The sequence below is a fragment of the Panthera pardus genome, unplaced genomic scaffold, assembly GCF_024362965.1.
Source record: "Panthera pardus isolate Hobbes unplaced genomic scaffold, ASM2436296v1 HiC_scaffold_12, whole genome shotgun sequence".
Taxonomy (NCBI): domain Eukaryota; kingdom Metazoa; phylum Chordata; class Mammalia; order Carnivora; family Felidae; genus Panthera; species Panthera pardus.
The window spans coordinates 13,457,009-13,529,097 of NW_026526677.1; the positions used below are offsets into that span (position 1 = coordinate 13,457,009).

The 72,089-nt window shown below is 39.6% G+C and overlaps 1 protein-coding gene across 1 annotated transcript; it reads right to left on the reverse strand.

Annotated features, from left to right (window-relative positions):
* Positions 1-11,518: 11,518 nt before the first annotated feature.
* Positions 11,519-49,815, reverse strand: LOC109261216 (fatty acid desaturase 2-like protein FADS2B). The gene is made up of 12 exons (XM_019439785.2): positions 49,153-49,815; positions 40,093-40,203; positions 36,994-37,191; positions 35,415-35,516; positions 30,693-30,818; positions 28,032-28,092; positions 23,117-23,193; positions 22,824-22,921; positions 21,732-21,828; positions 15,108-15,187; positions 13,789-13,914; positions 11,519-12,122 (listed from the first exon to the last, which is right to left on the reverse strand). The coding sequence occupies exons 1-12, from the start codon at positions 49,477-49,479 to the stop codon at positions 12,071-12,073; spliced, it is 1,455 nt and encodes a 484-aa protein (XP_019295330.2). The 5' UTR covers positions 49,480-49,815; the 3' UTR covers positions 11,519-12,070.
* Between the last annotated feature and the right edge of the window lie 22,274 nt (positions 49,816-72,089).

The following is a 72,089-nucleotide window of genomic DNA, read 5'->3' on the forward strand; positions in this document are numbered from 1 at the left end:
TTCTCCACAATTTACACCAATTCTTTATTGAAGAAGAGAAATATGCTTTTGTGGTTGCATAATCTGAGGCTTATTTTTAAATGCAGGCTTCTGCAGGGACACCTGGGTAGCTCGGTTGACTGAACATCTGACTCTTGATTTCAGCCCAGGTCATGATGTCAGTGTCCTGGGATCGAGCCTCATGTTAGGCTTTGTGCTGGGTGTGGAGCCTGCTTAAGATTCTATCTCTGTCCTTCTGCCTCTCTCCGTGTTTTCTCTCTCTCTTTCAAGAAATTAAATAAAAAAAGTAAAAGTAAGCCCTTGGAAATTTACTTTGAAGCAATACAAAAATCAGGCAGATTAATAGACAGATAGGTAGATGGATAAACATGAAATGAGACATGTTTTCTAAAATACTAATGTTGAATTTAGGTGAAGCTTACTCAGATGTTCACTGTAAGATTCTCTCAACATGCTATCTGCAATTTCCATAAATGCTGCTGGGAAAGAAAAAGTACCTAAATATAGTCTTGCCATCAAGAGGGTTTAAGTTCAGGATGGGGCCAAGATGGCGCAGCAGCATGGAAGTTCTCAGCTTCTCTACTCTACTCCCTGAAATGCAGTTAGATCAGCACCAAACCATTTTGCACACCTAGGAAATTGATCTGAGGATTAACACGACAATCTGCATAACTTGAACCACAGAACTCATCAGGTACACAGTGCAGAGAGGTGAAGTGGGGAGAAAGAAGCTGCAGAGGGTAGGAAGCTGTTTTGGGGGAGAGAGGATGGGGCGGGGGATAGTATGTCACATAGGAAGAGTGCAGGAGAAGCACTCCCCCTGAAAGTAGCTGAAGAGAAAGAGTGGAAACACAAGGAACTGAACAAGAAATCTGCTCCCCAAAACCATTGACAGGGATCAAGGAGAAGCTTTCAATACCATTTGGACTCTATAAACAGGAGAGAACAGAGTAGGAAATTCTGGAGATCAATACCTTGCAGTGCTCTGGTGGGGAGGAAGGGAGAATCCCTAGGAGCAGGCAGAGAGGTCTGAGGGGTCCTGGGCCACACGGGAGAAGCAGTTCCCCCACCTGGAAAGCATTTGGTATAGGCCAGATAGCCTCCCCATAGGTACAAGTCCCAGTGGACCCCAGAGAACAGCCATGTTCGCTGGTATTGGAACAGAGCCGCCAAAGTGTGGTGAAACCTGGCCCCAGATCTGTGTTGTGATTTTCCATAATCTCTGAACCTTTGCTGCAGTGTGATTGCAAACTTTTTCTGGGGTAAGCCAGCACCTGGCCATGATCTCTGAACCTCTACCACAGCACAATCACATGAATGTTTGTTGGGGTAAGTGGGCACCCAGTTATTGCTCAGTGAGACCCTCCCTGAGAGAGTTGGAGTGGGTCCAAGCCACAGGGTTCTCAGAAGTGAGGGGTGTGGAAACATAGCCCCATCTGAGATAAAATTTGGGAGGAAGGTACTGCCTGGCAGTCTGATGGCTTGGACACAGACAATGTAGAAGCAGTGAATGGACAGAAGCCTGAGACAAAGGAGGGGTGCTTGATTGGGAGTTGGTGAGAGTGCAGAGTTCCTGTGCCAGAAACCAGGATGCTGTGTGAGCCATTTTCACCTCTCCTGTGCATGTGCAACACACTGATCCACCCCAGTAGGCTAGTCAGTACCACCTAGTGGAGAATGGAGCCATTACACCAAGCCCCACCCAACTGGGCCCTCCAAGCACATGCCTTAGAGGAGGACCACAAATCTCTCCACCTGCTTAGTGTACGGACTATAGAACGCTTCATAGTTTGACTTCTAGGGGAAACTGGATGTAACTTCATTCCATTTTCATTCTGTTTGCTGGTTCATCTATTCATTTTTCTCTATTTCTTTTTCTTTTTTCTTTTTTTACTATTGTTTAAGTTTTTTTTCTCTTTTTCTCTTTTCTTTTTCTTGGATATAGAAAGAAAAAGAATTATTTTTATTTTCCTTTTTTTAAAAAAATAGTTTATAAAAATTCTTTTTACTATGTTTTTATTCTTTTTGTAATTTTTTAAAAATTCTATTTCAGTTTCTTCATTTCATTTTATTCTATTTTATTGTATACATTTTTTTTTAATTTTTAAAACTTTTTCTTGCTGTTTTCTTTTTTCTTTTGTTTCCCTTTTTCCTCTATTCTATCAAGTTTCTTTCAACAACCAAACCAAAATGCACTTAGGATATAGCTTCCTTTATTTTATTTTTTTGTGTAGTTTTTAATTTTTAAGTTTAGTTTTTAATTTTCTTTAGTTAATTCTTTTTCTTCCTCCAAAATGACAAAATGAAGGAATTCACCCCAAAAGATAGAACAGGAAGAAATGACTGCCAGAGGCTTAATCAACACAGATATAAGCAAGATGTTTGGACTAGAATTTAGAACCACAATTATAAGAATACTAGTTGGGGTTGAAAAAAGGTATAGAGTCCCTTTCTGCGGAGATAAAATAAGTAAAATCTAGTCAGGACAAAATTAAAAATGCTATACCTGAGATGCAATCTTGAATGGATGCCACGGTGGCAAGGATGGACAAAGCAGAGTGGGGGATCAGTGCTATAGAAGACAAAATAGTGGAGAATAATGAAGCAGAAAAAAGAGGAAAACTAAGGCAAAAGAGCATGATACAAGAATTACAGAACTCAGTGACTTATTAAAAAGGTAACATCTGAATCATAAGAGTCCCAGGAGATGAAAAGAGAGAAAAAAGGGAAGAAGGTTTATATGAGCAAATCATAGTGGAAAACTTTCCTCATCTGGAGAAAGACACAGACATCAGAATCCAAGAAGTACAAAGAACCCCTATTAGATTCAACCAAAACTAACCATCACCAAGGCATATGATAGTCAAATTCACAAAAAGCACAGACAAGGAAAGAATTATGAAAGCATCAAGGGAAAAAAAATGTCCTTAACTTACAAGGGAAGACAGAACAGGTTTACAGCAGACCTATCCACAGAAACTTGACAGGCCAGAAAGGAGTGGCAGGATATATTCGGCATGCTGAATCAGAAAAATATGCAGCCAAGAATTCTTTATCCAGCAAGGTTGTCATTCAAAATAAGAGAGATGAAGAGTTTCCCGGACAAACAAAAAGTAAAGGAGTTCATGACCACTAAACCAGCCCTCAAGAAATTTTAAGGGCAGGGGGGACTCTCTGAAGGAAGAAAAGATGAAACAAAACAAAATAGACCAAAAACAACAAAGACTAGAGAGAACAAGAGAACACCATCAGAAACTGCAACTCTACAGGCAACACAATGGCAATAAATTCATAGTCTTCAGTACTCACTATAAATGTCAATGGACTAAATGCTCCAATAAAAAGACATAGGGTATGAAAATGGATAAGAAAATAAGATACACAAGAGACCCATTTTAGACCTAAAGACACCTTCAGGTTGAAAGTAAGGAGATGGAGAACCATTTATCATGCTAATGGTCGCCAAAAGAAAGTCAGAGTATCCATACTTATAGTCAGACAAACTAGATTTTAAAATAAGGACTGTAACAAGAGATGAAGAAGGGCATTATATCATAATTAAGGGGTCTAGCCACCAACACCTAACAATTGTAAACATTTATGCCCCCAATTTGAGTGGAAACACCCAAATATATAAATAAGTTAATCACAAACATACAGAAACTAATTGATAATAATACCATAATAGTAGGGGACTTTAACACCCCACTTACAACAGTGGACAGATAATCTAAGCAGAAAATCAATAAGGAAAAATGGTTTTGAATGACACCTGGACCAGACGGACTTAACAGATATATTCAGAACATTTCATCTTAAAGCAGAAGAATTCATATCCTTCTCAAGTGCCCATGGAACATTCTCCAGAATAGATCACATACTGGACATAAATCAGCCTTTGACAGTACAAAAGTTTGAGATCATACTGTGCATATTTTCAGACCACAATGCTATGAAATTCGAAATCAACCACAAGAAAAAATTTGGAAAGACCACAAATTTTTGGAGATTAAAGAACATCCTACTAAATAATGAATGGGTTAACCAAGAAATTAAGGGGGAAATTAAAAAGTATATGGAAGCCAATGAAAATAATAACAGTCTCAAATCTCTGTGATACAGCAAAGGCAGTCACAAGAGGGAAATATGTAGCAATTCAGGCCTAAAGAAAGAAGAAAGGTCTCAGATACACAACATAAACTTACATCTAAAGAGCTGGAAAAAGAACAGCAAATAAAACCCAAAACCAGCAGAAGACAGGAAAAAATAAATATTGGAGTAGAAATCAATGATATCGAAAACAAACAAACAAATAAACGATAGAGCAGATCAGTGAAACCGGGAGCTGGTTCTTTGAAAGAATTAACAAAATTGATAAGCCACTAGCTAGTTTGATCAAAAAGAAAAAGGAAAGGACCCAAATAAATAAAATCACAAATAGAGAGATCACAACCAACACTGCAGAAATACAAACAATAAAAGAATATTATGAGCAATTATATGCCAATAAATTGGGAAGTCTGGAAGAAATGGACAAATTTCTAGAAACATAAAAACTACCAAAACTGAAATAGGAAGAAATAGAAAATTTAAACAGACCCATAACCAGTAAAGAAATCGAATTAGTAATCAAAAATCTCCCAAAACACAAGAGTCCAGGGCCAGATGGCTTTCCAGGGCAATTCTACCAAACATTTATAGAAGAGTTAACACCTATTCTCTTGAAGCTGTTCCAAAAAATAGAAATGGAAAGAAAACTTCCAAACTCATTCTATGAGGCCAGCATTACTTTGATTCCAAAACCAGACAAAGACCCCACTAAAAAGGAGAACTACAGACCAATTTCCATGATGAACATGTACGCAAAAATCCTCAACAAGATATTTGCCAACCAGACCCAACAATATATTAAAAAAACTATTCACCATGATCAAGTGGAATTTAAATCTGGATGCAAGGCTGGTTCAATATCTGCAAATCAATGTGATACAGCACATTAATACATGAAAGAATAAGAACATGATCCTCTCAATAGATGCAGAGAAAGCATTTGACAAAATACAGCATCCTTTTTTTAATAAAAACCTTAAAGAAAGAAAGACCATACCTCAAGATCATAAAAGCCATATATGAAGACCCTCCGGTAATATCATCCTCAATGGGGAAAATCTGAGATCTTTTCCCCTAAGGTCAGGAACACAACAAGGATGTCTACTCTCACCACTGTTATTCAACATAGTGTTTGGAAGTCCAAGCCTCAGCAATCAGACAACACAAAGAAATAAAAGGCATCCAAATCAGCAAGGAGGAAGGCAATCTTTAACTCCTTGCAGACAACATGATACTCTATGTGGAAAACCCAAAGATTCCACCAAAAAAAACCCAGCTAGAACTGATCCATGGATTCAGCAAAGTCACAGGATACAAAATCAATGCACAAAAATTGGTTGCTTTTCTATACACCAATAACGAAGCAACAGAAAGAGAAATCAAGGAATCAATCCCACTTGCAGTTGCACCAAAACCCATAAAATACCTAGGAATAAATCTAACTAAAGAGGTGAAAAATCTATACACTGAAAACTATAGAAAGCTTATGAAAAAAATGAAATAAGACACAAAAAATGGAAAAATATTCCATGCTCACGGATTGGAAGAAGAAATATTGTTAAAATATTGATACTACCGAAACCAATCTACATATTCATTGCAATCCTTATCAAAACATCACCAGCATTCCTCACAGAGCTTGAAGAAACAGTCCTAAAATTTTTATGGAACCAGAAAAGACCCTGAATAGCCAAAGCAATCCTAAAAAAGAAAACCAGAGCTGGAGGCATCACAATTCCAGACTTCAGGATGTATTACAAAGCTGTAGTAATCAAGACAGTATGGTACCGGCACAAAAACAGACAAGTAGGTCAACGGAAGAGAATAGAGAACCCCAAAATAGACCACAAATGTATGGCCCACTCATCTTTGACAAAGCAAGAAAGAATATCCAATGGAATAAAGACAGTCTCTTCAACAAATGGTGTTTGAAAAACTGGACAGCAACATGCAGAAGAATTAACCTAGATGACTTTCTTATACCATACACACAAAAAAACCCCTCAAAATGGATGAAAGACCTAAATGTAAGACAGGAATCCATCAAAATCATTGAGGAGAAAGCAGAAAAAAAACTCTTTGACCTTGGCTGCAGCAACTTCATCTCCAGAGGCAAGGGAATAAAAGCAAAAATGAACTACTGGGACCTCATTAAAATAAAGAGCTTTTGCACAGCAAATGAAATAATCAACAAAACCAAAAGGCGACTGACGGAATGGGAGAAGATATTTTCAAGTGACATATCAGATAAAGGGTTAGTATCCAAAAACTATAAAGAACTTATCAAACTCAACACCCCCCCAGAACAAATAATCTAGTGAAGACATGGGCAAAAGACATGAATATACACTTGTCCAAAGAAGACATCCAGAAAACTAACAGACACATGAAAAAAATGTTCAACATCACTCATCATCAGAACCAGATCAAAACCACAATGAGATACCACCTCACACCTGTCAGAATGGCTAACGTTAACAACTCAGGGAACAACAGATGTTGGCAAGGATGCTGAGAAAGTGGAACACTTTTGCGCTGCTCGTGGGAATGCAAACTGGTGCAGCCACTCTGGAAAACAGTATGGAGCTTCCTCAAAAAATTAAAAATAGAGGGGCACCCGTGTGGCTCAGTCGGTTAAGTGTCCGACTTCAGCTCAGATCATCTCACAGTTCTTGAGTTTGAGCCCTGCGTCAGCTGTGTGCTGACAGATCAGAGAGCCTGGAGCCTACTTTGGATTTTGTGTTTCCCTCTCTTGCTGCCCCTCCCCTGCTTGCACTCTGTCTCTCTCTCTCTCTCAAAAATAAATAAACATTAAACAAAAGAAGACTTTTCCTACTTCAAGGTTATAAATTAATTCTCCTGTAACTACCTTACAACCCAGCAATTGCACTACTAAGTATTTATCCAAAGGATACAGGTGTGCTGTTTCTAAGGGGCACATGTACCCCAATGCTTATAGCAGCACTATCAACAATAGCCAAAGTATGGAAAGAGCCCAAATGTCTATTGACTGATGAATGGATAAAGAAGAGGTGATATACATATACAATGGAATATTACTTGGCAATCAAAAAGAATGAAATCTTGCCATTTGCAACAACATGAATGGAACTAGAGTGTATTATGCTAAGTGAAATTAGAAAAAGACAAATATCATATGAATTCACTTGTGTGGAATTTAAGATTCAAAGCAGGTCAACATAAGGGAAGGGAAGCAAGAATAACATAAAAACAGGGTGACAAAACATAAGAGACTCTTAAATACAGAGAACAAACTGAGGCTTGCTGGAGGGGTTTAAGGTGGGGGGATGGGCTATATGGCAAGGGGGACTAAGGAGGACCCTTGTTGGGATGAGCCCTAGGTGTTGTAAGTAGGGGAGGCATCACTGGATTCTTCTCTTGAAATCATTTATTGCACTATATGCTAACTAAATTGGATGTAAATTAAAAAAAAGTTTAAGTTCAATCTTTTATGCTTTCTGTATCTTTGAGGTTGATGATTAGCATGGAAATAGTCAAGAGATTCCTAAATAACATACTGATTAAGCAACAGACAGTATACTTATATTTGGTATGATTTTCAACAGTGAGGATTGTGCTCTCACACGATTAACCATAAATTGGTATAAGTAGAACCTCTGGTTCTCTACTTGCCCTTCAGCCTGAGATCTGGAGATTTCTGCTGGTTCCAGGGGACTTAATACAGCCAGATGTGGAAGGTGCCTCAAGGGTGTTACTTGTTGCAACGGGAGAAATCATTTTCTCGCTTGTGACTCATAAGCTTCTCACTTGGTGAAAGGTGCCACTGTCATTATAAAAATGATTGTCTGTCCATCTTGTGTTTCTGTGTGACTGACTCTATGGCCCTCTTGCTTCTGGTGGGTCTGCGATTGGAGGAACCTCATTATAACATAATAGCAATAATAAGCATCAGAATGGGTGTTCTCAGCTTATGAAACTATTCCGTTTGCCTTACTCCTTTGTCCCAGTCACGCTATGATATGGACGAGCCAGCTAATACTAGGCACACCTGTTACACAGATTGAGGTAGGAGGGTATAAATGACCTGGCCAATTTCACTGTAGGGTGTTAAGGAGCTGAAATTAGGGTCTGGGTTCTGACTTCTATTCCAGTCACCCTTACTTAATGCCCAACTGACAGTGCGTGCAAGTTCTCACTGCCTCATTTTACCAACAAGAATGGTGCTTTTGAGGAAATAGGGTTTCAGGGAAGACCATATGAAGACAGCCACAGGGAAGACGAATTTTCCTTTGGATGAATTCATGTTAAATCACCACAAAATCTCAAATCCGTTTCTTCATCCTGTTCCTCTACAGTTAATGCAGTATCTGTCATTTCTGAAGGCTTACATCTCAGCTTGAACACTCCCGAGTGAAATTTTTTATGAGCAGGATACTCTTTTAGGACTGGTGAGTAGAAGTGAGTCAATAGGAATCCTTTCTGAGTTAGTGCTGTTCCTGTCATATGCTTCTCCAGCCTTCCCTTCCCCTAGGCACCTGTCCCTGCTGGTGAAAAGATAACTACATTGGGGAGCCTGGGTGGCTCCATTGGTTGAGTGTCTCACTTCGGCTCAGGTCATGATCTTGCATTTCCTGAGTTTGAGCCCCGCATCAGGCTGTGCTGACAGCTCAGAGCCTGGAGCCTGCTTTGGATTCTGTGTCTCCCTCCCTCCCTCTCTCTCTCTGCCCCTCCACCACTTGCACCCTCTCTCTCTCTTTCAAAAATAAATAAACTTAAAAAAATAAATACTGGGTGTATTTATAAAAAAAAGAAAACTACCTTAATGCCTATTCCATCAGCTCCTGGCAAGTGATTGAAGTTATTCCAGAAATGCCAACTGCCCGTGTCTATTAATATCACTTAATTCCCTCTTACTTTGAATTCCTTGGCATGGAAATTAATGAGCGTTGACTATGGAGTCAGACATTGCTGGGTCTGAAACTACTCCAGCATTTCCTATCTGTGACATCAGGCAAGTTGTTTGGCCTGCCTAAGCCCCAAGTTTTTCATCTGTAAAGTGATATTAATTATAGGTCTTGCCCCAAGGGGTTATTATGAGGACTAAATAGACTAATGTCTATGAAGGGGGTAGCTCAGTACTTACTGCTTGGTAGATGTTCTTATGTTTTGAAAATAATTTTGATAATTCAGAGTTACAATATAGAAATTATTTTCATATATATGACAAATTTTTCCTTTCTATCAAATTAGAAAGAATTACATTCATATACTTGTTTCCCTCCCCTCCCTCCCTCTCTTCTTCCCTCCCTCCCTTCCACACATCTTTGTTGTCTGCCTCCAACAGATCAGGCAGTTCCTACTCTCATGGATATTGCAGGCTGGGGTAGAAGACAAACAAATTAATGAATCACACAAACGAATGTACAATTTTACCTGTAGTAATTGTTACAGAGTGTATAACAATAGGTCTTGACTTACAATAGGCCTTTAGTGTGGAGGCTGCCCTGAGATCAGCAGGTGAGTGGCAGGTAACCAGGAGAGAAGAAGTGAGGGCAGGGAGGGTGACAGAGGGGTTCAGACACTGGGCTTAGGGGCAAAGACGCTGTAGCAGAGCAAGTGTCATGACTGGAAGAAGCCACTGGGGCCGAAGCAGAGGAAACAAGGGCCAGTCTGGTACAAGGTAGGGGAGGGCAATGGGGAGGGGCCGATGTAGGCAAAGTCTGTTGGCCATCTGAGGGTTGGCTCTTTATTCCAAGAGCCATGAAAACCCATTGAACAGTTTCAGGTAAGGCTGTAACTCAATTCTCAGGAGTCATTTAGTTTAAAGACGCAGAAGTCTGGCCCGGCTTCATTCAAGTGGCTATAGAGCAGAGAGGACAGAAATGAAATACCCTGAGGACTGACCATCTAGATTCTCCCTCAGTGCTCAGTGTTGTGGGAAGCTGTGAACGTCACAGGCCTTGGTTCTCCTCCAAGAGGCTTGTTGAACAGGTAATAAAATGTAGTCACATTCCTCACCAAGTGCAAATACCTGTCAGCACAGGGTGAGGAAGATAAATTAGTTGAGATAGTTCATGAAAATGACTACTATGCTGACTTGGGACGCCTTAAGCAGGTTAAAGTTTACCCACCATAAATTTTTATTCTTACCTAGCAACTTGCTTGAACTAATTTCACATGTTTTCCCTACAAAATGTGTCAAAATCTCCCAGATGTGTTCAGTCCCACAGTAACCAACTCCATTCAGGCAACTGCCGAGTGGTCTGGTCTCAACACAGAGAGGGATGCCTTTGAGTTACTGAGTCTGTCCAGGAAGAAGTCAACTTGCTATTTCTAGTGACCAGGAGGAGAAACAGGACTTGAGCACCTCTGGGGGTTGGACCAGATGAGGCAGAGAAAACAACCACTGTCCCCCACACCCACTTGCAGCCCTGATTTCCGGCAGGAGAAATCACTTATAGATCCACCAGTAGGTGGAATATGGGTTATGGCCATATCCATTAGGGCTTATATTATAAAGAATCATAAAACCAATAAATCCTTTCTTCCTTTCTATCCTCTGCTTAACTTCCCTGTTCAATATTATTACCATTTCAATGCTCCTCCTCCCCCCCCCCCCCCCAACCAGTTCTTGCTTTCCTGGCTTTGACATACATGGTTAACTCCCCTGGACCTGTGAGTCACTTCACATACTGTCCTTCATTGCCCCATCTTGTACCTCTCTGGCCCCTGCTCCCTCTGCTTCAGCACCAGTGGCTTTTTTCAAGTCATAACACTCACTTCTGCCACAGGATCTGTGCTCCTGAACCTGGGGATTTAATTAAGAACAAAGAAAAATAGTATTTTGCAGGGTTTGGAGTGAGGGAATGAAATGCTTCCTGGTAGCATTTCAGACAACAGATAAATCCCTAATGCTGACTTGCCTGGAGCTGCAGATGGAAGTTTATACTGTTTGCTTTCCCTCCTCACAGCTAGGGTGAGCTCCAACATGACACCATGAACAGATGAGCAAAAGCACCAAAGCCAGACATCAGTATGGTCTTGAGAGTGTCCACTCATCCTTCTAGCATTGAAACTCTCTTATCTTAAGAAATGCGTAACTCGGTGCTAAGCTTGGAAAATGCCTTGACACAGCCTGGGGCCTACATTACAGAAAACAAATCTCTTTCCTTCATCAGAGTTACTGAATAGCAAGGCACAGTATTTCCGCTCTTGTGGGTAGGAATTAGGCAAATCAGTCTTATACTCAGGACCAGTTTACGCTTTAGCAGAAGGCCAGTAATGCTAAAATACGGAAGCTTAACTCCTGTGTCAGTGGGCATTGGGCCTGGATGTAGGGAGCTCCTTAAGAGATTTTATAAGTTGGAAGAAAAATACATACACACCATAATTACACATATGCCATTACAATAAGAAAAATTCAAAGTGAAGATTGAAACATTTAAGGAGACTTTAATGTTAATTATGTTTAATTTTTAGAGAAAAAAGAGGCTCACACATTTAAGTAAGGAATAAGCAAAAATTTGTATGGTCAACAGAAATTTCTTAAATACACCATTCTCTTCTAAGGGCAACCGTGCTGTTTTCCCAAGTGTCCATCAGAGGTCTCTCTTTTGTCCCACTTCTTCTTATACCCAGTTTCTCAGTAAGCCTTTTGCCTGGTTCCCTTGCATATGCCCCAGTGATGGAGATGATCTGATTAGGTCTATTAGTAGGACTAAGTTCAAGATTCTATAGAAGAAATAAAGAAAATTGGCTCCCATTTCCCTTTTGGTACCCTAACCATCTTGTGTTTCCATTGCTTTGCAATTGCAGAGAAAACCTTCAGGGAGGGGGTTATCATGTGCCCTTGGGATTCACACTCCTGGCACCGCAGGTATGCCCATGGCACCAGCAGGGAAGCAGGAAAGAGCTCTTGCACATTCATTAACCCCCTTCAGAGACACAGCTACATGTGTGTCAAGGTTGATGCTCTGCTTCATGTTTCATAGTAAGCATCCATCCAGAGGGCTGCAGATTTCTTCAAGGCCCTGTGGGAGAGGTAAACAAAATCATCGGTAGGTGAGACTTTAATGTAAGAGGAGCTGCTCCATGGAACATGTGCACTTTTGCTTGGTTCAAGGCAATGTTTTCATTTTCAGCTATATCTGAAAGATGTCTTTTCTGTTGTCCAGTGGAGGGAGTCAAAGATACTGCATTGATTTTTAGCAGATGAATTCACCTTTTCTTTAGGGGGGAGGTTGAGTTTTTTTTTCATTTTATTCTCTTTTGTGTCCCAAACCATTAACTATCCTCTTCTCTAGCATAAAAAAAAAAAAAAAACTTCTCTGAGCCACTCTATAAGATAACGCATATACCTCTCTACCAACTCATCCTGTTTTCTACCCACCATCATGCTTTATAATGTGAAAGATGTTTTTCTAGGCTCTGGGGATACAGCAGTGAGTAGGAGAGACATGAGACCGACCTACATGGAGTTCCTGGTTTGGTTTGGGAGACATATATATCTAGATATACATATACACATGTGTATATGTATATCTAGATATATATGTCTCCGTATATGTATATATATATATTTTATTATAATTTATTGTCAAATTTGTTATCATACAATCTGTAAAATGTGCTCTTGGTTTTTGGGGTAGTTTCCTGTGGTTCATTGCTTACACTTAACACCCAGGGTTCATCCCAACAAGTGCCCTCCTCAATGCCCATCACCCATTTTCCCCTCTGGGGAGACATTTATTAAATAATTTATTACCCACAATGTTATTTAATCATGATTGTGATAAAGGTAAAGTGAAGAGAAGCAGGTGCTGCAAGAGCAGGTGACAGATTGAGTCCTGGGGTCAAGGGAAGACCAAGATGAGGAAAAGGCATTTATGAATCTTGGGGAGGGGATGGAAATTGACAAGGTGATGTGAGGGAAGGGGACAGACTGGAAGAACATTCTAGGCAAAAACCAAGGGGCAAAGGACAGAAAATGGCAAGGGGCAGGAAGTTCTGTAGCAACTGAAGAGAGGTTAGGTCTCTGGAGGACAGAAAAGGAAGATGGGAGCGGTGGAGAGTCTGAAGCTGGAGAAACACCCAGGGGCAGATCAGGCCAGATCTGATCTTGTTGGCATCATTCAAGACACTGGTATTTTTTTCCCTAATTCTAAAAGAAAGAGAAACTTATTAAACCCAGATCATGGGCTGTTGATGTTCTCTAGGGGGCTGTGAATGCACCACGATGAGCACAGATTTTCAGTTCCTGCAGGCTTCTCTGCTCTTGGTCGGTTCCCCTACCCCCCAACCCACACACTTATGTCCCTGGACCCTGTAGACATCTAAGTTTACAACTCTGGGCCAGATGACTTGAAAGTCCCTCCCCGCACATAAATTCTAAACCATGTCAAGGTTCTGTGGGGGATTCAGAGACAACACACAGTCCTGGTTTTAAGAAGCTTGAGATTTAGTAGGGTAGTGAGACATTTTCACTAAGAAGTATCTCGAAGGCAGTAGGTAAATGGTAAGAATTATTTATTATCATTGCATTGTTGATGTTTCCTGAAGGGTCTCATGTCCATGCTGGACATACAGATGCCCCTTAACAAAGAGTTGTTGGGTAAATGATTCACAAGCCAGTGAATAGTCTGGGGACTAGCAGTGAGAGGGAAATGAGAGCTGTGAGCTGAGAGACTCTGTAATTACCTGACAATATCTCCAAATGCTTCCAACATGGGCTTATTCACATACTGTAATCCATGCTTCGCACACAGTGACCTCACCAGGGGTGCCACCTTGTGATAATTATGGCGTGGCATTGTGGGAAACAGACTAGGGAAACAGAAACAGGAGATATAAAACTTAGATCAAAAGAAGAAGTTTTTGTTCCCCTATTACTAGATAAAACTCTATTAGCAATGTAGACATTGTACAATACTTCTCTAGGAAGCTCAAGTACTCTTGCCAAAGCATTCTAATCTTATCTCTTAACCCTCTGCATGCCCTGTGGGTGGCTAATGTTTGGGAAGACCAAAGAGACTTACCTCTATAAAATATATTTATTCTGAGACAGGTGAAATGAAAGTATGGGGTTTCTACCATTTTGAATTACCTGGAGAGCTGGAGATAACTTCCCCAACCCCAGTTCTGTCTCTGTCTCTTTCTGTATATACATATATCTCCTGCACAATGAATAGGTGAATATTAGTAAGTTTTCATCAAGGCATATGGGGAAAAGTTCTAGGAGAAAAGTAAGAAGAGAGATGGGTTTTATCCAAGGCTTTCGCTAATCAGCCAGATGAACTTCTTGGGTTTTAACCTTCTCTTTGATGAAATATGAATAATAATCTTTCTTGTTTTGCTGAGATTTTAAAGGACTAACGAGAGAAAGGATAAGAAAATCCCATGAGTAGGTATAAGATCTTTTTCCTTCTCTGCCTATCATAGATTTGGCTTAGATGAAATGAATGTGGAAAGTCTCTTCCTTGAATATTCTGGAGAGATTGACTTTCAAAGTATTATCATTTCCTCTTTCTTTGGTGCCTATCTAACTGCCTATTGGTAAAGTATTTCCAGATATCACTTGGAAATTGCAGTAGGAACTGGATTTCATTGTTGATTATTTTAAACCTCAGCTCCAAAGATGTAGATACAGATTAATATTCAAATTAAATCTTAATTAAGTTTCAACACAACTCGGATACACAAATGTCATGATTTTTCTTGGGTTTTGCCAACAAACCACATGTAAAAAAACAATCACGAGTTCCTAAGTCCTTAGGAATCCAGAAACTGAGTCTTTGGTATTTTTTCAAGATCTTCCTCCATTTACTCACAATTGTTACACCTCCTTTCTTTCTTCCTTTCCTTACCATTGATGCTAATAGAATTGAGAGAATTCTGATTCATTTTTTCCATCAGAAGTCCCGAGTCTAAGGCTTGCTCTGGACTGTATGGGGGGGGGGGGTGGGGACTGTTAAAATTACAGCCTTTGCGTTTTATCATGAACTGTTTCCATCACTTACTGGTGCTCGATCTGAAAGTTCAGGTGCCCAGTGAACCAGTCATTGAAAATGGACTGTTCAACATTACAGGTGGTCAAGACCTGCAAAGAAAAAGGTTACATTAGATGTAAGTAAGCCCAAGTGTCAAAGGAGATGTTTATTTATTACCCAGGTGCCCGGGGGGTTCAGTCGTTAAGCATCTGGCTTTGGCTCAGGTCATGCTCTCACAGTTCATGAGTTGGAATCCCACATTGTGTGAGCTTGAGCCCCACTTCGGGTGAGCATGAGTTCCGCTTGAGTGGCCCCCGTTTCTCTCTCTCTTTCTCTCCCCCTCTCTCTCCTTCTCTTTCTCTCTCTCTGTCTCTCTCCCTCTGCCCCTCCTGGGATTCTGTCTCTTTCTGCCCCTCCCTCACTTGTGACCTCTCTCTCTTTCAAAAAAAATATGTATATTCCCTTAATAAGCTAATTGTTCAACAAGTTCCTATTTTGTGTAAGAAACTAAAAGGGATATAAAAGATACACAGTGCCAGGTCTCAAGGAAATTATAATTTAAAAAGGTGCTAAGATATTTTGCTAAGAAGTTTATACAAAGCAACAAATATAAAGAAGTATGTAGGATTTGAAGGGGCTAAGTCACCATCAGCCCTTGGGTACAGAAGGCTAAAGTGTCATAAATGAGGACTCTGGCAGATGGGAAGTGGGATTATAGGATTTTGGTAGAGATTGTTGGGGTTAGAATACCATTTCCATAGAGTACATATGAAGGACTTCTAAATGGGAAGTGAGGCATTCAATTGTTCCAGCCACAGATTCTGAGCATACAAGTACATTTCAGTTTAAGCAGTTTCCTTTACAATCTAATGTATTTTATTTTATGAACTTAAAACCGTTATCCTGAGAAGGAGTTCATGGGCTTCTCAAGACTTTCAAAATTAAGAACCCTTATGAATATCATTTTGTTCAGTGCCTTTTTTTTTATTATTATGAAATTTATTGTCAAATTGGTTTCCATACAACATCCAGTGCTCATCCCAACAGGTGCCCTCCTCAATACCCATCACCCCCCCTCCCCTCCCTCCCATCCCCCATCAACCCTCAGTTTGTTCTCAGTTTTTAGGAGCCTCTTATGTTTTGGCTCCCTCCCTCTCTAACCATTTTTTTTTCTTCCTCTCCCCCATGGTCTTCTGTTAAGTTTCTCAGGATCCACATAGGAGTGGAAACATATGGAATCTGTCCTTCTCTGTATGACTTATTTCACTTAGCATAACACTCTCCAGTTCCACCCACGTTGCTGCAAAAGGCCATATTTCATTCTTTCTCATTGCCACGTAGTATTCCATTGTGTATATAAACCACAATTTCTTTATCCATTTGTCAGTTGATGGACATTTATGCTCTTTCCACAATTTGGCTCTTGTTGAGAGGGCTGCTGTAAACATTGGGGTACAAGTGCCCCTATGCATCAGTACTCCTGTATCCCTTGGGTAAATTCCTAGCAGTGCTACTGCTGGGTCACAGGATAGACCTTAATTTTTTGAGGAACCTCCACACTGTTTTCCAGAGCGGCTGCACCAGTTTGCCTTCCCACCAACAGTGCTGGAGGGTTCCTGTTTCTCCACATCCTCTCCAGCATCTATAGTCTCCTGTTTTGTTCATTTTAGCCACTCTGACTGGTGTGAGGTGATATCTGAGTGTGGTTTTGATTTGTATTTCCCTGATGAGGCATGACATTGAGCGTCTTTTCATATGCCTGTTGGCCATCCAGATGTCTCTTTTCTCACTGGGTCTCTGTCTGGTTTAGGAATCAAAGTAATGCTGACTTCATAGAATGAGTCTGGAAGTTTTCCTTCCCTTTCTATTTTTTTGGAATAGCTTGAGAAGGATAGGTATTATCTCTGCTTTAAATGTCTGGTAGAATTCCCCAGGGAAGCCATCTGGTCCTGGACTCTTATTTGTTGGGAGATTTTTGATAACTGATTCAATTTCTTCGCTGGTTATGGGTCTGCTCAAGCTTTCTATTTCTTCCTGTTTGAGTTTGGAAGTGTGTGGGTGTTTAGGAATTTGTCTATTTCTTCCAAGTTGTCCAGTTTGTTGGCATATAATTTTTCATAGTATTCCCTGATAGTTGCTTGTATTTCTGAGAGATCGGTTGTAATAATTCCATTTTCATTCATGATTTTATCTATTTGGGTCATCTCCCTTTTCTTTTTGAGAAGCCTGGCTAGAGGTTTGTCAATTTTGTTTATTTTTTCAAAAAACCAACTCTTGGTTTCGTTGATCTGCTCTACAGTTTTTTTAGATTCTATATTGTTTATTTCTGCTCTGATCTTTATTATTTCTCTTCTTCTTCTGGATTTGGGGTGTCTTTGCTGTTCTGCTTCTGTTTCCTTTAGGTGTGCTGTTAGATTTTGTATTTGGGATTTTTATCGTTCCTTGAGATAGGCCTGGATTGCAATGTATTTTCCTCTCAGGACTGCCTTTGCTGCATCCCAAAGCGTTTGGATTGTTGTATTTTCATTTTTGTTTGTTTCCATATATTTTTAAATTTCTTCTTTAATTGCCTGGTTGACCCATTCATTCTTTAGTAGGGTGTTCTTTAACCTCCATGCTTTTGGAGGTTTTCCAGACTTTTTCCTGTGGTTGATTTCAAGCTTCATAGCATTGTGGTCTGAGAGTATGCATGGTATAATTTCAATTCTTGTATACTTATGAAGGGCTGTTTTGTGACCCAGTATGTGATCTATCTTGGAGAATGTTCCATGTGCACTCGAGAAGAAAGTATATTCTGTTGCTTTGGGATGCAGAGTTCTAAATATATCTATCAAGTCTGTCTGATCCAGTGCATCATTCAAGGTCCTTGTTTCTTTATTGATCCTGTGTCTAGATGATCTATCCAATGTTGTAAGTGGAGTGTTAAAGACCCTGCAATTACCACATTCTTATCAATAAGGTTGCTTATGTTTGTGAATAATTGTTTTATATATTTGGGGGCTCCCATATTCGGCGCATAGACATTTATAATTGTTAGCTCTTCCTGATGGATAGACCCTGTAATTATTATATAATGCCCTTCTTCATCTCCTGTTACAGCCTTTAATTTAAAGTCTAGTTTGTCTGATATAAGTATGGCTACTCCAGCTTTCTTTTGACTTCCAGTAGCATGATAAATAGTTCTCCATCCCCTCACTTTCAATCTGAAGGTGTCCTTAGGTCTAAACTGAGTCTCTTGTAGACAGCAAATAGATGGATCTTGTTTTTTTATCCACTCTGATACCCTATGTCTTTTGGTTGGAGCATTTAGTCCATTTACATTCAGTGTTATTATTGAAAGATATGGGTTTAGAGTCATTGTGATGTCTGTAGGTTTCATGCTTGCAATGATGTCTCTGGTACTTTGTCTCACAGGATCCCCCTTAAGATCTCTTGTAGTGCTGGTTTAGTGGTGATGAATTCCTTCAGTTTTTGTTTGGGAAAACCTTTATCTCTCCTTCTGTTCTAAATGACAGACTTGCTGGATAAAGGATTCTCAGCTGCATATTTTTTTTGTTCATCACATTGAAGATTTCCTGCCATTCCTTTCTGGCCTGCCAAGTCTCAGTGGACAGATCCGTCACGAGTCTTATAGGTCTCCCTTTATATGTTAGAGCCTGTTTATCCCTAGCTGCTTTCAGAATTCTCTCTTTATCCTTGTATTTTGCCAGTTTCACTATGATATGTTGTGCAGAAGATCAATTCAAGTTATGTCTGCAGGAAGTTCTCTGTGCCTCTTGGATTTCAATGCCTTTTTCCTTCCTCAGATCAGGGAAGTTCTCAGCTATGATTTCTTCCAGTACACCTTCAGCACCTTTCCCTCTCTCTTCCTCCTCTGGAATCCCAATTATACGTACATTATTTCGTTTAATTACGTCACTTAGTTCTCTAAGTCTCCCCTCATACTCTTGGATTTTTTTATTTCTCTTTTTCTCAGCTTCTTCTTTTTCCATAATTTTATCTTCTAATTCACCTATTCTCTCCTCTGCCTCTTCAATCTGATCTGTGTTCGCCACCATTTTATTTTGCAGCTCATTTATTGCATTTTTTAGCTCCTCCTGACTGTTTCTTAGTCCCTTGATCTCTGTAGTAATAGATTCTCTGCTGTCCTCTATACTTTTTTCAGGCCCAGCGATTAATTTTATGACTATTATTTTAAATTCATTTTCTGTTATATTGCTGAAATTGTTTTTGATCAGTTTGTTAGCTGTCGCTACTTCCTGGAGTTTCTTTTGAGGAGAATTCTTCCGTTTCATAATTTTGAATAGTCCCTGGAGTGGCAGGGAACTGCAGAGCTCTTCCTCTGTTCTGTCTGGAGTAACTTGCATTGGTGGGCAGGGCTGCAGTCAGACCTGATGTTTGCCCCCAGCCCACCGCTGGGGCCACAGTCAGACTGGTGTGTACCTTATCTTCCCCTCTCCCAGGGGCAGGACTCGCTATGGAGTGGTGTGGCCTCTGTCTGGGCTACTTGCACACTGTCAGGCTTGTGGTACTGCTTTGATGGGATCTGGTGTATTAGCTGGGATGGATCTGCAAGGTGCACAGGGGCGGGAGGGGAAGACTCAGCTCGCTTTGCCTTTGGTGGTCCTCTGTGGGAGGGGCCCTGTGGCACCAGGAGGGAGGCAGACCTGTTGGAGGCATGGACCTGTAGAAGCACAGTGTTGGGTGTTTGCGTGGTGCAAGCAAGTTCCATGAGGGGAACTGGTTCCCTTTGGGATTTTGGCTGGGGGATGGGTGAGGGAGACGGCACTTCCCAGCGCCTTTGTTCCCCACCAAGCTGAGCTCTGTCCTCCAGGGCTCAACAACTCTCCCTCCCGCTTTCCATTCTCCGAGCACAGCTGTTAACTTATAACATTCCAGATGTTAAATCCCACTGGCTGTCCGAACACACTCTGTCCAGCCCCTCTGCTTTTGCAAGCCATACTCGGGGGCTCTGCTTAGCTGGTGGGCTGCCCCTCCACCCTGGCTCCCTCCCGCCAGTCCGCGTAGCGCTCACCATCTCTCCGCCCTTCTTACCCTCTTCCGTGGGCCTCTTGTCTATGCTTGACTCTGGAGAGTCCGTTCTGCTAGTCTTCTGGTGGTTATTGGGGTAAATTAAGCAGATGTGGGTGGAATCTAAGTGATCAGCAGGACGCGGTGAGCCCAGAATCCTCCTACGCCACCATCTTCCTCAGCAATCTATTCAATGTCTTTTTAATGTTTAATTCCAGTTGGGGTTGTTGCCATTTTGAATGTTATTTTCGTGGTTGTTTTATGTCAATGTTTCTCAAAGTGTATTTTGGAGCACCTTAGGGTTCTCTAAGATCCTTTCAGGGGATCTGCAAGTCAAAACTATTTCTAAGACAGCATTTGCGTTTTTAATTTCCAATCTCTCAGGCTTGTACACTGGATTTTTTTCCAGAGGCTTCTAAACATGGGATGGCATCATCAGCCTGATGTTTAACATGTATTGGTTTTATTCTTGTTATTTTAGAGTTAATTAATAAATAGGTGTTTTAAAATTCTCAGTTTTAATTTCAAATATAGTAAATATAAATGGATATAACTTACATAGACAAAAGCTCTTTGAGGTTCTCAATAACTCTTAAGAGCATAAGGTGGTTTGTGACCAAAAAGTTTGAGAACCAATACCCTATGCCCTAAGGGAAGGTCCACTGAATTTGGGAATGAGTTTGGAAAAAGTGGTATAATGACTGGATTTTCCAGTTAATCATGGCATGGCCACTGGAAGGCTTAGGAAGCAGGGGTATTCTGTACTGATCATAACTCTGCTAATCCTTAATAGCATGTTCATAGAGCATACAATATCTTCTCTCTGGGGCTTTCTAGCTATACAATGAAATGGGGTGAATTTCAGGGTCCTTCTAGGTGTAAACTTAAATGTAATTCTAGGAGCTCAGATTCACTTGAAAGGTTGTGTTCTGTAGGGGACAGGTCAGCAAACATTTCTTATAATGTGATTTTCTCTGATAGTTACTCAGTTTTACTTTTGTAGCATGAAAGCAATCATAGATAATATGTAAATATAAAAGCATGACTGTTTCCAATAATATTTAATTTACAAGAACAAGCAGTGGGCTGGATTTGGCTCTTGGACTATAATTTACTGATTCTTAAATATAAAAAATATTTATTTATTAATTTTGGGAGGGGGGAAGAGAGAGAGAAAGAGAGAGTGAGCGAGCAGGGGAGGGGCATAGAGAGAGGGAGAGAGAGAGTCTTAAGTCCAATGGGGGCTTGATCTCATGAACCATGAGATCATGAACTGAGTCGAAACCAAGAATCATGTGTTCAACTGACTGAGCCACCCAGGAGCCCCTTTACTGACCCTTTAGAGCAAAGCCTCTAAAATCAGACTGCCTAGGTTTAAAACCTGATTTATACCACTTATTAACTGTGATGTCATACAAGTTACTCAACTTCTTCATGCCTTAATTTTATCATCTGTAACGTGGTAATAATCATAGCACCTGTGTTATGTAGTTATATGCAAAGCAGGGGACAGTGCCTGCCTGCTAGCAAGCATTATGTAAGTATAAATTATTATTATCTGAGGTAGCCAGACTCTAAATCAGTATAGTCTGCAGGATCTTCCCCCAGAAACTCCACCATTACCTGAGCGCTGAGCCAGTCCCGGTTCTCCTCTTTGCTCATTCTCATTGGTATGTGGCTCATCTGGGTAACATATGTTACCCAGGGACTTTCAAGAAACCTTTCAGAGAATAAAAGGAGAAAGTGATGACTTCTTGGGGTGTTTCAGTTCCCAACACTGGGCTGGCACAACTGCTGGAAGATCTGGCTGAGCAACTGAGGAAATGGAAGGGAATCAAAGATTCCGATAAAATGGTGGTCATTTGTTTTCCTCTTTGGAGGCCCTTTATATGTAGAGATGACACAGTAGACTTTTGGTCACATAACCAATCTTGCAGCCTTTTGGAAGCAGTGACCCCCAAGTTTGTTGCAGCATTTGTGCAAGGATCAAAATATACCTAGAGCATATGCAAAGTGATAGACAGCCTCAGCTTTGCCATCAGATAGAACTTGGCTCAAGTTCTGGTGTGGCACTGCCATTGGCCCTTACTTGCTCTATAACTTTGATAAATGATTTAATCTCTCTGAGATTAATGAAGATGATGCTACCTACATTACAGGGAGGTGCAAGGATTAAGTAATAAATAATGTAAGGTAAATAAAGTCAGATAATGCAGGTAAATCCTTTATAAAAGTGCATGATGCATAGTAGCTGTCAATATCCTTGCTATTATGTAGGGTTTAGAATCATAATGTGAAAGAATGGGAGAGGAATAAATTGGAAGTTGAAGACAGCTATTTAGTTGAGGGCATTTTGGTTTGGGGAATATCTGTAGCCATAAAATAACATTAAAACTTCTTGTCTTTCCATTATTTTTGGCAAGGATTATGGTATCCAGTCAGATTATAATCTAAAGAACTTGGGGATCAGATGGAATTCTGCAACTTGGAATTAAGCATATGGGAATAAAAGGACAAGACTGGGCAAGTTCTTTTTTCCAAAGAACTCTTCTTATTGAACTATTTCAACTTTAAAAAAAAAGTATTTTTGTGAAATGTCTCAGTTACAGAAAAGGCATGGTATCCCAACCTTCTGCTAATCAAAAATATCTCAGATAAGGGAGGTAAGAGGATCATCTAGGTTACAGGAATGAAAGAAATATTCTTGTTTCTTACTTGACCAAATATATGAGTAATATGGTTCCAAAGATTCCATAGAAAGGGCCAAATGTGATGAAATGGCGGATGTAAAAGCTGCTGACCCAGGCAATGTCCTGCGGAGAAAAGTGATTGACAGTTAAATGCTCTGGACACAATGTCATTTCCCCTTCACTGGTCTAGGGCCCTTTCATGAATTGGCTAAATATTATGCCTTATTATTCAAGGAAGCTACATCTGGAAGGGGCCAAGCATTTTCATGCCCCCTTTTCTACCAGATCTAGCTTCAGATGATAAATCAAATTACTCACCTCCCAATATCTTTGGAGGCACATCACTTTCATGGATTCCAGATTGAAATATACAGGCATGAGGAGGGGGAGCCCAACTGAAAAAGAACACAAAAAAGACGGACAGTAAGTGAGTAGAATGTGATCCCAATGCAAATAAGCAGGAGTCTATCTTCTTAACATGCTACTCCTGGAATGTTGCCCCTGAGAAGGGATGCAAAGTGGAAATCCACAACCACATCCTGGATTCCACGGGGCTCTTTGGGTCTCTGAGGTTGAACCAGGTTTTGGTTCAAGCTCTCAGGACACTAAGGAAGTGGAAGCTTTGAAGATTTGTGTCATTCTTATGGAGGCAACCCAGAAGAGCTTCTGCTGTGAATTTTCAAGCTTTCTCAAGGTCCATGGAATCTGTCAGTCCATCACAATCCTTAGGATTGGGCCCTGTCACAATATGTCAGGGTGGCAGAAACACAGGAGCTGTACTCACTTACTGACCAGATGGTTATTTACCTGCTTCTTCTCCAGGACTAGGGAGGTTGCCTAGAGCACAAAGGAGTGTGTTGGAGTCCTTCTGAGTTTTGACAACTCTGTCCTTGACCAGACTTTAGTTGCATCCTCTTTCTCTGCTATGTCCAACGTTGGCCTCCAGACTCTCAAACTCTACATATTCTTAGCACAAATGATTTTGTTTATCCCTCACACTAAGATGCTTGAACAAACGTGAACATAGTTTCTAACAGCTTAAGGCCATGCCTCTGGAATAACCCCGGCCTCCTTGCAGATTTGCCTGAGAAAGTTCAACATTGCCAAATGAATTAACTGTTTGTTCAAGCCAAAACTGACTAGAGACCTCAGATCTCCCTTTTTTAAAACTATTTCTGTTAGAAAACTTACAATTGTAAAATTCTTTCTCTGTCTTTGAGACGGATCTTCGGCAACCCAGAAATGTCTTTCTCAAGGATCTGGGAGTCATTCCTTTCATTTTTTTTTTTTCATGCTTATTTATTTTTGAGAGAAAGAGGGACAGAGTGGGAGCGAGGGAAGGGCAGAGAGAGAGGGAGACACAGAATCCAAAGCAGGCTCCAGGCTTCAAGTTGTCAGCACAGAGCCCGATGTGATCACAAACTCACAAACTCACAAACTGTGAGATCATGACCTGACCAAAGTTGGCCGTTTAACCGACTGAGCCACCTGGCCACCCCTGGGAGTCATTCCTTTGAATGAAATAATCCAGGATGGGGCCTCAGTCTCTCCGTATGGGGGGTGGGAACCTAACTTTCATAAGCACCAGGCAGCAGACACAGATGGCTTAATCACACTGACCAACTCTCCCTCCCACCAAGGTCTCTTGGAAATTTCTTTAACACACCCAGTGTTTAAAAGGTCTCCCACCTTTTGGTTCAGCAGAATTGAGCTGAGTTTATACTGAAACCTTTTCCCTTACTATGGAAACCTGAATATAATCTGTCTTGTCACTTTTAAAAAAATTTCCAGTTCTGTTTCTCTTTGACAGTTTGAGCATGATTTACTTGTACCTGAGATGCTAAGTTGGCATTTGAAGGAAAAAGACATAACGAAACAGCTTCAAAAGGCAGAGAGTTTTGTGAAGTGGGCTTCGTGTAGTGAATCCACAGCATTCGTTCATTCCTCATTAGCTAAGAGCATATTGCAGCACTACAGACAGGGTAGAAAGTCAGAAAAGCAATTCCAACAGCTTTTATTATGTGAACACACTGCTGGTTAGCCTGGAGATCAGCTACCTTTCAAAATGGGGCACTGATGTCTTCATTCCTCTTTTTTGGTCATGCAGAAAAAGAGAGGGTGACTTTCATAGAATGAGGTTGCAGAATTCCAGCAGTGGAAAGGACAGCAGTGGGAATTCACCCCCTTACCTCAAAAATAAGCCCACAGGCCATCCTGGTCAAGCATGTTACAAATGACTACTGGTGCCCAACATTTGAGCAAATCAGATAAACTGCAACCCCATAACTGTTGGCATTTGGGGCTAATTTCTTTTTTGTAAATATATTTATTTATTTATTTATTTATTTAATTAAGTTAATTAATTAATTTACTTTGTGTAATGGAATGTAATTTTTACTTTGTGAATGGAGTGTAATTTTTAAAATATAATTTATTGTCAAGATGGTTTCCATACAACACCCAGTGCTCTTCCCAACAAGTGCCCTCCTCAGTGCCAATCACCCATTTCCCCTCTCCCCCACCCCCCATCAACCCTCAGTTTGCTCCCTGTGTCTTATGGTTTGCCTCCTTCACTCTCTGTTTGTAACTAATTTTTCCCCTTCCCCTCTCCCATGGTCTTCTGTTGTTTCTCAGGATCTACATAAGAGTGAAAACATACGGTATCTGTCTTTCTCTGTATGGCTTATTTCACTTAGCATCACACTCTCCAGTTCCATCCACGTTGCTACAAAGGGCCAGATTTCATTCTTTCTCATTGCCACGTAGTACTCCATTGTGTATATAAACCACCATTTCTTTATCCATTCATCAGTTGATGGACATTTGGGCTCTTTCTGTAATTTGGCTATTGTTGAGAGTGCAGGGCCAGATAATTTCTTGTTGTTAGGGGCTGTCTTGTGCATTGTAGGGTGTTTAACAGAACCACTGGCTCCCTGGATGCCAGTATCATCTTTCCCTTCCACTGTGTTGTCCCAACAGGGCAGTATTGTTTCTGGTTGAGAGCTACTGATCTATAGGAAATGTTTGGGAACTTCTGATTTTGTCTTATGTCTCAAACTGTAAGCATATGTTTTAGGTGGGCATATTTTGGAGTTCCATGAAAACTTTTTTTTGAGCTGTCATGAATTTGATTTTTGTTAAGAGGAAAGCATTTTTGCTTATGATATTTTTTAAATCTTTTTTTAAAATTTATTTATTTACTTTTGAGAGAGAGAGAGTGAGAGAGAGAGAGAGACAGAGAGAGAGCACAATCAGGGGAGGGGCAGAGAGAGAGGGAGACACAGAAGCAGGCTCCAGGCTCAGAGCTGTCAGCACAGAGCCGGATGTGGGGCTCAAACTCACAAACTGTGAGATCATGACCTGAGCTGAAGTCGGATGCTTAACTGACTAAGCCACCCATTGATAGATTGCTATTTATCAATATCAGAATTATGTAGCTACCCTATTTTCTTTCAGCTTGAACCCACATTCAGATCTATTTATATATATTCATACATACATATGATTTTCACTACATTGGGTGCAACTATCATAAAAGATTTCCAGTGACTTGTGTTTATAAAGTGGGAGTTTAAACATTTGCAGGTTTACTGAAATTCAGAAGTTGACTAGAAATACCACTGTACTCTTCAGGTAGAAACTGAACAGTGTTCTAGGTCTTAACAGTTATGCTCTTCTTGAAAGCTTTTTGGTATAAATGACAGCCTTTTTGAAATTAAAAACCCTTTATCTTACAAAATACACTTTGATTGATGGAAGGTTTCCTTTGTGTTTTAAAACATCTTTACACATGAAAAGATGCTCAACGTCACTCCTCATCAGGGAAATACAAATCAAAACCACACTCAGATATCACCTCACCCCAGTCAGAGTAGCTAAAATGAACAAATCAGGAGACTATAGATGCTGGTGAGGATGTGGAGAAACGGGAACCCTCTTGCACTGTTGGTGGGATTGCAAACTGGTGCAACTGCTCTGGAAAACAGTGTGGAGATTCCTCAAAAAATTAAAAATAGATCTACCCTATGACAGAGCAATAGCACCGCTAGGAAGTTACCCAAGGAATACAGGAGTGCTGATGCATAGGGGCACTTGTACCCCAATGTTTATAGCATTTTCAACAATAGCCAGATTAGGGAAAGAGCCTAAGTGTCCATCAACTGACAAATAGATAAAGAGATTGTGGTTTGTATATACAACGGAATACTACATGGGAATGAGAAAGAATGAAATCTGGCCTTTTGTAGCAACGTGGATGAAACTGGAGAGCGTTATGCTAAGTGAAATAAGTCATACAGAGAAAGACAGATACTGTATGTTTTCACTCTTACGTGGATCCTGAGAAACTTAACAGAAGAAGACCATGGGGAGGGGAAGGGGAAAAAAATAGAGAGGGAGGGAGCCAAACCATAAGAGACTCTTAAAAACTGAGAATAAACTGAGGGTTGATGGGGGGTGGGAGGGAGGGGAAAGTGGGTGATGAGCATTGAGGAGGGCACTGGTTGGGATGAGCACTGGGTGTTGTATGGAAACGAATTGGACAATAAATTTCATATTAAAAAAAACTAAACAAAAACCATCTTTACCGTTGATTGTTCAAATATTGGCTTTCTGTAAAAAAAATTATCATGTTAAATTTAGACTGTACTACGGTATCAATAAATTTTTCTGCTTGGTCAGTTTTAATTACCTAAAAAACCAAAATATGTACATACATACATACATACATACATACATATATGTCTCTGTCCACTAAAATATCTTCTGCAACTTTATGTGGGCCATTGGAGCAACCATCTTTCTCTCACACAGTAGCTCTCAGGTGCCTTTCATTCCTAAGTATCTACATCTTATGGCTTCATAATGTCAATGCTTTGGCATTCTTTTCCTATTTCTCTTTCATCCCTATCCAGATACCACTATTCTTTTATTCTGGACAGGTGTTTATTTTTTCTATGATAGTCTCAGATGCAAGGCTCCTTGATTGACTTCCATCCCTCCTGAAGCATCTCGTGAGATGCACATTAAAATTAAACTGCCTATTTGCTTTCCAATTTTTCCTTTTCAGATGTTTGTCCCCAGGAAGTCTGAAATATGACATGACGCTTTTCCAAGTCACAATAAGACATGGGCTGGTCTCTCTGTGAGAGCATTGCTGTTGTGCCGTCTGGCTTGACAACAGCTTGCTTCAGGGACATGGGATGATAAGGAAAGTGGCTCCAACGAGACTCACCCATGTAGAAATACAGGTGCTGCTTTTCATAGTCGATGTACTTGATTTTCATCTTGCCAAACTGAAAGGAGAGAGCATAAAACTAACATAAGAGACAATACTTGTGGTCATTAATGCTCAAGAACGTTGCTCTGTGTGTGTGTGTGTGTGTGTGTGTGTGTGTGTGTGTGTGTGTTTAAAATCTCTACGGAAAGAGCCATATGGTCAGAATTTGTTGGCTGTCACATTTGAGGCACTAGAAGAACCAGAACTGGAATAAGAGGAAATATTGCAGCATCATTTTGCTTTAATTAAATGTGGGTAATTCTTACATTTGACTACGGGGATTGTGATTTTTTAAAAAAATTCCCATGGAAGCCATTTTGAAAATTTTTTGTCCTTCTATGGAGTGGAGTGGTGACCAAAAGGGAATATTTCTGATGAGTTTTTCTAGCTTCTCTTAACTATGGTGTTTAGAATTCTGCTTGAAGCTCAGTCTCCATATCCATTCATTCTTTCAACAGATATTTATCAAATGGTAATATGATAAAAGATATAGACATGGTCCTTCTTATCTGTCCCATCTTTCCTCCTTTGTGTTCTCATTATGGATCTCACACTGTGATGAACTATTTCTAAGGTGTAATGATATTACATAAAATCTTAATGCTGGGAATTTGATTAATTTTCTAGGAATCTCCTTAGTTAATTTAGTCTGTGCTCAGTGCATAAGGACAGCAAATACTCTGAGGGGAGGCATAGAGGTAATGGTTATATCTCCTAGTAAACATACAATAAATGTTTAGTTGAATGAATGAAAGTGAAGATTTATGTCTGCTCTATATTTTTACTGTATGTTCACTTGGACACAACACTATGGGCATTGTTTGATTTCTGCTCTCCTCCATTTTGTTGATACCTCCCTTCCTGCATATAGACTTCTTTTCATATTTGGATACTAGGGTTGATCTTTCCTTCTTTTAGTGTCAGAGATAAAAAGAAATAGCATGTTGATGATGTAATAAGAGCTATTTGCAATTCCTCTCAAACCTTCAGATTTTTAAGTAGTGGGAAACATGGGGAAAAGAGCAGGTGGAAATTCCTGGGAGCTGGCACACCTAGATGGAGGACTGCTTTTGAGTCTCACTCCAAAGGAGGGCTGTAAGTCTTCTAGAACATGATCACAGGACCTAGAAAGTAGAATGTTTGAACAAAATGGTAGAAAAATTGGCAGTAAAGTGAGATGGAAAGAAAAGTTCAGGGCTCACCAGAACTATTTTTTTAAAAAATGTAAACAACTGAATTTTAGAGTTTAAATAATTTCAAGCAATGTCTCAGACAGTAGCTCTGAAACTCTATTACACGGAACCCTAAGGTCTAGGGACATGTCCCAAGAGCAGCTATAAAACTTAGGAGGTGACCTCCATCATTTGTGAAGAGGCAGCATGTATACTGAACATAACCTTAGGGAGGTACTTCTGGGGAGGGGCAGCCTGCTTCATAAAATTCAGTTAAGACAAATCCTTCTTGCTCTGTGGGGATAGAGAAATCAAAGTATCACACTTTTGTTGATGAGCGTAGGAGTCACAAACATCAGAGAAGTCCAACTTATTTGTGGAGCCATTGTCAAAAGCAACTGATTTGTGATCACAGCCAGAGATTTTTTTTAAGTCTAGTCAAGAGATTTGTTTCCTAATTCAACTGGAGAAGAAGGTACAGTCTTCTGAAGCTGGGAAAACTTATTTTTAAAAAGTTACACAATTTTTGGTTTATGTAGCCCAAAGTGCAGGCAGCAACTGACAGAACTACATTCTCAATAAAACCCCTTAGTTGTTTTAGGAAATAGCAGCCTCTTTCTAAGCACCTGACTCTCAGGATCTACCATTTCTCTAGAGGGGGGAGACCTTTCTGTAGTTACCCTTGTACCTCCTTCTTTGAAGTAAGACTTTCTCCTAAAACATTTGGTAATAGTCCTTTACATGATGATTTTAAGTTGAGGTTAAAAAAATCAACTGACAAATTCCGGAGTTGATTTTTTCTCTCCTTTCTCTATTGTTTAACAAGTCCAAATGAGAGGTGAGATGTCTAAGTATCATACAAAGCACTTGGGCTGTGGCTCATGTATAAATGAACCAAATGAACACAAACTAAAAAACACTAGTACAGCCTCTTCTCACTGAGCTAGAATTAGTTGAGATAACTAGTTATTCAGATACTTGTGATTTAGTGCTTATTGAATATACTGACATGTTTTTCTCTGAGAGAATGAATGTCTCCATATCCTCGTTAAATTTTAGAGAGTCATTGCCAGCTTCAGTCATCTGGTTTCACTACTTAACAGCAACTTATGTTGCCTCTGTTGTAGTGGTGACCACTGGGCAGGGATCTGTTTGAGCAGGATTGCTCAAGCAGGGTGATACAAGTTACCATATTTCTTTCCATAGGAGGTTGGTGGCGTGTCATTTAAGACCATAGAATCACATGCTCCACATTTCCTTCTATTTGTACAGCCTCAAATTCAGTTATTTCCTGTGTATATCGTGGACTCAAAGAAGGAGACATGCTCTGAGAAGGTGCTTGAAGTAGGAACCCCCAGCTCTATCTTTCTGGGACAAGACCATAGACATTTCCAGGAATCACTTTTGGGAACATTTCTTAAGTGCTCAGGAGTTCTAAACATACCTTGACAGGTTGCAATTCTCCAAGCAGGAAAAGTGCACCCATATCAATATCTGGGTCTTTGGGGTGGATGTTTGTTTTTACATGATGTTGGAAGTGTCGGTGATTCCACCAGGATGTTGACAGGCCCTGAGGAGAAGAGAGGGTTCATTAGCTGCAAGATTTCTCTCCTGGGATGTCCTTCACTCTCAGAGTTTTCTGCATGCATCTCCAAAGTCAAAGTAAGATATCTGAGCTTCTGGAACTTGTTCCCTGACTGCTGGGTCACAGAATGGCCCATTGGACAGAGCCTTTCAAAGCCTACAATCAAATAATCATGGGATTCAGGAAAATTCATAAAATTCACAAAAACCTGTTCAGATGAAATGTTTTTCCATCCTTTTTTTTGGGGGGGGAATCCTCATTTTAAAAATTCTGAAGATAAGTAGGACAGAGAAAATCCTTATTTTACAAATAAAGAAAACTCATCTCTAAAACTTCAATTAGCTCTTGGGGTAAAATGGTCCTAGGAATCCTGCTTTCATGAATATTTAAATGAATCATGGATCTGAAATTATCTTATAGGGGGCTTGGCTCACATTACTGCATGTTCAGGCTTCCATGATCTCATATAAAGATAAATGAGAATAAAAATAATTCAATTGGCTCTGAGCTCAAATCATCTCTGATTAGGTTGTTTGTGATTTTCTCTGTCTCAATGACAGTGTGAAAGTTTTAATAGAGGAAGGATTTGGAAGCACATCAATATGGTTTCATATCCTGGATGTATAAATACTGCTTTGTGGTTTTGGTAAATTTCACCCTCTTTGAGCCTGTATTCCATCTGCAGTAAATATGATATAATGACATTTACTTCCATGGGTTGTTTGGGGGAGACAAGAGATGATGTATGTAAAATGTTGGCATATTGAGAAATTCAATTTCCTCTCCTTTCCCCTATTGCATAAATTATTACATAAGAATAAAGAGTATTTGTTTTTTATTGCATATTTGACATCTCTCAATAACTGGCCTAAACATGTTTTACATTTTCACAGTCCAATATGATAGCTACGAGCTACACGCTGGTTATTGAGCACTTGAAGTGTAACTAGTCAAATTAAGATGAGCAGTATGTGTGTAATATTGGATCTTGAGACTCGGGATGAAAAAAGGAGAGAAAATATCATATTAAAATTTTTTATATTGAGGGCACCTTTTGGGATGAGCACTGGGTGTTGTATGGAAACCAATTTGACAGTAAATTTCATATATTAAAAAAATAAATAAATAAAAAAAATTTTTATATTGATTACATGTAGAAATGATAATAATTTTGAACGTATATATATATATATATATATATATATATATATATAGTGGGAAAGTTATCTTTTGAAATGTTGTTAGATAATTTAAAATGATTTATGTCATTTTAATGTGGCTTGCATTATATTTCTGTTGGACTATGCCGATCTGGACGCTACATCCATGGTTGAGGGGGATGGGCATGTTTGGAAATCTGCAAGTGTTAGCACTGCCTTCCATAGTCCTTGTTGTAGAGTCCTCTCTTAGCAAACCCCTGGTGACCCCATCTCTCAGGAGCAATAGTCTCTTTTCACCTCTAACACTCCTTACCATCCTTGTAGTGGAATCTCTCTTCCTCCATCCCACATCTATCTGCTAAATCTCACGCGTGAAAGGAAAATCACTTTCCAAACATTTCCTTTGCATGTCTCATGATATGTCAAACTGAACTTGTACTCATCAATTTTTACTCCCCCTATGGGGTCCTCATTGCACTCTGCTCTTCTTGCATCTGACTGCATACCACCCACTCACTTTTACAGTTATGCACTTGCTCTTTTCATTATTTATTTTAAAGCACATCCCATGCATCGGACGCTGAAACAAGCATTTGGAATATAGAGTTAGACATGATAAAATGGGGTTCCCATACTTATGAAACATACAACCTATGGGAGCAATAGACAAACAAGGACACTGCAATAAGCAGTGATTCACTTTGTTAATTAAATCCTTTGAGAGCCAACATTTTAACTGTACTCTTGCAGTCAATGACTATCTGTGGAAACTGGTAATAGGAGAGACAAATTTTGATTCATGATAGGTCAGGGAGAAGATCTTGACAACTCAAGGTCCTGGAATTTAGAACAGTGATGGGAGTAATTGTGATCTAAAGCAGCTGGCTCTACCCTTACTCCTCGGTCTGGAAGCCACAATTACTGGAGGCAAGGGATAGAATGATCCAGCTGGAAGTGAAGATTATCAGCTACATGCGAATAGGCTGCCCCTGCACCCAATTCCATACAGAAACCACCCTAGGTCATTCCTCATTCCCAAGTTAGGTCCTTTCTTGGTGCATTCTAAGAAATCCAAACTTTGGCCTGAAGTCATTTTTTTTTTTTTTTTTTTTTTTTTGGCTTGAATTCAAAGCCCTGCTACTGGGTATGCGTGGTCTTGGGCAATTTCCTCATCTGTGGAATGGATGAGAAAAATATTAAAGGAAATAACATGCTTCACACCCCTCCCCCAAAATTATTTTAGGATGTAGTCCTGGAAAGAGGATAGGCCAGGTTTTTAAGGCAGGTCTTAATATCAAATACTCTGTCTCTTTGTCCCTAGTATAATCCTTGATTCTTGATTCTTATAGTTTTCAAACTGTGCATGCTGCATCTTGGGAGGGGGCATTGAAAAATATGCTACAGGGAGCCCATTTTGATTTGAACATTGCACAAGAGTCCAAAATATGTGCAGAAATTTCACGGTATACTTTCAGAAGCACTCTTTTATTGCACAAACATTGCAAAGATCAGGAATACACAATTACTAGCACAGCTAGTGAGTGAAAATTCCAAAAAAAAAAAAACTCCGCCCAAAACCCCTCAGGGCAAGGGTAAAATGATAGTAAGTCAAGTTTTGAAATTTAAAATTGTGATGTATGTAGAAGGTGACGTTGTTGCTGTTTATATTACAATTTTCTTTGCTGCCTCCCTCCTGTCCACCTTTCCTTCCTACAGGTAGTTTGAAGCCTACACTCATTTTGCTCACAAATCACTGGTTTTATCTGCAAAAAGGTAGAGTATGCTCAATTTGCTTTTAGAGCATTTCCTATTTATTTACTCCATTCATGAGTCATCAAGGTTATATTCATTTCAACTAGTGCAAAATTGTTTCTGGCAACATAATTTATATAGAGAGAGCTGTGTACAAATTTGGACAAGTGGGAAAGCAGTGATTTTTTTTAAAAGGACCAGCAAGGGTGGAGCTTGAAATATTACTTATACTGGCATCAAGTCAACTGTCAATTACCTCCAAGACACATGAGTCTTTCTTTTCCTCTGACTTCCTCAAAAGGAATTACCTTAATTCTCACCAGGACATAAGACACTGTTTTTGCTTTTATTCTGTGGTAAACATTTCTGACTGGATACAGAAACACTTTGTCAATCAAGCATGAGTAGAAAGAGGGCAGGACTGTGTACCTATAGAAATTTTCGAGTTAAATGAAACTTATCACATAAAATGACAATTTTAATCATTCTAACCATTTTGAGGAACAGACTTAATTCTAATATGAATCCAGATCCAACTCTGTGTTACTTAATCTACTTAAGCTTAGTTTGCCCAACTGGAAAGAGGGTTGATAAGACTTATTTTAAGTATCTTTCAGTTCAATATAAAACCACTGTGTTAAGGCAAAACAAGTAGGCTCTGAGTCAGTGCTTAGGAGTTTTTCCTAAAATGAGCTGCCTTGAATGCAAGATTTGGCTTAATGGAAGGCTCAGAGGCATTTTCCCCCATCTGGGCCAGAGTACATAGTCACTAAATCCTAGAATGTCATAGAAAAACAGACATCCTGTTTAACTCCTAATATTAAAGATGAGAACACTGAGAGTCAGAGATAGAATATGACTCAGTCAAGATCACACAGGAAGCCTTGTCAAGTCAGAGCTAAAACCCACTCTTGGCAGTCCTGTACTGTTACCTTGGTTCATCCATCCATCTATCCATCCATCCACTCAACAAATGCTATTGAAGACCTACTATGTGCCAGGTACTCTGCTAGGTGTTGCACTGCAGTGGCTCATAGAACAAAGCACCTGCCCTCCTGGAGTTTGGGCAGGGGGAGGCAAGACCAACTGCCATCATCACCACTGCATTTTCCACCAGTCTGGGATTTACAGTCCTTGACTCTTGAACAGTGCCATCTGACCTTTCTTGTCCACTCTTTCTCTTTTTCTTCACTTTTATCTCTTCTGCATCCTTCCCTTTATTTCATCATAGCCTTATCCTTCCAAGACTAATCAGGCTTGCTGAATTCCTGTTGCTTCCCAGCAGTAAATGTTTAGACTTCTTCTAAGAACATTCCCATTCATGATTTTACAGAGCACCTCTTCATTTATAAAGGCACAATCCTCCTGTGTGGTGGTTTTTTAATGGGATGCCAAGGATTGGCTAAAGAGTTTTTTAAGGTAAGAAAAACTGTTGGAACTTCCTAAATAAAAATAAACCTTTCCTTATAAACAATTAAAATCTTAATTTTAGCATATATATTACAATGTCATATTACATATTAGTATGTATGTAATATCTACATTGTTAGCATATTTGCGAATCTATTTGTGCACAAACATTTTTTACTAATATGACTGCACAAACAAACGTGGTAACCATTGTCTTAGGAGCATGAGAATCCCATCATGCTCCATGAACATCCTGTACCTTGCAATGACTCATCATAAGTTTTTGCATCAGGTGGTTCCATTTGGACTTCGTAAATATGGAAAGGTGTCCCAAGTCATGTTGCAGATATGAACTCTGACACTAGAAGAGATGAAATTGTTGTTAAAGAAGTTGAGAAGTCAAGAGAAAATTAATAAATGAGCTCACTCATAGATTCAAAGCCCATAGGAGAAGAATGGTGGGGGATCTTATCTGGCTCCAAGCCAAGTTCACTTTCTACGTCTTACACATTGTGTTCTTTCCCACTAGTGTGCCTTTGTGCATGGGGTTCTGTCAGTATAGAACATTTTCCTTGTCACTGTCAAAATCTTCCAGCGAAGAGTAGAAAGGGTATGGCCTTTGGAGTCAGGAAGATTTGGATTCTAAATCATTCTTGCCAAGAATGATCTTGGCAAATTACTCAGTAGCTCCAAACCTCAGCTCTTCACCTGCTAAGTAGGGATAATAACATTTTACTCATGGACTGTTGGGCAACTTAAATACCTACAAAGTGCTTGGCTTATGCTAAGTACCAAACAAATGTTTCCTTTCCAGTTTCCAAAAGAGTTGCTTTTCAAGGAATAAAGCAAGTTGACTTTACAAAAAAAAAAAAAAATTAACATACATCCTGGAATTAACATTGACATTAATTTTCCATAAAACCTTCTGCACTTATTCCAATGAGAATTAAATGCCTCTTTCTGCTTCAACAGCACGTTTGTTCCTGTCCTTGGCATTAATGTCATTCTGTCATGTTGTATGTTTACAAGTTTGAACGTGAATCTCTCCCACTGAAAGACTCTTTACCCAAGAGCAGGAACCAGGTGCATTTTCCTTCATGTCCGCAATGCAGTGTTGCGCTCACAGAAAGCCATGTTTAGAGATTCACACATCATTCAACAAAGATTGATCAGATGTTCTGCTATGTCCCAGTAGTTGATTGGCATTTATGGTGGAATCCACACATTCTTTTTTTTAAGTGTTATTTAATTTATAGTTAGCTAACATGCAATGTAATATTAGCTCCAGGTGTACAATATAGTGATTCAACATCTCCATACAACCCCTGGTGCTCATCATGACAAGTGTACTCCTTGTGCACTCACGTATTTCACCCATCCCCCTGCCCCCTCCCCTCTGGTAGCCATCAGTTCATTCTTTATAGTTAAGAGTTTGTTTCTTGGTTTGACTCTCTCTCTCTGTTTGTTGATTGAAAGATGGATAAAAGATAAAGGTGAGTGTTACATGGCTGGGAAATGACTTCCGTGACTGAACTGGTATGGGTACAATTGGGCAAAGACTAGCATCTGTCATAAATTAAATACTTCCTATGTGTCAGTCACTGTGCTAGGTGTTTTCACGTTAACTTGGTTAGTAGATAACATTTCCATAAAAATTATCCTTATTTTACAGACAAGAGACTGGGGTCTGGCAAGGTGTGGCAACTTGCTGGTGTCAGACACTGATGAGCAGCTTGCTAGGAGGTGTCAGACAGCAGCTGGTGCAGGTCTAAAGGGAGAAGGAGACAATTCTGAATCGTCCCCTAAAGCCACTGCTTGGTTTTAGGGTATGTGCTTACCTGGGAAATTGTGAGAAGGCAGGAGATGAATATTGTCACAGCCCAGCCACTGCCAAAATGCCACACTATTAGCCAAGCCAGAGTTTCTAAAATCAAGACCTGGACGAAGTGAAGGAAGAAGAATGCTGGGTTGGCCTTGAACATGTTCATGGCCTCTAATGTTCTCCGCAATTCTCGGAAATCTTCCACCAACTGGGACTGAGAAATAAATGTTCAAGGAAGGAATTAGTTCCCTCAGGGAACACAAATGAGCACAATAATCCATTATATTACCTTATTAGTACCTTAATTTTATGAATACAAATTTAATTATATTAATAAATTTAATTGGGCAAAATTAAAAACATAAAACTATGAACAAACAAAACTTTTTTGAAAAGTTATGATAACATTTTTTTCCCCTGGAGAATAGAAAGAGGAGTAGTAGTTTGTAAACTGTCCTCAAACTATTTTGGAGCTCAGAATTTGTGGGTTTTTTTTTTGGCAGGGGGCCTGTGAAGATGGTTATTGTGTCTAACTGTTGCCTTTCAAACCATCAGTATTGCTTCAGGTATTGATTGATTGATCTCCAATAATGCTTTGGAGAACTGTGTTGTCTATATGGATCTGTGTCACTGTAGTTAGTGGTACAGTTTACACAGAATTTTCTACATCATCAGCAGTTCAGTATGTGCAAAGGACCCTTTCATTAAAATGATGAACACAGAAAAATGCAGGGGCATTGAGGAGGGCACTTGTTGGGATGAGCACTGGGTGTTGTATGGAAGCCAACTTGACAATAAATTATGTTTAAAAAAATAAAATAAAAATGGACAAAAAACGCTGTTCACTTGGATTAGCTCAAAGGATGAATTTCTTGTGAGCTGATTGATGGACCCCTATAAACAGGGCAGGATCTCTGGTGGCATTAGTGTGTGTGTGCTGATATGTGTTGTGGGGGGTGGGGGTTTCCTGGTTCTGTGTTTATGTAACATGCATATGTGCATGTGGGTGCATGAGCAAGGCTAGTATTGGTTTATAAGCTTGCCAGTCAGACTGTAGAGTCAGTGCAAGAGTTGGAAAGAAATATCTCTTTGCTTAATGACTAATGAATGGGTTTGAAACCAGGACAGGTGACATAATGACCAGAGCATAAGAAAGAGAGCAAGATTGTTCAGATACATGAAAGGAGAGAATTTATATATATATGAACATAATTCTAGAAGCAAATTCTATGAACATAATTCTAGAAGCAAAAAAAAATTCACTGATTCAACTTTTAAAAGATCTGTTTCCTGGGTTCATCTCTCAAGCCTCCATCAGCTTTGGAATTTTGGTGACCATGGATAACTTTAAGAGGCATCTCTAGAGTGCTTGCCAACCTGGTCATATTTTCCAACTCATCTAGTGTACAGAGTATGGGGTCAGCAAGCCCAGATGAGCACTGGTCTGAAATCATCAGCAAGTAGGTGATAGAGGCAGGAATTCAACTTATGCTTTCTGACACAAGTGTTGTGCTCATATTAATTGTCTATAGACATATATCTGAGTATATATGTATTATTTTGCACACATACATAGTATCTACATAGATGCACTAAAGAAAAATTTTGGCAGACTTTTACCCCCCAGAAACCAATACTCTTTTAGATAATGAATGGTTGTCTTATAGTTATCAACCATTAGTGGATTTTCTTTTCCTTCAAGAAAATTTTAGCAGAAACAATTAAGCTTTGCATCGATTTCTTTTGTTTACCCTAGAGTCTCCTGCCCTAAATGATGGGGACATATCTGGAGGTTTGTCAATTGCTGGTGCCACAAGTGAGTTCATGATGATAGTATCTAAAATTTATTGAGCATTTACTACATTCCAGACACTGTTCTAAGCACTTGAAGCACTTTTAACTCTTTCCATAATTCCCCAATATCTTCTAGGAAGTTGATGCAACTGTCGTCGTTCTTTTACAGAGAGAGAAATTGAGCCATGGAGAGGTTTGGGAAGTGGCCTGAACCCATACAACCTGTGGCAGAGTTGGGCTGTGAATCTAAGCTGTGCAGCCTCAGAGCCCTCGCTGCCAAATACAGGGCTGGGTTTCCTGACACACAGCTGTGTGGGATGCATGTGGGCCTGAGGGGTGAGCCTAAGTGTTTGTCTGAGGTCTACACAAAATGAGTTATGCGTCTTCAGAATCTGCCTGTTCCTCAGTGAGTTTGTTTCCTCATTTCCTGAAGCAGAAGTATAATGCTAATTCTATTCTCCTCACAGTGATATATGGGTCAATATTGGGTACAAATTATTTCAGAAGAATTAAACAGAATGTAAGCAGCTTTAACAAAACAGATTGCAAAAAAAAAAAAAAAGAAATGCTCGATATTAGTCAAAATCCTTTTAAGCCTTATGTAAAATCATCCTAGTGAATGTCTAATCTTATAAAGACCCTGTCCTTTGGAAGATGGTATTTCAGGTGGCCAAAGTAGTAGAGAAAGAAAGAGTGGCACCCTTCCTTGGGGTCAGAAAGAAGTGACTTGGAATCCTGGTTCCTTGATACACCAACTATGGGGCTTTCAGAAAGTAAATTATTTTCCCTGGACTATAATTTCACCAAATGTAAAAAGGGCTGCTGTTAGGATATATTCACAACTTTCATTTGGTAGCTATTTATGGAGTCCCTACTACATGTCTGATCCTGTGCAGGTGGGTTCTTGAGGACACAGAGATAAGCAAAATATACATACATATCTACTGCTTTCATCAAACTTACTTTAGCAGTGAATATAGGCACAGACATCAAGCAATTGTAAGCAGTCACTGGACAAAAGTTGTATCTGGTAGTTGCCTGACATAAAGGAGGTACTTAGAGACACAGAACTTCTGGGGTACTGTAGGACCAAACAATTCATTCCTTTCTTACACAGAGGTTTAAGAGTTCTGAATGTCTAAGGAGGATGACATTGTTTTGTAATATGTAGAAACTACTCATTTATGCTATTACAGGATCACCTAGGCATAATGGTCAGTTTCTCACAAAAAAGGATCAATTCTTGGATATGTCAGGAATCGCTAAACTGGCCTTTGTCCCCATCCCTCCATATGTTCAAGGGTCCTGAGACCCCACTCACACTTTTGTTTCTCTCCTGGCTGGGCTCTTCTGGGGCAAGCTCTCCAATGAGCAGTGGCTTAAGGTACAATTTTACAATGTCAAGGTCCAGGTGCATGGCTCTGAAGACATCCTGTAAATCACAGAGAATTGATAGAGGCTTACACACACGCTTATCTACAGAATAGTCCCCTTCCTTGCCTCATCCTGTGCCCATCTTGGGAATCAGCAGACTCTATTACAGAGGATTTCTTCTAACCCCAGGTTGATGCTTCAAGTTGAACAATCAAAATTACCCTTGGAGATACTCTATGAAAGCTTCATGCTGGAGATCCACCTACCTGAGGCACTGCTTCATTAGGCAAGCCCAACACAGCCAGGATATTCCTGAGCTTTGGAAGAGATCACTGTTTACTTTACTGAGCACCAGAAGAATTAGTTTGCTTGAGTTAGCGAGCCATGATGAATCTTCAAAGCCCAACATCAGGGTGGTAAAAGTTGCTCACATAGAAGCACGCAGCAACCATGACTAGCTGTGAAAAGCACATCTCCCATCAAATATCCCTCTTGGTTCCTGGCCAAAGCCAAGAGGAATGAAACATTTGAATTAAGTTTTTAAAAAAAAAAACTGGTTAAAGTTGACATTGATAGTGTAGGACTAATGCACAGGAGAGAAAGGGAGCACAGCCCTTGAGGTCTGAGCTGTCTAAAGTACACGCTCTTCACAAGTTTTTCACTGGAGGGGTCTCATCATTCTTTCTAAAAAGTGCTAGGCCAATCTCTGCAAGGGTTGTGACAGCCAGGCACATAGAGGTGACCAACTGCTTTTCCCCATCTCAGGTCCATGTTAAGTAGGACCTCAAACAGGCTATGACAAACAGTGGTGGTCCCTATATCCTGCTTGTATTTGAAAGTTAGAGATATTCTCTTCCTTCCCAAAGAATAAAACAGATTTTGGGGAAGGAGAATTCTCCAAGAGGTAGATATTAGACTTTCTGCTATTGCAGCTTTGAGAACAGGAGTGATCAAAAATGAGTAAATATAACTAAGATCATAACTTGAATACGTGGAAGCCACACACATGACTCTAAAGTGCTGTTGTTCCATAGTACTAAGACAGTGGACCCTGGAGTGGTCTTTCTGTACCTAAATTCTGGTTTCTACTTACTAGCTGTGTAATTGTGGACAAGTTTCTTGAACTTGTCTGTGCTTCTGTTTTCTCTAACATAAGGGTGATGGTAATAGCCAACCAATTCATAAAGTGATTGTAGGGATTAAGCAAATCAACATATTAGCCATCTTTCTTGTATATATACTTCAAGTGCTAATAACTTACTACCTACATTCTCTTCAATATAACAACTCAGAGATTTTCTTCCTATACTCCAAAGCCTAATGTGGTATGAACTCTAAATTGTTTTAGTGAATATAATGAACCTTCCATCTTCAAAGTGTAAAGCAACCTTGGATACATCTAAGAACTACATAGAAGCCTACTTTATAAGAAGGTGTTTATATAATGAATAACATTAATTGAAAGGGTACAGTATCAACTCTTTAGACTTACTTCTCCTAAGGGTCTCTAGAGTCAATGATGGAAAAAGGATTTTGCATTTGCTAGAACCAGTCCAGTCTCTACTGCTCATTCTGTTTCTGCATACTTCCTCTGACCCACCCTGGGAAATTCTGCACTATATAATTTCAAAAGTTTTTCTTAACTATCACATTCTGTGGGTCTAAAACTTAGTTTCCCAAACCAGGAAGAGAGCCTTTCTGTGATTAAGAAAGGAATTAAAGTATTTCAGAATGATCCATAGTGGCAAATCATATTCTACTTGTTTAAAAGCAGATTAGGACGGAAAACATTCTCATGGATCAAGTTAAGAGTGTAGAAGAAAGGTAAGCCATTGAAATTTTGTTTTACTCTGAGCAGTCATACAGAGTCCTGGAACAGTATGCTGACGATAATGTTCTTCTGGGTTCATCGTTTTTTCTGATTCCCAGCAAGATTTGCAGGCAATGCTGTAATCACATAGCCTAAAGACCAACAGAATTTTCCAGCACGGTAGGCATTGCCCTGCTATGTGGGCCTCTTTTCATTGTACTGATGAGCAGCATAACAAAGGAGTTTGGGTAGTCTTAGATATTTGATGTAAAAGCATTTCCTAATAGAGTCTGGATATTGTGGAAGTCGTGAAATCCTTTTTTTTTTTTTTTTTTTGAAAGACTTGTAAAAACAGGCTATGTTATCAACACTCTTGGGCAAGTATATTCCTGCTGAAGGAAGGAGAGTGGGTAAACTGAAAGGAAGAGGGGATAGTTCTAACATCTTTTGTGTATATCCTGTGTACAAGAGACTCTATGGGCCAATTCATAACCATCACCTTGGATCTATGAGATTCCATTGCTTCTTCTGTAAAGATAAAGATACCAAGTCTCAGAGGAGAGAACGTCTTGTCCAAAATGCCACAATAATTAGGTAGATAGTAAGCTAGGATTTGAACTAAAGGCTGTGTGATTTTACAGCCATGAAGCTATAAAGGTTTATTCCAGTCATAACATGTATAATTACTTTTCTGAAAGGCCTCTTAAGAGAGAAGTGATTTCAGATTGGGATGATGCTAAAATCAGCATGTATCTGCTGGGCGGATAGTAATATCTTCCCACATTAGGTTTTAATCCCCTCACATTGCCTCTGGCTCCAACCTACCTCTCCAGGCTCACCTTTCACCATTACCTTTCATGAACCATCTTGTTTACCAGACCTGACCTCTCTCCATTCAATAAATATTCATGCCTGTCTATTGTTCTGAAACTTTGAACATACTGTTTCCTTTGTCTTGACTGACTTCCTCCATTTTCTTTCTATAAAAATTCCTTTTCATCCTTCAAGATTCAGATTACAAATTGTCTCTCCTAACTCAGTAAAGTTATTTATGATTTCTCTGGGCTCCTCTAGCTTCTATAACTTTTCAAATTGTATTTTAATGAAGCTGTGTACTTGCCCCTTCTCAGGTGGTCTTTTTGTGTTTCTTTTTAAAATTTAGTATAATTGACATATAACATTACCTTGGCTTCAGGTGTACAACAGAATGATTTGATATTCATATGCATTGCAAAATAATCACCACAATGAGTCTGGTTAACATCTGTCACCTTACATAATCCCCAATTTTTTTTTCACTTGTGATAACTTTTAAAATTTAATCTCTCAGCAATTTTCAAATATGCAATACAGTATTACTAACTATAGTCATCATGCTGTACATTATATCCCCGTGATTTTTTTTAGTATAACTGGAAGCTTGCACTTTTGAGCTTCTTCACAGGAGAAACCTCCTGCCTCTGGTAGCCACCAATCTATTTTCTGTATCTATGAGCTTGTTTTTTTGTTTTCTTTTTTAGGTTCCACATATAAATAATATCATATGGCATTTGTCTTTCTCTAACATATTTCACTTAGCATAATGCTTTATGGGTCCATCCATGTTGGGGCCAATGGCAAGACTTCATTCTTTTTTATGTGTTTGTGTGTGTGTATTTATGTGTGTGTGTGTGTGTGTGTGTGCACGTGCGTGCATAGGTATCACATTTTCTTTATCCATTCATCTGTAGCTTTGTATCATGTACTGAAATCCAGGTTTGTTCTTTCTCAAGATTGCTAATTGTTGCTTTGGCTGTTTGGGGTCTTTTATGGTTCTGTACACATTTTAGGATTGTTTATTCTATTTCTATGAAAAATACCATTGGAATTCTTTTTTTTTTTAATGTTTATTTATTTTTGAGACAGAGAGAGACAGAGCATGAATGGGGGAGGGTGAGAGAGAGAGGGAGACACAGAATCCGAAGCAGACTCCAGGCTCCAAGCTGTCAGCACAGAGCCCGACACGGGGCTCGAACTCACGGACCGCGAGATCATGACCTGAGCCGAAGTCGGATGCTCAACCGACTGAGCCACCCAGGTGCCCCTACCATTGGAATTCTGACAAGGATTGCATTGAACCTGTAGATTGTTTAGGGTAGTATGGACATTTTAACAATATTAATTCTTCCAATCCATAAGCATAGAATATCTTTCCATTTATTTATATCTTCCTCAGTTTCTCTCATTTATGTCTTATATTTTCTAGTATGTGGGTCTTTAACCTTCTTGGATAAATTTGTTCCTAGGTATTTAAGAGTTTTTGAAGACTAAGGCCATGTGTTATTGATTAAATTATGCCTACTGTCTCACTCTGCCTGGAATATGGCACATTATCAGTGAATGCCTGATGAATACAGGAAAGGAAGAATGAAGAGATGAGTATAGGATTTCTCTAACAAGGAAAAAGCTGGAAGCATTCAAATGTGTTGAGTTCAGAGGACATAGGTCTTAACAACCAGCCTCTCTTCCCTACCCAGCATCTCCCATTTCATCTGGCAGTCTTTTGATTGATTACCTTCTCAACCATAATCCTGCTCCTCAATCTATTCATAAATTTGTACAAACACTCATCCAAAACTGATTATTTCCAAAACAATATCAACACAGGAAAGATGTGACTATTTTGCTTTTACAAATAGCTTAGAAATCCTGCTAACTTTCTGCTGTTATTGAATGGGAGATGGGGAGATGTGCTTTATTGTAGAACTATGATCCCTACAGGAAGAGAAAAATATGGAAAGTCCTTCTGACTTTCCCTGCCTTTACAAAAGCCTGCCTTTACAACTTAAATACTGTTGAGAGGTTATGCCCTTCACAAAGGCACCCAACCAGGAGGGTGTGTATGGTCTAAAATCCAGCAATCATTCCATTTGGAAAATCTTGTGCTACAACCACCCAAGGAGTGTGCCTTTCCTGTTCACATTAAGGCACAGTGCAGTAGGAGTAAGCTGGTTTATATTGGGCAAATTACTTTATTTCTCAAACCTCGGTTTTTTTCTAAATATGGATAATAATGGCACCCACTCTGCCCAGTGGGTTTATTAATTCTTCCATTAATTTATTCAGTCACTGTTAAAACTTATTGAGGATCTAGCCTAGGGGCTAAGAGCTTAGACTTTGGAAATCAGACCAAATAAATAAATCAATAAATGATTGCATTTTTATATTATATTTAGTTCGTCTGGGGTGGGTTGAAATTTCCCAAATTCAGGAAATAAAACACCAATGGCGAATGTTTATACACACCCACACCCACCCACACACCCACACCCACACACACACACACACACACACACACACACACACACACACACAGAGTTACAAAACATGATAACTAGATCATGGATTTTGATTTACTCACCTCACAAAAGCTCACCAGAGTAGTCAACACCCAACCACATATGCATTACCACATCTTTGAGTAATTTCTCTTATGCTTACCCGTCTCTGGTCTCATGTGCTCCAAGGCAAAGGCTAGAACAAGTCCCCTCATATTTTGGGTAGTACATGAATTATGAATAGGTCAGTTTGTAAGGAAAACGCCATCTTTGCCCTTTATCTGGGAGAAAGCCTTTTCGGAATGGAGAATGTTCACTTAAAGTCACCCAGATTCCCCTTCACCCACAGGAATAAGCAAAGGGTTATTTTTCCACTGCAACTCATTTCATTGAGAACTTTCATTATTTGAAAGCTCTTCCCTATACCGAGATTTTTTTCTGTGATACTTTCTGCTGAGCTCCAGCCCCAGTTCTCTCTCTCTCTGCTCTCCCTCCCAAACCTGCTCATCCTCCTGGCTTCCCTATTCTGTCATGGATATAGTCACCTAGTTCACTATGTCACATATGCACAAGGCAGACAGACTGTTTCTCAACAATTGCTCAACCAGTCACTCATCACATTTTATAAATTATGTCTCTTAGACATCCTTTGCAGCCACCCCCTCTTTTCCATTCCTGTGGTCAATGCCTTGTTCAGATCTTCAACATATTCCCTGGGCTTCCTCCAATTTTGGCTACTCTTCTTCAGTGCAGCTTTCACTTGGCTGCCAGATTGGCCTTTCTGAAAGAAAGCATGTCCTTATGATCCATCTCCCCCTATTAGCACCTCAGTACCCCTCTCTCTGTCTACTTCTCCACCTATTTTCTACTTGAATCATTGTTCCAGTGAGAACCAGATATTTAAGAAATGTTGACAACCTAGAGAAGATACAACTATTATTACTTATTATTACTTTCCTTCATTAATACTTAGAAATCCTGGTTGGTTTTGTTGTGCTGATTGGGGGTGAGGAGGGATGCTGACCAGAGAAGTGTCATTATGTGTAGTGGAAAAAGAGGAAGAAGGGGAAGACATGGCTCAGACTTCAACTCCCTTCCTCTCCTTCCCCTTTCTTTTTCTCTACCCCTCCTCTCCCTTTGTCCTCTCCTCCTCGTGCTATGAGAGTCATTGACACTAACTGAGCACTTACTACATGCCAATATTGTCCTAAAAAGAAAGCGGCTAAGCTGAGATGCCCATTTTGCCTGGGTGTTTACTCCTGACGTGAATCCTATTTTCACTCCACCTCTGTGCACATCCTCTCTTCTTCTGCCCTAGCCTCACCTCCATTGGCTCCATGCCATCCTTTTGGAATTGCACACAACTCTCCTGTCTTCCACATGGTAGTCCTCCAAATAGCTAGATGGACTTTTCTATATTTCCTCTAAGTTTTTTTCATCATTTCCCTCTCGTATTGTCCTTTGATCCTCACGAGAAAGAACTCAAGTTTCTCAGTGTCCTACTTAGAGTGTGGTGTCCGGAGATAAGAAGTGGGTTGACCAGCACACAAGATACTTAACTTGCTATCTTTGTCCTGGACATGCTGCTCATGTACATGCATCACAAGATTGCATTTATTCCTTTCATGGTCCTGGAACATACTGTTGCCTTACATGAAACTTGTGGCCAAATATTATTTCATTTGCATGTCTTGTCCTCAAATGCTTTGTCATCCTCATTTAATAATTGCAAAACAGCCCATCATGTGTTATCATATTGATAACTATATCATCAATTCTTCTTGGATTTACAGTTTGTTTCTGGCTTTTCCCCAGCAAACTCTCATCAGATTAGAAGACTGGGCCTAGTCTGTGATAATTAGCACTGTGCCATTAGTTTTAAATCGTATAATTTGAAAAAAATCAGACAACTCAGATGGGAAATAACAGGAGTAGATATACTGATTTTGTTTTATGGAATCTTTTCTTTGGAGAAAACTAGAACCCATCTCAGAAGAACTAAGCAATAATAAAACAAAAGCATTGCCATTTTTTCAGTATCTAATCTGTGCCAAACACCATAACTACTACGGACTTTCACAAGGCTAAGATGAAAGTGTTGTTATTCCCACTTTCTAGATAAAAGACCCGGGGCTCCAAGAGCTTCAGCAACCTCCTCAAGACATTCTTAGTAAGTAGTTGAGCTCAGATACAAGCCAGGCCTTTTTCATTCCCAACCCTGTACTCTTAATCATTATGCTCGGCCTTTAACAAGGGTTTTAGAATGGATGACTAAATGAATGAGTAAATTAATGATCTTGTGGGAAGGACTATCATTATTACCCTTTTATCAGGAGGGTGGAAGCTTGGAGGAGAGTTTCCATGTAAATAAAAGAATGGTTCTCTCGTCTGGGCCAGTGCAGCCATGCGTTGAGGGTCAGCTCACAGAGATAATACTTTCTTTAGTCCACAGTTGCCTTTCAGGGCACAACCTGCAAACACCTCTTAGGTTGTAGAGTAAGTCTCTGATTGTAGGTCCTTTATGTCCTGGCCTCGTTCACTAGAGAGAATGATGCTTCTCCACCATGGGCTCCTCTGTTCCCAATCAGATGACACCAAATATAATCAAGATTTCTAAGCTGGTGGTAAACAGGAAATAATAATCACACCTCTGAGGCTATGGATGCCAGTGAGATAAATCATAATAGTTAGAATTTAATGAAACTTTATTAAGTGTTTGGCATTGTGCTAAACACTTTACAAGCATTAGTCCCATTTACCATAAACCAGTTAGATTGGTAAGGTCATTTCCATTTTACAAATGATGAAGCAGAGGCTGTGAGCATTTTAACAACTTTCCCACGTTCATGTATCCAGTTGCCAAGCTTAGGCTCCCTGAATTCTGAGTAGCTATGGGGTATTACATTTGTCAGAACTCCCCTGGAGCCTCCCATTCTTCTTGAACCATCTTCCTTTGCAAGAATCTTTTCTGCAAACATTTTTGGATTTACTGACATAAAGTCTAGGGTACATGGCTGGCCACACTCAGGATTTTCATTCTTAAGATATGAATTCCAAGGTGGCATGGGTATTTTATCCTAAAGTCCTGATGGTTTTATTTTATTAATTAATTCCACCTTGTTGGATGTGGAATCATGTTTTTTTTCCCTAACTTCTTAGAGATAAACATCATCAGAAAATTAAAGATTCATCAGCTCAGCTGTCTCAAGCTGAGTGAGTTTATCAGTTATTTCCAAGGTGGTTGAAGGCCTGCATCTTTGCCAACACATCATCTGAGCTGATCCTGTGACTTGGGTTAGAAAAGCACTATCCATAATTGTAGGTTTGTGTTATTGTTATTAACATTTTGATGCCTATCATGTGAATTGCTGTCTTCCTTTTACACACCCCATTTATAAGAGTCTGAGAAATTTCTAGATGGGCACAGACGTGATTTTTCCCAAATTTTACTCATGCATTTGTAACTTTCTTCTTAAAAGACAGTGACAGATGGTAGCCACACTTGTGGTGAGCATAGCCTAGTGTATAGAGTTGTTGAATCACTATATTGTACACTTGAACTAATGAAATGTTGTGTGTCAACTATACTAAACCAGGAAGGAAACAGTGACTCCAATTCAAAACACAACACCAAGAGAAAACAAGATCCAAAATACACAAACAGTATCCACTGTCAGCATCTGAGCCCATCCCAAAATGAGCTAGTCCTTGAGGCTTATTTGGTTTCAGGTTCTTGCTGGATAGGAATCCTGAAAAATTGGTTTGGGAGGAGATGAGCAATTGTGGAGTTTGAGCACGTACTCAAATGCTTTGGGAAAGAGAGCCAAGTCCCAGCCACCCACCCGTTGGAAGGGAGAAGGCAGAGCTTTGAGTTCCTTACCGTGGCATCTTCCCCAGCATAGTGGTTGAGGACTCGGCTCCCCCCTGGATGCTTGTTGGCCCAGCAAGTAACATCGTAGACCTTGCGATTGATCACCAGCCACTGATCAGCCTTCTGATTGTGTTTCTGGATCTCTTGCCAGCTGTACATGTTTAGACTTTTTCTGGGCACGCCACACTTTCCATTTGCCTCCTGCTTTACAGAGATCTCACCTCTCCCATTTGCTACTGGTTTCCCATTCTCTTGATACTTCTCACCCAGGTATGGCTGACCCTCTCCTACAAGGTCCCCATTACCTGCATGCTTGTCTTCAAGCTTTGTCGTCATTGTACCCCTCTGATTTCCGGGTTGGCTCCTGAAATTTCTAATATTTGACTCTGATTAGACCATAAAATGACACTTTTCCTTCCTTCTTCTTCTACTGCAGTGTGATGCCTGCACAGAAAACTTTTTAACCTAGTTATCTCTTCACCATCCTGACAGTGAGCTCATCCCCAGCCCCACACTTCTCTGTCTGTCCTGATTTTCTCTGCCCTGCTAGAGGCTTGGTCACCTTCCTTCTCTCTGTGGGCTGATGTCTTAGCAGCATCCTCTTTCATCATTAAATGTCCCCTGGTAAAGAGCTTGGACCAATCACAGTTGGTCTGAAAGTTGTGGCCCGCCCCAGGGCCGCTGGGCAAGACTTAAGTCACAGGGCTGTCCTACACTGCCACTCCATGGAGTTGGGTTCCCCAGCTCTCTGGAGTGCCTGTGGATAGAGACATTTAGGTTTGTTAATTCCACGTGTGAACAAAAGCTATCAAAATCTCCAGGATGACACGAATGCTTGGGGGACTTGGGGGATATTCTGTATGACAGCTGTTATTTCTCCCTAGGGTTTTCATTTTTTTAAGCAATATTTTTTGAAAGCAAGGTTTAAATGTATCAAAAACAGCAATGAGCGGGAAACTAGTTTTTCTCTTTATTCTTTGAAAGCCGTCTAAATCTGTCACACATCTAAAGGTGATAGCAACAGATGTTTGCCAGATTGCATGATGATTTACGAAGCCGTTGTCACATCTGATTTAATCTGATAAAGCCGTTGCTTTATCTGATTTAATCCTCACATCAGTCTTTTGAGGGAGGTACTATTAGTAGTACCTGGTAGAAAACCAGTCTCGTTTTCCAGGTGAGGAAACATGGGCTGAAGGCCTCAGGTAATATGTCAGAATCACTTTGGTAACAAGTGAATTGGTGCATGGATCCAGACTTCCTGATTCCAGATATCTGACCTTTCCCCCTTGCATTCTCCAAACCTAGGGTCTAGACATATATAACAATAACTTGACTCAGTGGTTTAGAAATGAGTCAGAGGAGAGATTTTGGGGTAGTGTAGTGGATGTTGTGGGGAGGGTGTTAGTTTTAAAAAAAAGCAGCAGCATGAAATAATAGAACATGTCCATTTTCATACTTGGAAATCAGTCCTAAGTAAATCATCACTAATTCAGCCCCAGATTTATATACTAAGGGTTTTGTTCTTGTACTTTTTATAATGGTTAAAATCAGAGATGGCCTAAATGACCAGCAATAAGGAAGAAGGCTGATAAACTATGTACATATTGATATTATATACATATTAAAAGTTAGTTTTTATAGAATTTTTAATTGCATGGACTCATGTTTACAATATAAAAAGTGAAAAAAATAGCAAAATTCTATTTACTGAATAGTATGTGATTGGAAATAAAAATGTCAAAGTGTTGGCATTAGCTTAGATTATAGTGATATTGAAACACTTTTTCATTTTTATTTTTAATACTTTTTCCGAGATTTTCTACAAATAAATACATGTTACTTTATAGTTCAGAGAAAGCAGTTTTTTGTTTAAAAAAATAGGGACCCGATAAAAAAATAAAGAACATGAAGTTTGGAACTAGATGAACCTGTGGTCATATTTCTGTCTATCATGTATTAGCTATAGAGCGTCATGCAAATCACCTTACTTCTCTGGGCTTTAGTTTTCCCATCTGTATAATGAAAGAAGCACTATTCTCAGGATTTCATTAAGTTAACATAAACACTGTGATATTTACAGAAACCCTCAGTAGTTTCCATGATTTCTGTGTGGAAGTTTCATAAACCTGACATATAGACATTTCATATTTGTAGGTTATACACATACATTCAGGTTACCTGCAGAATTTCAATAAAATTGAAGTTTGAAGACAATATTCTGATTGTAAATTTGTCTAGGGCAGGTATGGGGCTTGTCCTGGGGGTTGGCTGGCCCTTTATGTAAGCTTGAGATAATGTCTTTTTGCTATATTACACAATGCAAATACACTGGTGGGAAGTGTGTGTGTGTGTGTTTGTGTTTGTGTGTGTGTGTGTGTTGGGGGAGATAACCAAAGAATTTCACATCCTCCCATTGGTGTTGGCATTGAAAACACTCAGTGCACAGCAGGGCCTCTGTAATCATTCATTTCCTGTCTGTACTTGCTTGGATATCAAGTCGACTATAAAGATAGCTACTCGTTCCTTTAAAGCTTTTGTGCTTGTTTGTTTTGGAGTGTGGGAGACTTTATAATACTAGAAACAAGAAACTGGATCCAGAAATATCTAAGCTGAGTATTGTTACACAAGATTCTTACTGTCTCTGTGCATCAGGTTTTTTATTCTACAAAATGGGGTGAACAAATGTGTACTTATGAATTTGTAAAGAGGATTAAATTATATTATATATTGGAAGAAGCTAGTTTAGTGCCTAATACCTGGAAATGTTTAATAGATGAAGCTGCTGTTATTATTTTTATTGTACATGTTTTATTCTTGCTTTGGAATGTAGTTACCTGTGTCTGGCCCTCACTTCATTTTATTTGTTTTTTAAAAAATGTTTTCATTAAAAAGAACATCATTACTAAGGCCCAGGAGAAGAGACTGGGGGTGTTTGAGACTGGGGAAAGTGAGTCGTTCTTGATTCTTCCCCTTTCACCTCCAAAACAAAGGGTCTGACATCTGGGACTTTCTAGGCTAGGAGTTCTGTTCTACCTTCTTTCAGGAGGGACTGGTTCCCAGTGGACTCCATTTTTGTTTTACTCAATTCTGTGGAAGAAAGCGGGGGGAGGAGGAGAGCAGCAAAGAGAGAGCAGGAAATGAGACAAAAAATAAAGGGAGTAGATAAGAAAGAAGGAAGTGGTACGGAGTTGAGAAAGAAAGTACATCTGACATCAGTGACCAAGTCCCAGCTTGGTCCCCAACTACTGCAAGTCTTGCTCATTCACTGGGACTGTTTCCTCATCTATAACATGAGATGTTGAAACTGATGGACTCTGGCAACACTTCAAGTTTTTCAGTGTATGGAAAGGGAGAGAAACTGTCCTTACTTCATTTCACAGGGAGGTGTAACAATTGCTTTCTGAGCAGTTTGTGCGTAAACAGCTCTAGGACTATTGCTGGCCAACTGGCATGCACATGTCCTCCCCAGAGGGATCTCTTGTGGGTCAGGGGACAGGTTAGAATGATTTCTTATGCTGGCCTCGTCACAGATGGAGAGCACACGAGCCTTTGCTAGTTGGGACCAGAATCTCTTTGAATAAAGTAATTGGCATGGCTTTGCTCCTGCTTTATGTGCAAGGTGTTTGTAAGGCTCAGAAAGTATTGGTAATGGGGGTTTTTCCCAACAAAAGCCCTCAGCACACAGTTCTCAGCACACACTCCTTTTCAGAATGGATGCAAGTCTGTCAGAATATGGGTGTATGTGACTGTGTCCAAATCTTCCCCAAAGTTGGAGGGGCTTTTCCCAGACTCATAGAGAGCAGATGGATTGCTCCTCAGTAACTATCTTCCTCATCATATTCTAAGTCTTCCTTGTGGAAAAAGAGGTAAACACCTCATATCGGTGGGAATGTTCAAGATTATTTTGATTACAAGAAGATAATCCTTTAAGGACATGAGTCAACATTTGAGATGTCAATCCCACAATGAATTTTTTTGAAATACTAGCATCTTTTACCAGGGGAGGGTCAGTCATTCGTGTATTTACAGATCTATCCATCCAGCCTGTGGAGCTTCTGTGGGCTGGCATTGTGTCTCCCGACCTTTCTGGCATCTTTAAAAACAATGTGAGTCTTTCCTTAATTTTATTTTTTAATGTTTACTTATATTTTTGAGAGAGAGAGAAGAGAGAGCACAAGCAGAGAAAGGGCAGAGAGGGGCCGACACTGAATCAGAAGCATGCTTCAGGCTCCCAGCTGTCAGCACAGAGCTGGACGCGGGTCTTGAACCTATGAACTGTGAGATCATGACCTGAGTGAAGTCAGATGCTTAACCAACTGAGCCACCCGGGCACCCCAAGATAATATGAGTCTTTTTTGATATCATTACTCCATAGGAGGTCAGAATAGGGGTTACTGTAACTTGAATGTCAGCATTCAGTTACTTGGGAGACTCAAGGTGGCATCCTGGGTCAGGCAGGTTAGACCAATGCAGGCCCTTCAGAATCCAGGGCCCCCACCTCTCAGCCTGGAACTTGTCAGAAGCTGGTACAAGTTCTTTTGAGGTCTTTCTTGCCTTTACACAATTCATTGAAGATTTGCAGAGAATTTAATTACTTTCTGGTTGCCATGGTAGACAACCTGGAGATAAGGAGATGATGCTTCCTTTTCTTTGCCCGGAGAGGTGCTAAAATCAAAACAAGGGAAGGGAATGCACCTCCCCTACCCTCAACCCTTGAGCATTTAGTTTCTTTGTAGTGTTAGACTTCCCCCAGGATTCAAAATCCAGGACTATTGTTTCTAGTGCTGTGAACATGGACCAATGCCTTAATTTTCCCAAGACTCTGTTTCCCCATTTGTAAAATAGGTCTTATGGTAATAACACTGAAAACCTCATAGATTTTCTTTTGTGAAGATTACTTGTGCTAATTCATATAAAGTGCTTAAGACAATGCTTGGCATGTATGAAATTCTCTATAAATGTTAGCCACTGGTGTTATTCTCTTTGTCTGAGTCAGCACATTATTCAGCCATAGCAAGTATTTGACGAACACTTGTGAGTGACAGATAGGGCTCCTTTACAGAAATATTCTTTTCTTAGAGGAAGTGGGAAGATAGGTAAATAGGCAAGAACAAGAGACAAGGATGTATCAGTTCAGCAACTGAAGTAGTGAAAGGAAATACCAAAGTATAAATTACAGACTGAAGAAGCAGGTTGAATGTTCTTCCTCAAACTCTCAGCAGCTTGGTTGTCTGAACCACCTTTTAGCACATGGAATCTCTTCTCCAGGCTACTGGCCTCTGTTTAAGTCAATCAGAGAACATTCTCCAGCTCTGCAATGTCATAAATTAACACAAAAGGGCTATCTTATGCACAATCCTATAGTAATGTCCTCAAAAGTAAAGCATTGTCTTTTTAGGAAAAAGATGAAAATCATCTATTTTTAAAGTTTATTTTACTTATTTTAAAAGACAGAGAGAGAGAGAGAGAGTGCACATGGGGGGGGGGGGGGGGACAGAGAGTGAGGGAGAGAGAGAGAAAATCCCAAGCAGGCTCTGTACTGTCAGCAGCACAGCCTGAAGCAGGGCTCGAAGTTAGGAACTGTGAGATCATGACCTGAGCCAAAATCTGGAGTTGGATGCTTAACTGACTGAGCCAACTGGGTGCCCCTAGTGTGAAACTATTCTTATTTTTTTTTTTTTAATTTTTTTTAACGTTTATTTATTTTTGAGACAGAGAGAGACAGAGCATGAACGGGGGAGGGTCAGAGAGAGGGAGACACAGAGCCCAAAACAGGCTCCAGGCTCCGAGCTGTCAGCACAGAGCCCGACACGGGGCTCGAAATCACAGACCGTGAGATCATGACCTGAGCCGAAGTCGGCCGCTCAACCGACTGAGCCACCCAGGCGCTCCTGAAACTATTCTTATTAACCGCAGAATCACACAGCATGTAGGACTGAGTACAGGGGAGTCAATTCTTCTGCGGACTTGCTATGATTAGTTGCTATCTACCTACCTATCTGTTTATAAAGTGCTTTGAGCTCCTGGAGGACTGACATTATATAAGTGCGTGTGAGTGTAGCTGCTCTTATCGCCTGCGATCTGCTTTCCAGAAGGGTTCATTTGGCTTGGGGCACACCCTGGCTGTGTGTGAATGGAGCGACTGCATGAAACACACACCCATTTTCCCAAGACAACTGTTCTCAAGTTCTTTATCATTTCAACAGTTTGTTTGAAAGTCATCCCAATTAGCTACTGGTGCTTTGGCTTTGACGAGTCTCATTGTCTGAAAGCCAACATTCAGGGAGGACTGCCTCAGTCACAGACACTCCCAGCACCCAGCTGGTCCCTGTCAGCTGGTGTTTGGCTGGCCCTGCTCCTGCCAGGGACCCAATTCTACAGAGGCAGCGTGGCCTCCTCTTCTCACAGACTCTCGCGTGGTCTCAACTGCTGCTTGCTCTCACAGGGAGAAAGGAGAAAGGAGACGGGTTCTTGAGAAAGAAAACATGAACACCCAAGAATCCATGTTCTACCGGCCAAGGAAGAGAACGGGGAGGCCAGGGGAGAGAGCTGGGGATTAAATTCTAAGGTCCGGGGGATGGGGAAGGGCTTTTGCCTGTTTGGTTCATCACCCTGTGTATAGAGTCCAGCCTAGTATTAGGTCCTCATGAAACATTTGTTCAGCACATAGATAAACGCATGAATGAATGATCAGGAGAATGAACTGAGTTTCAGGATTGCCAGGGGCCTTTAGCTGGCCTCCCAGGTACATTGTGGAGAGAACACATGACAAAAAAGAGACATTTGTGAAGCATTTGCACGTATGCATCAGATTTACTTACCTCACTTTACCTACTTCTTAGCAGAGTAGAATGTGACAATGCTCCTGGCTCTATTCCTCAGGCAGGAGAAATCAGATTCCGAGAGGTTGGATATATTAAATACTGTGCCAGGGATTACGAGACTCAAAAGTGGTGATGAGGATGGAGACGGTTTGCATCTACTCTCTAATATTAAAGAGTAAATGCGTGCCCTGGCGGTCGTGCTTCAAGTGGCTTCACCTCACTGGTCACCACACTTTTATTAACACCTCCCGGCAGCTTTGCTTCCCACTCAGTACTATCCACTGCAGTCTCATCTCAGTGTTGGAAGATTCTGTGAGTTTACCATGTGGTTTCATGAGACCCTGGGCCATGGTCCCCAGGTTTGGTGAACCTCCTGTAATGTCATTTGGCCTCCAGGAGGCAGTTGCCACCATTGTAGGTACTTACACAGTCTTCCTAAGTACTCCCCACCCCGTGCATGCGTAGGATCAAGTTTGTGGGCATATGTTATTGTAACGCGCTGATTTATTAAAACAAATGCCGTCCCACATCTGTTGTCTTGATGTTTCTTCTCTCCTTTTCCTTTTCTCCTTCATCTCGGCCTATACCCTTCTTTTTCTCCTTCTCTGTTTTCTCCATTCTTTCCCCCCGGTCCTTTCTGCAGACCTTTCAGAGATTAATAAAGTATTTCTCTTTAGGTGAAGAAAAAACTAGCATTGTGCTTCACAAGATCTTGATGCTGCTTCCCCCAAGTCCATGTGTATGTGTGTGTGTGTGTGTGTGTGTGTGTGTGTGTGTGTGTGTGTGTTTGCACACGTTTGAGTGTGACTCACAGTGAAGAAGGAAGATTTGACCTGCCAGAGCAAGTTCCTCTGCAGGCAAAATCTAGACTGGTCTTCCTGCATGGACACAGGAATCCACTATGGTGATTTCTATGATATGTGATTATGGAGGCTCTGGAGGTGTTCTGAAAATATATATTGAAAGAAATTTATTGGTCATTTTTGAGTTCAAGCATTTTTTCCCCTTATTTTCAGCACCACTATTATATAAGCCTTGAACATAGCATTAGGAACTTACTAGTAGAGATACATACTATGCATCATATCAAAATAATTTACCTTTTATAGGAATTAAGGTGGAAAAATTTAACATTGTGACAAAATGGAACATGAAAGCTGTCTGTGAAAGAGTTAATTAAATTTCAAAAATGACATGAATGATCAGGGTGGGATTTAATCCATCAGTGACAATTGCATCTTTGGTTTTAAAGAGAGATAAAATATTTTTATTTTCAGAGATGAAATTTGAAGTCCATAGTTCACAGTCATTCAAGAACAAACTCACTTGGTTCAGTTCCTCCCTTAAATTAAAAAAAAAATTCAGATTTTTTAACAATCTGAAGCCTACATAGAATTTGCAAGAATAGAGAAAAAATACTTATCTACCTATCATCAAGATCCCCCAACTGTCCAAATTTTATTACACTTGCTTTATCACTTTCATGCATGTATAAGGACATATCTATCTATCATCTATCTATCTATCTATCTATCTATCTATCTATCTATCTCTCTGTCATCTATTACCTATCATCATCATCATCTATCAGTCATCTATCTATCATCTTTATATGAATAAGTACTCATTTTTTTTTTAAAAAATAACTGTAATTAATTTTGTAAATTTTACCAATTATAGCTAAAGAAAGCTGATGTCTTGTGCTTTTGATATATTTCCATCAACATTTTTTAAATTTAAATTTTAGTTAACCAACACAGTGCAACATTGGTCTCATGAGTAGAATTCAGTGGTTCATCATTTACATACAACACCCAGGGCTCATCATTACAAGTCCCCTCCTTAATACCCCTCACCCATCTAGCCCATCTCCCACCCTCTTCCCTCCATCAGCCCTTAGTTTGTTCTCCATCATTAGAGTCTCTTGTGGCTTGTTTCCCTGTCTCCTTTCCTCCCCCTTTCATATGTTCATGTGTTTTGTTTCTTAAATTCCACATATGAGTGAAATCATGTGGTACTTGATTTTCTCTGACTTATTTCACGTAGATTAATACATTCTAGCTCCATTCACATTATTGCAAATGGCAAGATCTCATTCTTTTTGATGGCTGAGTAATATTCCATTGTATATATAGATCACATCTTCTTTATCCATTCATCAGTTGATGGACATTTGGGTTCTCTCCATAGTTTGGCTATTGTTGATAATGCTGCTATATACATTGGGATGCATGTACCCCTTCAAATCTGTATTTTTGTATCCTTTGGGTAAATATCTAATAGTGTAATTGCTGGATAATGGAATAGTTCTATTTGAAATTTTTTTAAAACGTTTATTTATTTTTGAAGACAGAGACAGAGCACAAGTGGGAGAGACACAGAGAGAGGAGGAGACAAAGAATCTGAAGCAGGCTCCAGGCTCTAAGCAAGCTTTCAGCGTAGAGTCCAACACAGGGCTTGAACCCACAAACTGGGAGATCATGACCTGAGCTGAAGTTGGACGCTTAACTGACTGAGCCACCCAGGCATCCCAGGTAGTTCTATTTTTAGTGTTTTGAGGAACTTCCATACTGTTCTCAAGAGTGGCCGCACCAGTTTGCATTCTTACCAACAATGCAAGAGGGTTCCCCTTTTTCCACATCCTCACCAACACCTCTTGTTTCTTGTGTTGTTAATTTTAGCTATTCTGACAGGTGTGAGGTGGTAGCTTATCATGGTTTTGATTCGTATTTCCCTGATGATGAGTGGTGTTGAGCATCTTTTTATGTGTCTGTTAGCCATCTGGATGTCTTCATTGGAAAAGTATCTATTTGTGTCTTTTGCCCCTTTCTTAACTGCATTATTTTTTTGGAGGGGGGGTGTCAAGTTTGACAAGTTCTTTATAGATTTTGGGTACTAGCCATGTATCTGATATGTCATTTGCAAATATCTTTTCCCATTCCATAGGCTGCCTTTTAATTTTGCTGATTGTTTCCTTCACTGGGCAGAAGCTTTTTATCTCTAATGAAGCCCAATAGTTTATGTTTGCTTTTTTTCCCTTGCCTTTGGCAATGTGTCTAGTAAGAAGTTGCTTTGGCCGAGGTCACAGAGGTTGTTGCCTATGTTTTTCTCTAGGATTTTGACAGTTTCCTGTCTCACATTTAAGTCTTTCACCAATTTTGAATTTATTTTTGTGTATGAAAGTGGTCCAGGTTCATTCTTCTGCATGTTGCTGTCCAGTTTTCCCAAAACCATTTGTTGAAGAGACTTTTTCCATTGGATATTCTTTCCTGCTTTGTCAAAGATGAGTTGACCATAGGGTTGTGGGTCCATTTCTGGGTTTTCTATTCTGCCCCATTGATTTATGTGTCTGTTTTTGGGCCAGTGCCATCCTGTCTTGGTGACTACAGCTTTGGAATATAGCTTGAAATCCAGAATCATGATGTCTCCAGTTTTGTTTTTCTTTTTCAGAATTGCTTTGGCTGTTCAGGTTCTTTTGTTCTATACAAATTTTAGGATTCTATACAATTCAGTTCTATACAAATTTTAGGATTGTTTGTTATAGCTCTGTGAAGAATGCTAGTGGTATTTTGATAGGGATTGCATTAAATGTGTAGACTGCATTAAATGTGTAGATCATTTTAAGACTGTTTATTCTTTCAATCCATAAGCATGGAATGCTTTTCCATTTCTTTGTGTCCTCTTAAACCTGTTTCTTCAACTTCTATAGTTTTCCAGGTACACATCCTTTACCCCTGTAGTTAGGTTTATTCCTAGGTATCTTAATGTGTTTGGTACAATTTCAAATGGGATAAATTCCTTATTTCTTTTTCTCCTGCTTCATCATTGTTGTATTGAAATGCAACAGATTTCTGCACGTTCATTTTATATCTTGTGACTTTGCTGAATTCATGTATTAGTTCTAGCAATTTTTTGGTGGAGTCTTTGGGTTTTCTATATAGAGTATCATGTCATTTGCAAATAGTGAAAGTTTGACTTGTTCCTTGCCAATTTGGGTGAATTTCATTTCTTTTTGTTTTCTGATTGCTGAGGCTAAGACTTCCAGTACTATATTAAATAGTAATGGTGAGAGTGGGAATTCTTGTCTTTTTCCTGAATTTAGGGGAAATGTTCTCAGTTTTTCCCCATTGAGGATGATATTAACTTTGGGTTTTTTGTATTTGGCCTTTATGATGTTGAGGTATGTTCCATCTATCCTTAATTTGTTGAGGGTTTTTTTTTTTTTATCAAGAATGGATGCTGTATTTTGTCAAATGCCTTTTCTGCATCTATTGACAGGATCATACAGTTCTTATCCTTTCTTTTATTAATGTGGTGCATATGTTTATTGACTTGTGAATATTGAACCAGACTTGCAGCCCAGGAATAAATCCTACTTGGTCATAGTGAATAATTATTTTAATGTACTATTGAATTCAATTTGCTAATATCTTGTTGAGAATTTTTGCATCTATGTTCTTCAGGAATATCAGCCTATAATTTTCCTTTTTAGTGGGTTCTTTATCCAGTTTTGTCATCAAGGTAATGCTGGCTTCATAGATGAGCTTGTAAGTTTTCCTTCCATTTCTATTTTTTGGAACAGTTTGAGAAGAATAGGTATTAACTCTTCTTTAAATGTATGGTAGAATTCCCCTGGGAAGCCATCTTGCCCAGGACTCTTGTTTGTTGAGAGATTCTTTTTTTTTTTTCAGAGAGAGAGAGAGAGAGAGAGAGAGAGAGAGAGAGAGAGACAGCAGGGGAGAAGGGCAGAGAGACAGAAAGAGAGAATCTTAAGCAGGCTCCATGCTCTGCCTGACACAGGTCTCCATCCCATGACCCTGGGATAATAACCTGAGCTGAAATCAAGAGTTGGATTGTCAACTGACTGAACCACCCAGGCAGACCTGTTGGAAGATTTTTGATTACTGATTCAATTTCTTTGTGATAATGGATGTTTTCAAATTTTCCATTTCTTCCTTATTCAGTTTCATTAGTTTCTGAGTTTCTAGGAATTTGTCTATTTCTTCCAGACTGCGCAGTTTGTTGGCATATAATTTTTCATAATATTGTCTTATAATTGTATTTCTGTTGTGTTAGTTATGATTTTTCCTATTTCATTCATGATTTTTATCTATTTGGGTCATTTCTCTTTTCTTTTTGGTAAGTCTGGCTAGGGGGTTATCAATTTTGTTAATACTTTCAAAGAACCAGCTCTTAGTTTTGTTGATCTTTTCTACTAGTTTTTTTTTTTGTTGTTGTTGTTTCTATATCATTTTTCTCCATTCTAATCTTTATTATTTCCCTTCTTCTGCTGGTGCTAGACTTTATTTGTTCTTTCTTTTCTAGCTACTTTAGGTGAAAGCTTAGGTTGTGTATTTGGAACCTTTCTTGCTTCTTGAGATAGGTCTGAATTGCAATGTACTTTCCTCCTAGGACAGCCTTTGCTGCATCCTAAAGGTTTTGGACCATCATGTTTTCATTTTCATTTGTTTCCGTGTATTTTTTAATTTCTTCATTAATTTCCTGGTTAACCCATTTATTCTTTAGTAGGAAGTTTTTTAACCTCCATATGTTTGAGGGCCTTTCAATTTTTTTCTTGTGATTTACTTCAAATTTCATAGCGTTGTGATTTGAAAATATGCATGATATGATCTTGATCTTTTTGTACCTGTGAGGACTTATTCGTGACCCAGTATGTGATCTATTCTGGAGAATGTTTCATGTGCACTCTAAAAGAATGGGTATTCTGCTGCCTTAGGATGAAATGTTCTATCAGTCAAGTCCATCTGGTCCAGTGTGTCATTCAAAGCCATTGTTTCCTTGTTGATTTTCTGCTTAGATGATTTGTCCGTTGTTGTAAGTGGTGTGTTAAATTCCTTACTATTATTGTATTATTATCAGTGGGTTTGTTTTTGTTTGTTATTAAATGATTATATATTTGGCTGCTTCCAAGTTGGGGCATAAATATTTATAATTAGTAGATCTGGATGGATAGACCCCTTAATTATGATATAGTGCCCTTCTCCATCTCTTGTTACAGTCTTTCTTTTAATATGTATTTTGTCTGATATATGTATGGCTACTCTGGGCTTCTTTTGGTTTCCATTAGCATGATAGATGGTTCTCCATCCCCTCACTTTCAATTTGCAGGTGACTTTAGGTCTAAAATGAGCCTCTTGTAGGCAGTGTGTGTATATACACGTAGTATATGTATATATATATACATATATATATCCATTCTGATATCCCATGTCTTTTTATTGGAGCATTTAGTTCATTTACACTCAGAGTGATTATTGAAAGATAAGAATTTAGTGCCATTGTGTTACCTGTAGAGTTAGTGTTTCTGATGATGTTCTCCAGTCCTTTCTTGTCTTTGTTGCTTTGGTAGTTTTTTTTTTTTTTTCTTCTTCCACTCAAAGGGTCTCCTTTAAAATTTCTTGCAGGGCTGGTTTAGTGGTCATGAACTCCTTTAGTTTTTGTTTGTCTGAGAAACTCTCTCTTCTATTCTGAATGACAGTCTTGCTGGATAAAGAATTCTTGGCTATATATTTTTCCCATTTAGCATACTAAATATTTCTTGCCACTCCCTTCTGGCCTGCCAAGTTTCTGTGAACAGATGTGATGTGCTGCAAACCTGATCTGTTTTCCCTTGTAGATTAACAACTTTTTTCCTCTCGCTGCTTTCAGGATTCTTTCCATGTCTGTGTATTTTGTGAATTTGATTATGATATGCCTTGGTGATGAACAGCTTTTTAAAATTTTTTTTAAGTTTATTTATTTTGAGAGAGAGAGAAACAGAGAGAGAGAGAGAGAGAGAGAGAGAGAGAGAGAGAGAGAGAGAATGAGTGAGGAAGGGGCAGAGAGAGAGGGAGAGAGAATTCCATGTAGGCTCTGTGCTGACACAGCAAAGAGCTTCACTTGGGACTTGAACCCACAAACTGTGAGATCATGACCTGAGCCAAAATTGAGAGTTAGATGCCAAACCGACTGAGCCACCTAGATGTCAAGATGATTGGCTTTTGTTGAATTTAATAGGAGTTCTCTGTGCTTCTTGGATTTTGATGTCTGTGTCCTTCCCCAGATTAGGGAAGTTTTCAGCTATAATTTGTTCAAATAAACCTTCTGCCCCATTTCCTCTCTCTCTGTCTTCTGGGACTCCTATGATATGAATGTTGTTACATTTTAATTGGTCTCAGAGTTTCCTAAGTCTGCCTTTGTGGTCCATGACTTGCCCTTCCCTCTTCTTTTCAGCTTCATTATTTTCTGTAATTTTATCTTCTATATCACTGATTTGCTCCTCTGCTTTGTGCAGCCTTGTTTTTATGGTCTCCGTTTGGGATTGCATCTCAGTCATAGAATTTTTATATTCAGACTGACTCGATTATAGTTTTTTATCTCTGCAATAAGAGATTCTCTAGTGTCTTCTATGCTTTTTTCAAGGCAGCTAGTATTGTTATAATTGCTATTTTAAATCCTAATTCAGATATCTGACTTATATCTGCATTAATTAAATCTCTAGCTGTTATTTCTTCCTATTCTTTCTTTTTGGGTAAAATATTCCATTTTTTCATTTTGGAGAGAAAGAAAAATAAATGCAAAATAATGCAAATTAAAAATTAAAAGATCAAAGAAAAAATAAAAAAATAAGATAAAATACATAAAGGAAGCTAGATACTGGATGTGTTTTGGTCTGCTTGTCACAAGAAGCTTAACAGAAAAAAAAGGTAGAAAGAAAGAAAAAAAAGGAAAAAAAATTAAAAATTAAAAAAAATATATAAAATAAGAAATAATAAAAATATAAAAATTTAAACAAATAAAAATTTGCTTTCTGTATCAAACAAAACAAACAAAAAGAAGCACAAAAACAAAAGCAAAAAAACCAAAAAGAAACTAACCAACCAACCAACCAACCAACCAACAAAAAACCCCCAAAAGACACTAGATCTTTTTTACCCTAGAGCTGAAGCTTTGTAGCACTCTATGATCCTTTGACTTGGTGTGGACAAGGGGTTTGTACTGGTCTATTGGGGAAAGGCCTGCTGCTCTGTTTCTCAGGTGAAATTGCCCATGTGGGGATGTGCCTGCAGGGCACAGGGGGCGGGGCTTGGTGTAGCAGTTCCCTTCTTCACTTGGTGGCTCTGTTTAGTTCATTGTGGTGGATCAAGCTGGTGGGTGGGATAATGGCTTCACCCCATTCTCTCTTCTTGGAGCAGGAAACGTGCGCCACTCTTCTTCAGTAAGCCCTCGCAGATGCGCAGTTACCCTGCCTGTGTCCCTGGTTTCCATCTGATCCCCACCTTCATCTTGTCTGTGTTGGAGCTGTTTGCCTCCCAAACAGGCTAGCACTCCTGTATTTTACCTCAGGGGCAGCTTTGTTTCAAAACCCCACACTTCAGAGACACCCAAGGTGTGGACGGCACTTATCCTCTGGGAGAAGATCTCCCTGTATTGTGACTGGTGCAGCTTGTTGCAGAATACAGCCATGCGATAGCACAGTGGATTAGAGTTTATATGGTAAATCACAACACAAGGCCAGCACTGGGAATTGCTGCCCTCAGTCGATGTCTCTGTTCCTGTACTGGAGAGGGGACAGCTGGATGGTGCCTGCAAGGTCCTTTGACTGTGGAGAGGTGGTATCACCTCTCTCAAATGTACTTCCAGCTGTGACTGGTGCTAGCTTGTCCCAGAAAACAGCTGTGTGATCATGTAGTGTATCAGAGTTTATGGTAAATTGCAACACACATCCAGTATCAGGGTTTGTAGACCTCTGCCAGTGTCTTTGTTCCCTATACTCATAAGTGGGACAGCTCAAAGGGACTTCCAGGGTCCTTTGCCTGTGGAGAGGCTGTATCACCTCTACCAAATGCACTCTAAGCAGGGGAACTGCTTCTCCCCATGTGACCCTGGGGATCCTCAGACTTCCTGCTGCTGGGGCTCAGCTCTTGTCTCCCACTGGTGCACAGCTCACCTTCCCAGGCATGATCACGGTCATGTCACAGACCTCTGAACTTTGGAATCTGTGTTCCCTTGTTTATAGGAAACTGGTGGTATTGTAACCCTCTCCTTTTTCCACATGGAAGGTTTTGGGGAATGGTTTTCTTGTGTAGCCCTCTGTGTGTGTTTTCACTCTTTCTTTTTCTGCACCTTCTCTCTCTTCCTTTTCTCTCTCACTAATTCCACCATGGTCAGGGCTCCATTCCCTGGGAAGTGCCCGTGACTTTTTTCTCCCATGAACTCTACACAGACCCCTTATACTGGGTCATTTTTTCTAGTATGTACAGCTTTGTTCTCTAAGACTTCCATTTAATTTCTTGGGTGTTCAGAGTGATTTGATATTTATCTAGCTGTGTTTGAGGGAGGAGGCAAGCTTAGGGTCACCCTACTTCTCTGTCATTTTACATCCAGCCCCCACCCATCAACTTCTGATGGTAATATTTACTTCCTGGCACACAATGTCCCAATCTCACTTTTCCTGCCCCGGCCTTGGAAGCAGATACTTGGTTCATGTTAATGAGACATTGTGTTCAGAAACCATGATCTTGCAGTGATCAGGAAGTCTCCAAGAATTTGACTGTGTCTATTTATCTAGAGGATTTCTCATGGTCCCAATGTGTCCCAAGATCACAGTATGGTGAACAAGAAATAAAGTTTCTTTTGGCCAGTAAATGACCTAAATACATGGTCAGTTCAGAAAAATAGGGCCAATTTACACAATGGAATCCTTCTCCCTCCTTTATTACAGTCCCTCTCTTTTTTTTTTTTTTAACATTTTTATATGTAGTAAAGAAGGAGAAAAATAAAATGTCAGAGTTGGGATTTCATCTTGCTTCATAAGAGAAAGCTGATCATCAAAAAAGGCATGTGACTCCTAAGTTATACTGCAAGCGAGTGATAAATGGGGATTCTGGCCACCTTTGTTAGGAGGTTGTTGTGATGAGTAAGAAAATGCATTTAGCTCATTGCATGGCACAGTGGAAGAATCAATAAATATTGACCAGTGAAAATGGTTTTTGTGTAGCAGAAGTAATGAGTGTGCTGCTATGCTTGAAAAAGGGGCATCTTCTATCATTTCATTTTCCTCAGTACCAAGTAAACCCTGAGGCTCTTGTACCACAAGGGGCAAGGGGAACACTAACAATGCTTAATTTGAGGCATTCTTACTAATGTTTGGGATCTTGAACTAGATTCAATGTGAGTTCAAAAAATAATGTTCAAAAAGTTCAAAAATAAAGTTCAATGAGTTCAAAAAATAAAATATGAGTTCAAAAAATGTATTCAGTTAGGCTGGTGGCAAAAGGTGAAATTTTATGGGAAATTAGAATAAAAAGATGTGGGGACAGCAGAAGGATCCAGAAGATGGGGGATCAAGACAGAATAGGGATGTGTCAGAGAGTTATTGCCTACAATTCAAGAGACCCAAGTAAAGAACTTGAATTCAATCATAAGCTATTATATATCCTGCTTTTAGTTATTTAACGTGTTTTTCCCTAACATTTCCTCTTTGTAAAGTATTTTTTGAAAAGCACAACTTCAAATGGCTAAGTGACTTTCCACATTATGGAGGTACCACCCTTTACTTAGCAATATCCCTAACATTGGTTAGGTAATTATCAATTTTTTCCCACTATTAATAACATAATAACAAAATCCCTTTAAGTAAGTATTTATCTGCATTATGTCTATAGGGAAAATGCCTTGAACAGAAAATACAGGGTCAAAGGGTGGACTATTTTTATAGTTCTTGACAACTGCTATCAAACTGACTTTGAGAATTTATGCTTATCAGTTTCATTAAAAGTGTAATAGTTACAAAGGCAAAGGAATATATGAGAACTTTTGTAAGAGCTTGGATTCACAATGCCATAAATCTGCTGCTAGGTTACTTTCCAGAATTTTCCATCTTACCGGAAGACTAACTGGCTGATGACTATACCCTTTCCCAGAGTTTGGGGTGGTGTGGAGCTTCTAGTAGGTGCTCATGGGATGCCTGTGGATTTATTTCTGTTGACACTGCACACATTGCTTGAACCAGAGCAGATATTAAAGAAAGAAAGGAGGCTTGTCTTTTTGCTGTGTAGGAAGATATCTCCTGAGCAACACGACTCAAGATATACATAATAATTTTATTTTTATTTATTTATTTGTTTGTTTGTTTATTTATTTATTTAAATGTTTATTTATTTTGAGAAAGAGAAAGGGAGAGCAAGCACACAAGTGGGGGAGGGGCCGAGAGAGAGGGAGACAGAGGATCCCAAGCAGGCTCCATGCTGCCAGTGCAGAGCCCTACAGGGGCTCAAACTCACAAACTGTGAGGTCATGACCTGAGGCGAAATCAAGAGTCAGACACTTAACAGACTGAGCTACCCAGGCACCTCAATACATAATAATTTTAGGTAACTATGTAAGAAAATGTGAATGCCTCTTAAGTGTCTATGGGGGACACCTTTACTTTCCACTTTCTGAGTTATTTTACCTTTTGAAAATTTTACCACTAGCAAGTGTTACTTTTTTACCAGAAGCAATGACGACAAAAAGCTAGAAGAGCATGATGTTCTAGCCTATCTGTAGTCTTCAGGCACTGCTTCCATTCCTAAGCACCCACTTACTTCCAAGTAAGCTGGCTACCACCCCACCATCCACAGAAACGTCTCCTAGAGTTACCACAGCTACTTAACTGCTCAACCCAAGAGTTCTTGCTCAGTATTCACCTCCTTGGATTTCATGCAGCATCTGACCCTGTTATGCAGCTCACTCTACTTACCTGGCTTTTGGATGCAGGAAGCCTTGCCTTTTCCAATCGCTCATTAGCATCTTCTCCCATCGGGTAAGCACTTCCTGATGTTCTGCCTCCTTTATGTGTACCTTTTCTCTTTGTGCAATAGTACTGACTCTCCTGACTGCACCACAAGGGTGTCTTAAGGTCTCTACCTCTACTTCTTATCTTTTACTGTGGCTCCAAATCGTATTTGGAAATTTGGTGAAGGCTATGAAACACTCTTTGGAAAGATATTGTAAACACACAAAACAAAATACACAGTATTACCGAAAGCTCAACTATTTAAATCTATGACCAAGGGTATGAGGATCTGTCTTCTGTGTTCAGTAGAACTTTCTACCTCTTTGGAGGTCTACATCTGTGCCCTCCAATACCTGTGGGTGTTGAGGACTTGAAATGTGGTTAGTGCTGAAATGAGGTTACTGAGACGGAATTTTTAATTTCATTTAATTAATTAAAATTTAATTATAAGTAGCCTCATGTGACTAGGGGCTAGTGCATTAGATAAGTACTGATCTAAATATTTATTTCCCCGTACCTGCTAGAAAACTCTGAGCAAAGTACCTTCAATCTGCCTCAAAAATAATTGAACCCTATTTTAAAGCATCCCCTTATCCTGACATCTCTTTTAATATTAATGCATTATCAGTCACCAGGAATCAAAACTTCTATCATCTTTTATTCTACCCTATCATATGCCATGAACAGTGAACGTTTATTAAGTTTTCACTAGGTCTCGGGCATTGCTTTAAGTGATTTACATACATTATCAAATTGCATAAGAAGTGAAATGTAGAAATTGTTGTTTGCTAAAATTTGCAGTAGGTTGGAAAGATAAAGTAATTTTAATAATATATCCATATCATGAATTGGCAGCTCCATTTGCTTCCAAGTTCACTAAAAGCATTTTCATTTAAGGTCGAGGAGACTCACTGAAAGTCAGGTTCTTTGTACGTGGCTGGAATTTATTTATCTCACATGGTGATCAGAAGCTTTAAGTGGTAGTTAACCTATGTGCTGAGACACAAACCCTGGGAATAGAAATGGCCTTTCAGAGAAAATAATATTTGCTGACATGATGTTTGATTGAGGACTCTCTACGTGTTGAGATACAAAGATAAAGGTTGTATTTTCTTTAATAACTGCCACCTCCTCTGCTCTTTGGACCCCCTTTCCAGGTGGGCAGGGAGATCCATTAATACAATTGCAGTCAGATGCCTTAGCTGTGCAATCATTTTAGTTATTAAAAGTCTCATTATGGTTGTAAAGATATAGCACTTTCCATTTTAAAACTTCAGTCTCATGAATGAATCTCATGCGCATTGCTGAGGGGAATGTAAAATGGCACAGATCCAAATGCAAAACAATTTGGTAGTTTCTTATAAAGGTAAATACACACTTATCATCTGAATGATACAGCAATTGTGCTCCTGAGTATTAAAACTTATGTTCACACAAAAAACTTAACACAAATTTTATGGCAGCTTTATTTAGCAGAGGTCCAAACTGGTAACAACCTAGATGTCCTTCAATAAGTAAAGGGTTAAACAAACCATGGTATATCCATGCAAAGGAAAACTCTTCATCAGTAAGAAGGAAAAAATGATACATGCAATAATTTGGATGGCATTCAAGGACATTATGCTAAGTGAAAAGAAGGGCTATATACTGTATGATTTCATTTTCATGACGTTATTGAAGTGACAAAATTATAGTGATGGAGAACCAACCAGTGGCTATCAGATTAGTGCTGAGGGGAAGAGGTGACTGTCAAGGGGTAACACGAGGGAATTTTGTTGCAATGGAACAATTGTCTATCTTGATTATGGTGATGCTTCCTGAGTCTGCACATGTGATACCATTTTACAAAATTGTATACCAAAAAAGAAAAAAAAAGAAACAAAAAGTTCATGTAAATACTGGTGAAATCCAATTAATGTCTGTCCCTGAGTTAACAGTATTGTACCATTGTTGATTTTCTGGTTCTGACTATGGACTGTGGTTACATAACATTATCAATGGGAGAAGCAAGGTGGAAGGTACATGGTAACTCTATGGTATAATTTTTGCAACTCTTGGGAATCTTAAACTATTTTAAAATAAAAAGTCATTAAAAATCAACCCCATATTCACATTAAAGATTTTCCTATACTTCCCAAAAACCTTTCATGAGCTGGCCCAGTAACTCTATCCCCTCTGGTGTTGGAGAGGGAAGAATAGAATTTCCTGTAATCCCTGTTCTCTTATATCACACTTTCTCAACCTCAGCACTATTGACCTCTTGGGCCAGATAATTCTCTATTGCTGGGTTGGGGTATAGAGGTGGGCCTTTCCTGAGCATTGTAGGATGTTTAGTAGCATTCCTGGCCTCTACCCACTTGATGTCTGTAGGAAGCCGCCCCTACCCCTCTGCCACGTCATGACATACTAACTGTCTCTCCAGATAGTGCCAGTTTTTCACGGTGGGGACAGAATCACCCAAAGCAAAGAATCACTGCCTTATGTGATCATTCCCACAATGACAAGGACGGTGGTTGGATGAAACACCCATAGGCCTCGTGAAGGAAAGAAGACCTAACTCCAAACAACTTCCAGTTAAGTCCTAGCTGACAACAAAATGTTGTCCCTGTACTGTGGTGACCCTGCAGGAAGTATGCAGTTGCCAATTTTGTCTCTATGCCTGACTGTTTCTCGGGCCTATGGGATTCCTCTTCTCCACTGAAGGGGCTGTAATTGCCCCCTTTTGCCAGGTCATGCCACCACATTAGGCTACATAAAAATACAATATTTGTAAATACAGTGACTATGGAGGAAAATAATAAATGGTTCAGGCACATCCTCCACAAAAAGCTTTCTCTACCTTTATAGCCCTTGGAGATCTTCATCTTCAACCCCTCTGGTATCTGTAGTCTGCTTCATTCATTTAGCATAAAGCCAGGGTGACTTGATTGTTAATCACCTCATGGACTATGTCTAGCAAATCAACTAGAACAAAGACCATAGGTCGAAAGACCTAAAGAGAATGACCTAAGTGATCTGAGGGAGGCTAGAATTCAACCTCCTCACAAACAGGTAATTGGTACTTTCCAGTGTCAGACATGGAATAAGTTATAGACCCAGGCTGTCTCCAGGGTCTCTAACCCAGGAACAGTGACCTTCTAATAAAAGTACTTTCCAAAGACAAAGGTATTTGATCAGTCATACAGCATGATAGCTGAGTATTAATTATGGAGCTAAGAGAGATCTAAGTTCCAATGTCAGTTTCACAATTAAATAGGCTACGTGACCTTGACAAAAGTTTGCTCCCTCTTTGAACCTCATCTGTGAAATGAAGACTGATAGAATCTAATTCATAAATACATTGGTGAGGATTAATTAAAATAATGTACTTAAATTGTTTGGCACAGCACTTGCCCCCTGCAAACATTGTCATCCTCATCCTCATCACAGCAAGTGTTTCAGAGTTTAGAAAACTCTTTCACATCCATTTAATCTTCCCAACCCACAGTGGCTTTTGGACGTAGGTGTTGGTACCATTGTAGAGATGAGGAAACAGGTTTAGAAATGCACCTGGCTAATCCACACATCCTGTTGACATGAAAACACAAGCATAGGCCTCTGACACCAAGACTCGGCTTCTCCATCAATGTACCGGACCAGCCAGTTAAGACTTTTGTCCTTGATGGCTATCTTTGGACTTTTCATGTATACAGCAGGTGCTCAATATTTGCTGGGCCAATCATTGTATTGTTCATTGTGTGTTCATCTACCTCTCCCTAACACACTTAGCTAAAAAATCTTAGAGGGTGAGTCTTCATTTCAGATAAAGGACCACAGACACATGGTTTGGAGATGTACCCATAGCCTGTTTTCCATAAATACTTATTGATGCACATGATGTTACAGAATGCAAGGGGGATATGAAGTGAGTTCTGATATCTAGACAGCCAATACATCCATGCAGAGATCAGAAAGAGACCCAAAGGAGACTGTAGGTCAGACAGGAGGAGTGGGGGCAGGGAAAGATCACCAGACCACAGCTCATTAAATGCCCTTTGTCATTTTGATTCTTGGCAATCAAACTGAAATCATCAAACATTGGAGCAAAGAGAATACAAAAGGGAGAAGGTGGAGCTATCTTCCATAATTCAAAATGCCTCAAGGAAAACATACTTTTACCCTCAGATTCATAAAAAAGGAATTTTGCTTTTTGCTGGTACAGCGTAAGTAATGACAACTCCTATTTAATAAAATTTGGACATGAGGTCGAAGTTTATTTAACTTTTTTTTTGTTATTCTTGAAATGAAACAACCTTCTTCTGAGGCTTGAGCCACAGATGTAAAAGAAGCTTGTGTCGGGG

Excerpts from the sequence above, each read along its gene's own strand:
- LOC109261216 (XM_019439785.2), bottom strand. The coding sequence starts at position 49,479 with ATGACGACAAAGCTTGAAGACAAGCATGCAGGTAATGGGGACCTTGTA. Across the intron at positions 23,194-28,031 it reads GCACCTGTATTTCTACATGG|TTGGGCTCCCCCTCCTCATG; the intron begins GTGAGTCTCGTT and ends GTTCTTTTTCAG. Across the intron at positions 15,188-21,731 it reads GGGACTGGCTCAGCGCTCAG|GTCTTGACCACCTGTAATGT; the intron begins GTAATGGTGGAG and ends TTTTCTTTGCAG.